Genomic DNA, 71,027 nt, shown 5'->3' with positions numbered 1-71,027 from the left:
GGGGCCTGGTTCTGCTCCAGACACCCACCCACCCGCACACCCAAAGGTGGTCCTGCCACTCACCCGATGCATAGGGGTACACGGTGACAGATTTGGACTTCACCGATCCAGCTTTATACCAGCTGAGGTCAGGATAGCGCACCCAGGCGGTCACAGCGCAGTGATACCTCCCCTCATCCGACGACTGCACTCCATGGATGCGGAGACGGTGGCTCAGCGGCCCAACCTTGTCCACGCTCACAGCGCCGCCGGACGGACGGCTTCTGAGATCAGCCACCCCCTCACGGCTCACCGAGGCCAACATGCCGCCGTCAGACCCCGAATCCTCTTTCAGCGGCTCCACCCACCAGCTGAGGGCCAAGTGGACCATCTGAGTGGATTCTACCGAGATGTTGCAACGCACCTCAGCCGTGTCCCCGCGATAGATGGTGGGGAATGGCAGCCACGCCGTGGCTTCAAGGACCACCGCTGCAGGGGAACGAGAGGAGAGAATCAACGCAGCCCCTGGGAACAGATCTAAGGGCCAAAAGATCTCCTTCACCATGCTGAGAGCAGCCTACAGGTGGTAGGTGCTATCTTAAAAGAATCAGCCCCCTATCTCTTACACACAAAGGGAGGTCTCTTCCAAGGGGGCTCCCACTGGGAAATTATTATTAAAATTAGAATTTGCATCAAATGCAGGGGCAACCTCCAGTTCAAAAGCTACTGTTCGTATCTATTGCTCAACTCAACTGCAGAGGGGGTTAACTACATCCACAAAAATCCACAATTTCATTGGCGAAGATTTCTTTAACCAGGTGAGGAACAGCCCTGGAACAACGGATGCTTCTAGATCTTTATTTAATTGTGGCATTTATAAAACACTTATTATGGGATGGGTGCTTCTCAGGCATACAGATCTTTTGCAGCATTCACACGACATCATTGGCCCTAAAACGTGACTGGTTTATAATGATAATTTTGCAAATGGCCAGCCTTTATTTTCAGATTGGATGTAATCAAATTCTTGTTAGTTTCTATGTAGTGATGTAAGCACTGTGCTCGAATTGAAGCAAGGATAACTGACGTGGTGCTCTCCAGACGTTGCTGGGCTACAACTCCCATCCTCATCCCTAACCATTGGCCATGCCAGCTGCTGCGGGCTGGAGGAATCCACTGACGTCTTGAGGCTGCCCTTGATCTCAAGGTTACCTAGACTCTTAGGGGCACCATGCACAGAAGACACCAGGGAAGTATTTAGGCAACAAGGAAGACACTGAGATGACTCACCAGCTGGACTAAGCACAGAATCTTTGGGCACTGTCTCCAAAAATTAGCTTTGTGCATCCAGAAGTGCAAACCATGTTGCCGTGGGTAAAAGAGAGGCACTTTGACACGTGGTGTTGTTGTTGTTATGTGCCTTCAAGTCGATTACGACTTGTGGCAACCCTACGAATCAGTGACCGCCAAGAGCACCTGTCATGAACCAGATCTTGTAAGCTCAGGTCTGTGGTTTCCTTTATGGAATCAATCCATCTCTTGTTTGGCCTTCCTCTTTTTCTACACCCTTCTGTTTTTCCCAGCATTATTGTCTTTTCTAGTGAATCATGTCTTCTCATTAGGTGTCCAAAGTATGATAATCTCAGTTTCATCATTTTAGCTTCTAGTGACAGTTCTGGTTTAATTTGTTCTAATACCCAATTATTGGTCTTTTTAGGACCCACCCTATCCTTGCCATTGCAATTTGTTTAAAATTGTTGTAAGGATGTATTTTAAGTTGTTGGGACCTTACAGCGAAGGGCGACTAACAAATTAACAGCAGCAGCAGCAGCAAGAGCAACTCGCGGGCCCTTCTGCCTGCCTTGCTCACAGCAGTGGTCCAGATTTTGCTCTGTGATGCAACACGTACCTTCTGGTTTCATGTCCACTGTCAATGCCTCAGACCTGGCATTGGCCACTTCGCGCAACTTGGCGCTGGGAGAACACACAAACGCCCACACCACACACCGGTATGCACCCACATCCCCCGGCTGGGCTGACTCAATCCGCAGCTGATAGGAGCCAGGAGGGGACCTCCCCAGCTTCTGCAGGGACACACGCCGCTTGCCCACGTCGCGGTTGGCGTAGCTGTCACCCAGGACGACTGCCCCGTCTGCGTCCAACCGGGCCACGAGGTGTCCCTCCTCACCGGCTCCGTGGCTCACTTCCCAGCCGACCAAGTAGACGGCGTGAGGTGAAGCAGAAGCCTGCATTCCAGAGACACTGCAGAGAAGTTCCAGGGCTTCTCCAGAGCCAATGCGGACTTTGGGAGGGCCTGCAGACACGGCTAGCTGACTGGCTGAAAGCGAAGCAACAGAAAGACAGTGACAAGGATGGCAAAGGCGTGGGTGCTGTTTGGGAGAGGAGAAGCGGGGGCCCAAAGGCCCATCGTCTCCATTCCATTGCAAGCTCAAGGGGAAGGAGGCTGGAACACCAGATGGATTTAACCCACAAACCAGCACTGCAACCACCGAATGTTTGTTGAGTCCACTCATAACCTAGCAAAACCTGACAAACACCTGCCGCGCAGAGGAAGACTCCAAATGACACCTTTGCTGGTAGCTGGGATGGAGAACTCCATCTCCCAGCAGCCCCAGCTTGGCCAATGGTCAGCGTCTGCAGGGACCCAGATGTTCCTCATCCATAATGATGATGATGATGATGATGATGATGAAATAATAATAATAATAATAATAATTCCACCTTTCCTCCATGGATCTCAAGGTGGCATACATGGCTCTTCTCCCACTTGTAACAACCCTGTGAGGTAGGCAAGGCAGAAAGACTGGGACTGGCCAAGGTCACTCCCAGTGATCATACTGTGGGTGAGGAGGGATTTGAACCCTAGTCTCCCAGGTCCCTGTATGATACTCTAGCCACTACACCACGCTGGCTCGTAGGAACATACGAGGCAGGGAAAAGCAGAGGTTGAGGCAGGAGGAGCAATGATGGGGTTGGGTATGCTTGGTGCAAGACACTGTTAGAGGAGAAAGCCATAGAGAAAGGAGGAAAGTCCAGGGATACAGAGAGATTATGGGACCAGCTACGGTCACGAGGGAAGATGCTGGAATGGGCAGAGGGTGGAATGGGTGGTCTGCCATTTTTGAACAGCAAAACTGTGAGCCAGGTGGACACGAGAGACTCTTTCCTCTCTAAAAGCCAGAGAAGAGGTCTTCTATGGATGCCTCCCCACGAGGAAGACTCACCTAGGGTTTGGACAGCAACCTGAGCCAGTAACACCCGCTTCTCAGCAATCTGCTGCCAGCTCCCGTCAGGATCCTGGATCCATTCTCCAGCAATGCAGTGGTAGATCCCAGAGTCTTCTGGTCTCAACCAACCCAACACCATCTGGTACTGCTGGCCGTCCAGCTTGGTTAGTGACAGCTCACGGGCTCGGCGCCGCTCGGCGAAACGTCCCCCAGCCTCCACAGCGAAGTCTCGCTGCACCCCAATCACCTCCTGCAAAGTCCGGAGACCCCGCGAGTCTTCGGGGGTGGACAGGCCGAAGGCAACAGAGAGGTGGGTGTGCTGTTGGGTCTTGCTTGCCACGGCACACACCAGCCGGAGGTCTTGGCTCTCGGAAAGCGTCACCTGCAGCAGAGAGGCAGAGGTGGCCCCACGGCTGTGGGAAGGGGGCTTCGGAGGAGGAGGAGACGCGGCAGAAACAGAGAGCTTGTCGGGGATCACTGTTGGGATAGGAGGAAAGGAGGTCAGCCCCTGCCCTTGGCACACCTCAGCTTTCGGCACACAGGGTGGGCAGGTGGCTTGCCATGACCTTGCAAAACACCTCTGAACTCTTTGTTAACCTGCGATTAAGTGAATTTATTGGGGGAAATTTTGCTATTGGCTCCATTCGCTGCTGTTGGCATTCAGACCTTCAACTGGCTGGCTGGATTTTTCACTCCACTGCCAACATTGGATTGGTTTTCCAAGGATGATGTTTGTAAGTGTAATTTAAAGGCTTACTGTCTTTACTGATTTACACGATGCTGTCAGCTACTGTGAACTTGACTAAAACAGTGGACGGGAATCCTTCCAAAATGGGGTGGGGACAGAGAGGGACAGACAGAAGATGGTTGTGGAGCATTCAAATGCCTGAATGGTACCCCCCAAATCCACTGGTGGGGGGGAGCAATATTCATGTATGTTAGGAACAAAGGAATTTGCCTCATACCAAGTCCATCTAGCTCAGTAATGTCAGCACTCGCTGGCAGGGTTGAACTTGGGCCCTGTTATATGCAAAGCTGTTGCTTGATCACTGGGCTATAGCCTTTCCTCTAATAATCAAGTAAAATTCTAGTCCTCATTGTTCTGAATAAGGGTGTGATTTAAATAGGAAGCTGCCTTATGCTGAGTCAGACCATTGGTCCACCTGGCACAGTCTTGTCCACACTGACTGGCAGTCGCTCTCCAGGACTTCTGAGAAGGGACATTCCTGGCTCTACATGGAAATGCCGTTGGAGATTGAACCTTGGATCTTTTATACATAAAGCAGGGGCTCAGCCACTGAGCTGCAGCCTTTCCCAATATACAGCCCTTTCCTATATTGTTAACATCACCAGGGCTTCTCCTGTCACATGCCAAATGGGCCCTCCTCCTCCTCCTATGTCCCCAGCAGCCCTCTCCGCAGCAGAGCTTGGCCTTTGGACAACGCCAGATTCAGAAGCCATGTGCTTGCTCCTCCCGTTAAAGGGAAAGGCATCAGCAGCCTCACAAACCACCATCGTGGATGCAATAAATCTCAGCACCGGGTGATTATGTACAGCGGCTGCAATCTGCATACCCACAGCTGCTCCCCTTGTAAGGGGTTTAACCACAAAGCCAGTGTGTGTATGTTTGAACAAGCATTTGTAATGTTTAGTAGTAGTAGTAGAATTATTATTAGGCTTGGAATTTCTTCCCGCCCTTCACCCAGCGGTTAAAAACAATTAAAAGAGTCAAAAGCAACCCGACACAAAGAGCTGCTCTTTGTTTCCTCAGCAATAAAGCACAATGGCCAAGGCAAGGTTAGCGGTTGCAAACCATCACCGCCAGGCTGCGTCAGCCACCCTTTCATCCCCCATGTGCGTGGGTGCTTTACAGAGTACTGTAAGGATCTAAGGAGAGCCCTGCAGCAGTCAGATCAGGCTAAAGGGGGCCCATCTAGTTTAGCCTCCTCTTCTCACAGTGCCCATCCGGATGCCCCAAAGGGAAGGGCCCAGGAGGCTCTGAGTGCAGCAGTAACTCTCCCCTCCTGCAGTTTCCAGCAACTGGCATTCAAAGGCATACTGCTTCCGACAGTACGACCTAGCCATTGTGGCTAACAGCCATCAAGAGCTTTATCCTCCATGAATTTGACTAACCCTATATATACGAAGAGCCTGGCTGCTGGATGAAGCCAAAGGGGGCCCCGACTGGGCCAACCAGATGCCCCAATGGGAAGCCCCCCAGCAGTCCCCGAGTGCAACAGCAATGCTGTCCCCACTTGTGATTCCCAGCAATTGGCAACTGGTTTGCTGCCTCTGACAGTGGAGGCAGAACAGAGCCATCATATCTCATAGCCACTGATGGGAAGCCCATAATTAGGACGTGGGTGCCACACACCCCACCTGTGTGCCCCAGCAAATGGTATCATTCAGGAGCCTCTGATCTGGGAGGCAGCACACAGACACCATGAACAGTAGCTACAGACGGATTTATCCTCCTGTACAAATGCATCTGGCCCCCTTTCAAAGCCATCCAAGTTGGCCGCCATTGGTATGCCTTGCGGTAGCAAATCACAAGTGGACAGATCCCTCCCTCAAAGGGCTGTCAATCTGGGATTTGACACATGGGAGCCAATGGCAATGCAGAGAGGGACAGAGGCTAACCAGCAAAGAGCATGCCCTGACTGTGGTTTCATGTCGGTCCTTTGGCTGTGCCAAGAAGATGCCAGGCGTACCTTGGAGCTCCACCTTGCTGCTGTAAGTGCCGTGGTACTTGGAGTCCGTGGTGGGGGTGTAGCACTCATAGACGCCCGTGTCTTCCACACGTATCCCCTTGATATGAAGTACCACGGAATCGCCCCGCACCCGCTGGAGGGACACATTTCCTGCCTGCACCCGGGGCCCAAAGATAGCGTACGGGAACTTGGGGTCCTTGGTGCTGATCATGCCAATGGAGATATCAGGAGCCGACGGGCGATAAACGAACCATTCAAAGTGCTGCAGGGTGGGTCCCTCGTACTCTGAGACATTGCAGGGGATCGCAACGGATGTGCCTTCCACGCGATACAAGGGCCCCGGGGGGAGATGGACCTCCCTTGCGTCGCTCAGAACTGTGGGGAGAGAGCGGGAGGGGGAGTCAGCAAAACCAGCAACAGACATTTATCTGGGTGCGAAAACAGAATTATGGGATTGGGTTTCAGGCAGAGTTTTCAACTCTAATTGTAATTATTTTAATGATTAAACGCAGAGCTGGAAACGGTCATTAATATAGCAACTCGGCTGCAGAGGTCATAGCTGCTAATTCCATCAGAGTAGAGGAAACCATCGGTGAGTCAACACTGGTGGGAAATGACGTCGGGGGGGGTTTCCTTACAAGGGCCTCGTCCTTACAAAAAGTAACTCACTGAAACAAAGAGTGTGGACAGACCCAGATCCACAACCCAGATTCTACTCGTTCATTCATTCACCCATCCTAGGTTCCACCCTTCCTCCCAAAAGAGTCCAGGGTGGGGAAAATATCAATGATAATATACAGCATTCTAAATACTGTTGAAAACATTCTCTCAGCCAATTATTTCAGGATTGGGTAAACAGGAACGTTTTCAGATTCCTCCTGAAAGTCAATAATGAGGGAGACAGATACACCTCACTAGGGAGGGTTTTCCACAAATGGGGTGCCACCCTCACGCCTCTCCGTTCGGCTCTTGGGACTCTCACTGGGCCACGCCCCTCACTGAGCCTCCTCTGAGCCTCCCTTGAGTACCTTGGCCTGGCTGGAATGTGCCCCTGAACTGTGATTATGAGTCTTCCGCGCCCTGGTGGAGGATGAAGAGAAGGTGCCTGTGGCATAAAACTGGAGAAACCTCTGATTTTTGCACGACTGGAATACTGTTAAGAGTCACACCCATTGATCTGCTCACTTTGCCTCTGGCCCTGCCCACCACTGACACATGGCCCCCAAAAGGTTCCCTAGGAGGGAATGTGGTCCTCAGGCTGGAAAAGACTCCCCACCCCTGACCTTTACCACGCAGCCACAGCAGAGTTCTGGGTGTGTTCTAGAGCTCCATGTTGCTTTCTGTGGGGCCACGTGGAGGCCCAAGTGGCCAGAACCCCACATGAATTGAGCGTGCATCTTAAAATACCCCCTAGAATCCTTCGCCCCATGCAAGGGTTTGGGACCACAATACCTGATGGAACGCCTCTCCCGATACGAACCCACCCGTACACTATGCTCAACATCAAAGGCCCTCTTCCGGGTACCTCCTCCAAGGGAAGCTGGGAGGATGGCAACAAGGGAGAGGGCCTTCTCAGTGGTGGCCCCCAAATTATGGAATGATCTCCCTGACGAGGTGTGCCTGGTGCCCACACTGTTATCTTTTCAGCGCCAGGTCAAGACTTTCCTCTTCTCCCAGGCATTTTAGCATGTGTTTTAAATTGTTTTTAAAAGATGTGTTTTTAAATTTGTATATTTGTTTTTAATGTTTTTAGTTATTGTAAACCGCCCTGAGAGCTTTGGCTATGGGGCAGTATATAAATACAATAAATAAATGTTTGCTGATTGGTTAGGGCTGGACATGGGCAAAGATGCCGTCCTGAAAGTGTGTGGTGTTCAAGTGGTTGCGGTGTCCGTACCAATTTCAAAAAGCTGGAAAACAAATACAGGCCTCTGCAGCAATGCAGCTCAGCTCAGCATCAAATCAAATCCCTCCAGCCGTGGGGGGGGGAGAAATAACACACTCAGGACTTAATTCCATAACAGGCTCATTAAGCAAAATGAGTCCACTTGGGAATGCAAACGCGGGAAACAGCAGCCACAAAGGGTTTGTCCCTCCCCAGCGCCTGCCTCCCTCCCCCTGGCAACTGGGCAGCAGCACCAGGGGATGCTCTTCTCCTCTCAGGCAGAAGGGCAATAAACAAATGGTCTGTTTTTATGGAAATCTGCAGGCCGGCTGTGACTGCAAGGCTGGGCCACTGCTCCTAACAGTTCCTCTCCTGAACACACCAGCACAGGTGGCAGCTGGATGGATATGAAAATGTCGCCTGGTGCACAAACCCAGCAGCCAGGACGGCATCCAAGGGTGGCACACGAGGAAAGCAACACAAAGGTCCCTCCTCCTTCTCCATCATGCAGTTGCAAATGCTGGTACACACACACATCTGGGGTGCAGGCGCAATGGGAGATCTGGGTCAGCACTTCAGACCCCAAGAGGCGACAGAAACCCCAGCATAGCCGACTGAGAAGCAAACAGAATTTTCGACACACAAAACAGAGGCTCATCCTAAACTTGCTTTCTGTCTTCCTTTCTTGCAATTATTAAGAAGGCTGCAACAATCTTCCTTGGGAGTTCAAGGAATTATAAGTGGAAGATAAAGAACGGCTTAATCCTGAGAGGAAGGGTAGGATAAGCATTTAATACCATAAATAAAACAAAATAAAAGAATCCAAAGTACAGACAGTTAAGACCGGCATGCTTCCAAATGTACTTTTGGTACTTGCAGTTTGGGAACTGAATGTTTGAAGACCAGCGTTGTACCTGTTATGTACAAGGAGCTTCGGCTATGGGGCGGTCTATAAGTTTAATGAAATAAATAAATAAATAAATAAATATGTTTCCAGGAACCTTCGTGTTTGGAGGTCGGGGGGGGGGAGGGAGAGAGATGGAAAGAAATCAGGGGTGTTGCTAAGCACTTTTTTAAAACACCTGGGAAGAAGCCAGTAACACAAATTTGCATCAACTTTGCATATGCTACTATAGAGAGAGAGAGATGCAAATTTGGCCAACTTGCAAAGGGGGGGGGCAGAACTCCTGGCTCTATTGTCAGGACTCCCCATGAAGGGTCAATAAGATTTCCTAGGCCCTCTGGGCAAATTAAAAGTGGGGTAGCTGGCAAAGTCGGGACTTACGGCAACCCTAAGAATAGGGATTTCATGGTAAGTGGTATTCAGAGGGGCTTTACCATTGCCTCCCTCTGAGGCTAGTCCTCCCCAGCTGGCTAGGGCCCGCTCAGCTTGCCACAGCTGCACAAGCCAGCCCCTTCCTTGTCCGCAACTGCCAGCTGGGGGGCAACTGGGCTCCTTGGGACTATGCCGCTTGCCCACGGCTGCACAGATGGCAGGGCATGTAACCCCTGAGCCACTCACTGTGGGGGTGATCTTTAGCTGGCCCTTGACGCCCAGGAGACGTGAGCGGGGATTTGAACTCACAGACTCTGGACTCCCAGCCAGGCTCTCCTCCCCACTGTGCTATATCAGCTATAGATATTGATATATAGATATAAATGGCTTTTTCAACGACCCAGCACAAAAGACTCAGAGCCACCCCACAACACCCCTGAAAGGAACTATGAATCTTATCATAGTTGTTATTAAGGTGAAGGATGGGAAATCAATCAAAATTATTACTAATAGTAATAATATTTGTGTTCTAAATCTTTAAAAACACCCTTAAAAACAATTCCAACACAGACCGAGACTGGGATTTGTGTACACAGGTTGTGCCCTGGTGGCATGTAACATGTGAACACCCCAACGGAGAAAATGCACGCAGGAGGAGGAAGAGAAGTCCACTGATGGGCCCCCATAACAGCCCGAGGAAAACCTTCCAGCCTGGGGGGCAGTCTACATCTGACTAACTTGCTGAGAAAGCAACTCCGGGAGGGGGCTGTTCTGCGGATGCCCTGCTGGTGGGTTTCCCAAAGGGTGGGCTACTGGGGAAAGAGAGGAGGTGGGGTCCCAAGGGCCCTTTGGTTGGATCCGGCCACGCTACTCCTGTTTCCAAAGACAGGATGTTAGGGGAACAGGAACAACCAAGAGGTGTCTGGCCAGTGAGAAGTTTCCCCTTGGCTGTCAAAACCTGGGTCTACCCCACCCACCCCATTCCAGCTGTGTCTCCCCCAAGCACCACCACCGCCCCCAGCGCCACCGCCACCACCCCATTTCCATCTGCCCACTCCCCCCATAGCCTCCCGGCTGTCCAGGGTGCCTTATCAGGGGGCCCCAGGCCTGGAAGGCGCTGCCCATCTTTTCCAGGCGGCCCTTCCTGACGCCCGAAAGATTTCTGGGGATCGCCTTCTCCATCAGCCAGATCGTTTGCCTTGCCCGCTGCCCCAAAACCTGAAGCTCCTCGAAGCCCAGAAAATGTTTTTTTCCCTCACCAAAACACAAAACAAAAACACAACCCTGCAGCTGACTCAGGCGTGGCAGAGCCGCCCGCTCCAGCCGGTAACCTTGAAACGTGCCCAGGGTGCATCCGGCATCTGCGCTCCCCACGCCGGGTGATACAGGACGCCTTGTGCTGGGGGAGGGAGGCGAGAGATAAGAGGAGGAGGAGGAGGAGGAGGAGAAGGAACAAGCAAGCTTCTATCCCAATTCCTGGCCTGGTGCTTATCAGAATGAATGAGCAGGACCATGGCGCAAGATGTCCTAAACCCGCCGCGCCAAACCATCATTCCACAAACGACGAAGGAACGTCGCCCTCCCCCACCTCCCTTGCCACATCAAACCCTACGGGATAAAGATGGGGGGGACGTGCAAAGGAAGCGCAGAATTGCAAAGTAGCAAACCCAGTCGATGGGGGGGGTTGCAAAAGGGAAAGCTGGGGTGGTCTTTGCTGGAGTCACTCCCGGCGCTGGCTTCGGGGCGGGGTGCAATCGAGGCACCCAAAGCCAGCCCCGCCTTCCTCCTCTTCCTCCAGCTCCCAAGGCCCAGCAAGCCCCCACCCCACCCCAAACAAACGCACAGGCTTGCCAGGCCGGCCCCAGGCGCGCCCCCTAGCAGCCCCCCCCCACGCACGCACCGGCTAGCAGGAGCAGCGGCAGAAGCTCCGCGAGCGCATCCATCCCCGCTGGCCGAAAGGCGCGCCTCTTCCGTGCCCGCGCAGAGGCGCAGAATGCAGAGGCGCAGCGGCGGCGGCGGCGGCGGCTCCTCTCCTGGCTGCTCCCGGGTCCCCAAGAGGTGCGGGGGCTCCTGCCGCAGCTCCCCGGCTAGCCACGCCTCCTCCTCCTCCTCCCCGTCTCCTGCCCGCCAGATGTGCCTGCGAGGAGGAGGAGGAGGAGGAGGAGGGCTGGGCGGGCTAGTGAGGGATGCCCCGGAAAGGGAGGCCAAAAGGAGACCGCGAAGAAGGAAGGAAACGTTTGCAGGCATGGGCGCTCTCTGTGCATGCTCAGGGACCCGGCCCAGTGGCCGAGAACTGCCCTGCCCAACTGCAGGGTTGGCTTCATTTATTTAAAAACCTGTCTTTCGGGTTTGCAGAGAGTTTTACCGATGTGCAAAGCAACTGAATCAAAACGCACACTACCATTAGAAAGTGTCGCGATTGCAAGGCCGACTAAAAGGGGAGGTCCGATTTAAGCAGAATAGAAGTGGCGGCGGTGTCAAAAGGCAACCGACCACACGCGCCCCAAATGGCAGAAGAGAGAAGGTTTAGTAGCCAGCAAAAACACGTGGATTGTGCCAGTAGCTCCTGCCACTGCAGAGAAGGCCCTGATTCTCACATTGATCTGGGCCTCAGAGCGCAAGGGCCAGGCTGGCAGCCCTACAGAGCCAGAGGGTGGTGTAAGAAACATCGGGGAGAAAGTGGGTGTAATGCCCTTTGACAGTCCAGGGGAGGGGGCATCGAGGTGGCTAACCTGTGGCCCTCCAGATGTTGCTGGACTTAACTCCCACCAGGATCAGCAGCCAGCATGGTTAATAGTCAGAGCGGGGGATTGGACTTTGCTTATTTATTTACAGTCTTTATATACCATTTAATCATTAACATTTCTAACTGGTGCACCTAACAATAAAACCACGCAAAGAAGAAGAGCAATGAAAAGGTGTTGTAAAAACTGAATGCAACCTTAAAAGGCCAGCTGGGATAAGCAAGTTTCCATCCTCGCCAAGGCCAGAAGGCATCTGGACGTGGTGAAGCTGTGTCCGCTTTTCACTGAGACAGCAGCATCGGTGGGGGTGCAGGCAGGGGCTGGAAGTTCCTTGGTAATGGCCAGGCCGTAAGTCTTCAGCTGGCAGCTTGGCTATAAATGACAAGCTGCAATGTTTAACCTTGCTGTTTTCCTCCCAACAGGACTTAATAAAGCACTCATTTTGGGAAAGTTGCCATTAGACATGTGTAGAGTGCCATTGATATTAATGCAATTCTATTTTTGTTTGTTTGCTTAATGAGAGGAAGACCTTTCCGCTTTCCATGGTGTCTCCGGCCCCCAAGATTCCAGCTGTGTCAGTCTGAAAAATGCATGCTGTGGATGCCTTGGGCACGTACGGATTTAGCCCAGGGCTGAGTCTTTGTCCCCCCCCCCCATGCAAAGAGTAACACTGCAGCACAGAGAAGGGCTGGGATGGGATGGTGGGATGCAATCTCAGAAACAGCCACCCTGTGGCACCATAAGCCAAATGAATGAATGTCTTCCCATTGTTCCAGGGTTGTGCTCTCAGCAGAAAGACACATTTAGATGCAACTCGTGGGAAGCCGCCATATTCTGAGTCAGAGCTCATGACTGTCTACACTGACTGGCAGTGGTTTGCCATGGCTTCAGGCCGGGGACATTCCCAGCCCTAACTGGAGGTACTGGAGGGGTTTTGCATGCACTGAGCTATGGCCCTATCCTGAAGCTTTGGGGGAAGCCAGCCCTTCCACAGGGGGACCCTGTGATGTTCCTGCTTATATTGTAAATATGGTAAGTGCTGGTTATATAGAAGACATGTGGCAACTGGAGTGAAAGAGGAGGGGGAGTACATGAGCAGTAGAATGCTGGATGATTGGCTGAGCGTTTGAATGGCTGGGAGTATAAATGGAAGAATGACAGTTGAATCTGGGTGGTGAATTGTGAGGTGGATGTTGGAGAGAGGTGGATGTGGGAGGTTTGGTGGTGTTTGGAGGTCGGTGTTGTTGTTGAGAGTGAGTCGGAGTTCTGAGGCAATTAATGAGAAGTAAAGTACATGTCAGAACATATATGAAACCATAAGCTTGTCAACAAAGTAATTAAGTAATCTTGTTATGTTTAGTGTTCAATAAATATTTCTTGGTTAAATAAAAGCCTGATTCCTTCAGCTGTGATACACATACCAGGGGGAATAGCAAAGTAACCAAGGCTGAACAGTTTGTATCGAATGGTGGCAGCGGCGGATCAGAGGAAAGTGTATCCAGTCCCACAGAGAAACCCAGGGCTGTATGCTTCAGAGTCAAGGGGCTGCAGGGGGGGTTACAAATTACCTATACCCATAAACACAAGGTACTGAGATAGCCAGGCAGAGACTAGGCACAGTGTATTTGCTAAAAGGGTTACAGAGTGTCAGGTGGTGCTGCCTAGCAGTGGGATCTTTTGAGATCGGTGCTAGTGCTGTAAAGGGTAAGAATAAACCTGACGTTCCTGTCTGCTGGTAGCCACAAAGTGAGAGCTTCACAGGTGGAGCCAGGGAAGGGCGTCACAGCCCCCTCCAACACAGCCAGTCAATATATTGAGCCAATCAAGAGACCCCGCAAAAATGAGATACAGGATCCAAAATCTGGGGGCGCCTCCAGGTGAACTGGGTATTAAAGCATTTGCCCCAATTTGCTTGCACACAGCTTGCGCAGAGGTTTCACTGTGCCTGGTCTTTATTGAGCATTCGTTCCGATTTGTTTGCCGAGAGGTTCTGTGATCATGAGCGTTCATCCTGATTTGCTTGTGGGGTGTTTTTACATCTTCCCATTAATAATTTGTTCACCCCACAGTTTCCGTGACTTTCCTTGTCACTAACCGCAAAAGGTCTGTTTCTTTTCTAAGTGGATTTTTTGCCTGGGGTGACAGAGCCCTTTAATCCCTTTTACTTGTGCAGATCTAAATTGCGCTGGAACAGGGATGAGGGAGGAATTTGATCCACTTCACAAAGAGATGAACTTACCTAATTACGCTGTACGAAACAATACGCCAGTTGAAATACAGGCATCCTTTGAAATTTGCCCTTTTTTAAATTTTGCAGTGCAGTGCTCCAGTTAAGTAATGTGTAAAGAAAATAAATGCATATCCTAGGGTAAAGTGTGTGTTAAAATATATATAGAAAGAAAATAATGTAGAAAAATGGATTCTGTTATGGGAAGTTGCTTTGCAAAAATATAGACAATGAGGACATTGAGCTTGTCAAGGATTATCAATACCTTGGCACAGTCATTAACCAAAATGGAAACAATAGTCAAGAAATCAGAAGAAGGCTAGGACTGGGGAGAGCAGCTGTGAGAGAACTAGAAAAGGTCCTCAAATGCAAAGATGTGTCACTGAACGCTAAAGTCAGGATCATTCAGACCATGGTATTTCCAGTCTCTATGTATGGATGTGAAAGTTGGACAGTGAAAAAAGTGGATAAGAGAAAAATCAACTCATTTGAAATGTGGTGTTGGAGGAGAGCTTTGCGGATACCGTGGACTGCGAAAAAGACAAATGATTGGGTGTTAGAACAAATTAAACCAGAACTATCACTAGAAGCTAAAATGATGAAACTGAGGTTATCGTACTTTGGACACATCATGAGAAGACCTGATTCACTAGAAAAGACAATAATGCTGGGAAAACCAGAAAGAGTAGAAAAAGAGGAAGGCCAAACAAGAGATGGATTGATTCCACAAAGGAATCCACAGACCTGAACTTACAAGATCTGAACAGGGTGGTTCATGACAGATGCTCTTGGAGGTCGCTGATTCATAGGGTCACCATAAGTCATAGTCGACTTGGAGGCACATAACAACAGGCAAAATCACATGCAGATATTTTTATATTAGGAGAAATTTCTACTAAAATTCTTATGAATTCTTGATTACTTTTTTTAATGTAAACTAATGTGGAGAGCTGAATTTAAGATTGGAAAAACAAGACATTTACAGGTAGGGTTACTTGGATAAGATTTCATGACCTGTCCTTATTGCTCTCAGATAGAATTGAGCTACAATTTCTGTAATAACCCTATCTGCATCAGAGAGAAGAAGAAACTCCCCTGACACAGCTACAATGAAGCCTGGCTGAGGAGGCTGGAGGCTGGAGAGGCTGGAGGCTGGAGCCTCTCATAGAGGACAGTGGCCTTATAGAGACTTGGCTCGTTCCTGGAGCCCACGCAAGCCAATGCTGGAATTTGGGAGCTGGGCATGGTGTGTAGAGTGCGGGGAACTGCACAGAATCCACAACTTGGATAAAAGTCCTTGGTCTGACCACTCCCCCACCTCCAATGCATCCAAGAAAAAGTGAGGGGGGAGGAAAGAAAGGAGGGATGAAGGATTTTGCAAATGCACCACCCATTTCTTAGCCAGGGCCATTTCAGTGCATGCCACAGCAGAGAAGTTCTGTGCAAGGTGCAAAGTGCTTAAAATGATTCAGGAAAGAGACACCAATTTGCATAACATTTGCAGAGAAGCCAGTTTGGGTTGTAAATGTCACACAAGGCAAGATAAGTTCTCCAACTGATTTGCACCCCAGATCATCCCTAATCAGCTCCTCATCAATCCATTTACCCCCAGATTAATTTCCCAACAGAACCTGCCCCAAATCAATTCAATTTGCCTTCAGTTACCCATTCGTTGACCCCCCCCCTAAAAATCATCTCTGGGTAAGGCCATCTTATATAAGTTTATTCCCCTTAATTAATATCCTTCCCAGCAACCAAGATCGCTTTCAATTCAATGCCGTCCCATCTCAGAAACACTCAGAAAGCTCAGCAAAAGATGCGGGGCCCATGCCCCATGGCCCCGCCACAGGAAATGTCTTTGTGAACGTGCATGCACACTTGTGTGGTCGCACACACACCCCTGTAGTGAAGAAAGAAAACCCTACAGGTGCGGATGCAAACAAGTCCACAGGCAACGGAGGGGCTTTTGAAAGCTTCCTGTAGCTTTAAGAGTTGTGCTGAAGGGAGAATTTCCAAATATGCAGCTTCTCTCCTTCTCCCTTCTAAACATTCTTCTAAAATGTGGCTCTCAGGTTGAAAAACGCTCCACACCCACCCCTGCTCCACACACACACACACACACACACACACAGAGAGAGACACGAGCACGGAGACTTCGCCAAGGAAGTCTCTACTTGCCAGAATAATCCTTCAGTAACTTCCTCTCTCCCCCTAAAAGTCAGTAAACAGAAAAACATCTATAACTGGGCAACAATTTCAATTAGATGTTTCGGTCATTTATTTGCAAATTAGGAGCCTTTGCTTGTGGGGCTTGTTGCCCTTTATCCCAGCCAAGCCAAATTCCTGAGTTCTTCCCAGCATGTGGACTTGTCCTGAAGACCAGAGCAAAGGCAGGGACGCTCTCCTGCTCATAATTATGTTTTCTTTCTAAGTTCCTGACCGGCTGTCATGTGATGATGATGATGGTGACCTTGGTCATGTCTCCTGCTCATTTCCCCTCCTAGGATAATAACATGACACCGTCCTTCTCGTGGCATGGCAAGAGGCCTGCTCAGCCGGCTCCTTGAACACTGCAGACAGAGAAGGGGTTGCTCCGTTTCTTTATTTACTCAGCTCAGGGACATGGGGGGTGGGCAGGCTCTGATAAACATCATTCGTCCTTCTTAGGTGCTTTGGGAACTGGGAAATGTTCCCTGCATGCACACACCAACACACCCCCTTGTGCTGTTTCCCTGGTTGCAGTTGTGCAACCGCTGGGACGTTCCCCTCCCCCCCCCGCAACTTCTTCAGCCAATCCTTGCAGTGTAGGAGCCACTCTGAGCACGTGCAAGATCCTGAAGAGTGAAGGCCCTCTCCGAAACCCATGGAGAATGGGATCAGACGCTTCCTACACTCCACCCCCCCTTTCTGCATTCCATTATTGTTCCCTGCACATACATACCCGACAATCCCTCCAGCACACACAAGTCCACAAGGAGTCAGTGCTCCAAGGAAAAGTGCCTCTGAATGCCCACATTGTTTTGTGACCTGGAACAGTCTGAGACACAACAAGGATCTCTGTCTTATCTAGATATAAATATTGTTATGTGCACCTCAATTTGTGGCAGTGAGAGGCCTCGTGCATTACTCGGGCTCGGTTTCCTTGGGAGAAATAAAAATCAGCTTTGCAAAGTAGCAACACCCTGGATGTTCCCAAAGTGACTTTGGAATCAGCAACTGGCAGCCTCTTGGCAGAATCTGGCCCTCTGAATGGCACAACTTCAGACACACACACACCCCTCAATTGCCAGCCCAAAAGGCAAAAGAGAAATAGCGGTAAAGCAACTGCATTTGGGACTGCGGGGCAGGAGAGTATGCTTTGTATGCACACCTCCAAGTTCTCTGCAAATGCTCCCTGATTGGAGAGTGACCCAGGATAATAAACAGGGCTCAGCCAGGCTGATTGAAATACGCAAGGATTCCCTGCCCATGTACAACGGTTATCAGTTCAAGACAAATGTCCTCTGAGTGAAGACCTTCTGATCATATAAATGAGTCAGAAGACATTTCCAGCTCGGTCTTAGGCTGTGTACAAGCAACATACATTTAAAGTCCATGGCTTCCCCGCAAAGACTCCTGGGAACTGTAGTTTACCCTTCACAGAGCTACAGTTCCCAGCACCCTTAAACTACAGTTCCCAGGAGTCTTTGGGGGAACCAACGTATGTGTATACGCAGCCTTACCCAGAAAAAAAACATTTCATTATTGGACAGGAATAAAATGATGTAAACTTTGAGCTGGTGGTTTTAATATTTGATTGATTGTGAGAGGGGGAGAGAGAGAGGCAGTAAGCCCCTTACTCCAACCGTGTAGCTAAAGTCATTCCACCCTGCTTTGCTGAATTGTTTAGTTTTCCCACTTTGAAAGGGGGGGGTCCTCTCTTTCTTTATTATTTTTATTTTTCTGAGACTTCCACACCTCAAGGACATTGGCAAGATTCATGTAAAGGTTTTGTCGCTGTCACATTCAGAGCCACAGCCAGAAATTAGGTCCATTCCTTCCCCTCTTTCCCTCTCTCTCTCTCTCTCCCACCCCCCCACCTGCATTCAGTTCCAACAAACCTCCTGTGAATGGCAATTGCGGCCAAAAGCTTCTCACCCTGAGAGCTCTCCCTGCCCTCTCTCCAGGTCCCCCCACCCTCCATGGGACATTTTGGGACTTATAATGTGAATCAAGTACAAAGAGGAGGCAGGAAGGGAAGCAGGCTATGCATCCTGGTTTCCTTTATTGGAGATTTCAAAAAGCACTGCAGAAATAAATTTGTTCTTTTGCAAAAGCGAATAATTCTCGTCTTTCTTGGAATGACTAGAAGGCTCTCCTCCCAGGAGGGAACAGTGAGTGGCTAAGGGTGCGTACAGGCTAGGGGTGGGCGACAAATTCAATTCGGTTGACATTTCAAGGCAAATCCCTCAAATTCACACTTTCTAAAACAATCTGAGAACCGAAACACAGCCGTCGTTTGAGATCCGCACTTACTCGAATTTTGCAACACGGTTCACCAACCAATGTTTGCCAAATTAATTATGTCAGGGGGAAGTTGTGCATAAAATTGAATATATGCATGAAAATGGCATATAGAATGCATTATATTTGACAAGAAACAGCTTGCAAAAATGTGTACATTAGTCAAAACTGAAGACAAAAATGTGTCCATTAGGAGAAATTTGCACTAAAATGCTGGCGATTTCCATGAGATTTTTCAAAACAAAATTCACAAATGCAGCAGAAATGTGGAGAACTGAAATTAAGATTACGAAAATAAGACATGGAGAGAGCCAAACGTGACTGATCATTCCATCCCTGGTACAGACCAGACACCGAAAGCACATTTAAAGCACGTGGCTTCCCCCAAGGAATCATAGGTAAGAGTCACATCCATTGCCCCACCCACTTTTGCCTCTGGAAACACCTACCACGGGCATTTGGCCCCCAGGAGGCTTCCCAGGAAGGAGTGTGGCCCTCAGCCTGAACGAGCTTTCCAAACCCTGAACCGTTCTCTCTCTCTTCTCCTCCTCAGTATAAAGCAGGGCTGCTAGCCGCGATGGCTACATTCTACCTCCATGGCCAGAGGAATGGCAGATGGGGAGATTCTTGCGCTCAGGTCCAGCTTGCACGCTTCCCTTTGGGGCATCCGGCTGGCCGCTGTGTGATGCTGGACTAGATGGGCCACTGGCCTGATCCAGCAGGGCTCTTTTTATGTTCTCTCTCTCCCTCTCCCCCTCACACACGACACACACATGCTCCTTGGCTCGCTTATTTGGGTGGTGCGACGGGTTTTTCCACTTTCTTTCTTCTTGGCCTGACTTGCCATGGGGTCAACTGGAGGTTGCCAGACGTCAGGAGGAGGATGCCCCGAGCGCGACATCCTAGGCTGTATGGCTCTAGCCGCACTGTATATCATCCACCTGCTCTGGGGTCACCAGGGGCTTTGATCTCTGGAGGTGCAATCCAATCGCATCAGCAAGTCCCTGCACCGACATTTGCCCTCAGATTCCTGTTGGTGGCTGTAATGGGGCCCACGCTGGGCTCCTGGCAGCCTCGGCCAAGGGGACTGTGTGTGTGTGCGTGTGTGTTCACGCCTTCTTTGCACAACAAGCAGTCTGCCTTTACAACGTGTGTGTTTGTGTGTTTTTCTGCTGACACCGCAGATCTTTTTTGTAAGCCTTATTTCAAAAGGAATGAGGATCAGTATCTCCTGTGAAGGAGGAAAGAAGCTGGAACCCTGAAGAGCTGGACTCCAGCTGATCTCCGGCACAGCTGGGACAGTCAGCGGGTTCTTCCGTGACCATCAAAGACTGGCCAAGTTTTTGCAGAATCCCTGCAGGGAAGGCAGAAGCAGGAGGGGGGGTTGTGGGAGGCGGGAGGGGAGACTCAGAGCTGCTCGCGGACACATCCTTTGCTAAAGACGACCAGCTGTGCCTCTTCTGCAGCTCGAGGAAAACACAGTTTCTGTGCTAGACCTGCAATTCCTGGGCCCACGTAAAGGAGATTCAGGAAGACCCAAGCCTTGACCTTCAACCTCTCCACCAATGTGGAATGTGTCTTCCTTGATGAAGGGCTCTGCAAACCCAAACTAAGCCAAGGAAATTCACATCTTGGACTGGATGATCCAGTTCTCACACCTCCCCCCCCGCAAAAAAACCTACCAACCTCCTGAGAGCCTCCCATTATAACCAATGTTCAAGATATTTTTTTAAATGAAGGGGGGGCACCCTCTCTGGTGGTGACAGAGGAGATACGGTGCAGGGGGCACAAGATTAACATCAGGCAGAGGGGCGATAGCTATGTTAGAGCTATGACTCCTGGTTCCCTCTCCCCCAGTCTTCAGAAGTTGATGGAGACAATGTCAGCCAACCCACCGCACCAGCAGTGGTGCTGACAATGGAGGCCAAACCTCTTCCGCTGCCAATTGAAGATCCATACATTAATGCACAAAGCCCTAAATCCAAATATCTGGAGGAACACCTCCTCATATAAACACCTGACCCACCGCTAAGGCCAGCAGGAACAGCTCTTATTGCTAGGCTGATGGCCAGTGATGTCCAAAGGGTGGTGGCTTGTGGTCTTCTCAGTGGTGGCTCCTACGCTGCGGAACCCCTCCCTCCCCGGAGGTGCGTCTGAGGCCGCCATGATGCACCTCTTTGTCCAGGCCTGTGGGATGGAATGGTCGCTGTGATATATCCCCCCCCCCTCCCTACCTTCTGCAGACTAATGGGAAGCAACGTGTTATCGTGTTAATGTTTATTTTGATTGTCATATTATTGTACTCCGCCCTGGGACCCCGGGGGTGAAGGCCAGGTAAGAAATGGTTTAAAGATATAGAACATTACGAAGGAGGCCTGGGGAAAGGCGGTGAGTTCTCAACGTTGAGTTAAGCACCTGGACAGCAGACTGAGGAAGCACATATTGGACTCGCGTGCTCACCGCCTTCCTCAATATCTTAATGAGATGCATTTCTATTTAAATTACAGGCACATACACCATACACTGAAAGCACATTATTTCCCCCAAAGAATCCTGGGTACTGTAGTTCGTTAAGGGTGCTGGGAATTGTAGCTCTGTGAATAGTAGACTACATTTCCCAGGATTCTTTGGGGGAAATAATGTGCTTTCAGCGTATGGCGTGCACAACCCCTGTGTACTTATTCCTGAACATACATCTGTACCCCTAAATCAGCCTGTGCAGACTGTATCCAGACTTTTGGCGGTGCCTTGAGTGGCCACCCTCTCCTCTGGCCTGCTCAGACCTGGCCTGCAAAACTTAGCGCAACAGCAACATGTAAAGAGAGACTCCCGGTGAGAACATCCCACCGCTAATTTTAGAGGTCCTCACATTCATCCTTGCTCTTTCGTGGCACAACCAGAGATTGAGAGGGAGGGAGGGAGGGACAAGGTGGTGCGTTGTGCCTCTCTGCCCACAAGGACGCTGAGTGACGGCAACATGCCACGGCGTAAGTAGCCCCCAGACGTCCAGTTTGGCCTCTTATGTGTCCGTCCAGAGTGTCATTCCGGAATGCACTGCAGTCATGCCACAGAATTGGCACACAATCTCAGGCTGAGCATGCTGGCCGTTAGCATCCTCCGTGGCCTGCAAGGCGTGATGCCAAGTGACGCCCCTCAGCTCGCACGTGGCCATCATATGGCTGCCCCTCACGACATGTGGGCTGCCAAGCTGATGGAGCTGGAGCTGGCACTCAGGATTATCAATCAGGCGGCAACTGAGCTAGAATCGCCCAGGTATCCTGGCCACTGTTGTTATCAGCATCATCGTCATTTTGCTTTCAGGCCTGAGATGCAGGGAAGGTTCTGCCTTCTGAACCAGCTTCTATTTAGCCCTATCGCAGGTGGGGGGGGCACAGCACCTGCTTTGCAAGGCTAAGGTCCCAGGTCCAAACCCCAGTGGCATCTCCAATTGGAGAGGGTCACAGACAGCAGAGCAGGGAAGGATTCTGGCTGAGGCCTTGGAGGGCTTCCACCAGCCAGAGTACAAATAACATTAAAATACTGAGCTAGATAATCTCACCTGGTCTAAAGCAGCTTCCTGCGTTAACTGTTCTAGGTAAATAAACAGTTTTTGCCTGCACGAAACTTCTAGGCTCTCCCCTCCTACCCAACCCCGAAAAAACCTTTTCATCAAGGGCCATGGCTCAATGTCAGAGCATGCAGAAGGTCCCGGGTTCAATCTCCAGCAGCATCTCCAAGCGACGCTGGGACTGTCCCCAGCCCCAAATCCTGGAGAGTCGCTGCCACTCAGCACAGACAGTACTGAGGCAGATGGACTGCAGGGTTCTGACTTGGCAGACGACAGCTCCCTATGTTCTTATGTAAATCAAGCTTTTATTCAGAACCATGTGGACTGGGAACTTGCTTTTAATTTGAAGGGAAGGGGCATGGCTCAGTGGCAGAGCATCTGCTTTGCATGCAGAAGGTCCAAGGGTCAATCTTCAACATCTCCAGTTAGGCTGGGAACGCTCCCTGATCTGACACACTGAAGAGCCGCTGCCAGTCAGTGTAGACAACACTGAGCTAGATGGGGCAATGGGCTGATTCAGTATATTCTCCTTGTGGCTTCACCCCCAGGCCTGGAGTCGTTGCCCAAATACCCACATTTCTTACTTCAAGAGTCAGCAAATCTAAACAGAGGAGCTCTTTCTGAAAATCCCCCCCTTCCCCATCAGGACAGATTGCAACATCCAAAATGTCAGGGGCCAGCCTCTGTGTGTCACTGACTCCAAAGCAGCTGGAAGCCAAGAGGTGACAGATTTTTGCAAAAGGTTCCCAAGGTGAAACTGAGCAATTGATTCGGTACAGAGAGGGAGAGAGAGGGAGGGAGAGGGAGAGAGAGAGAGAGGAAACACACACGAAAACCGAGAACCGAGGCACGCAGAGTCAACAAGACAAGAGAAAGGATGGAAGGGAGCTAACTGCAAAAACTGTTTGCCTTTTGCCTTGATTCCCTCTCAGAGTCCTTGAGCTGACCTTGATGCAAGCCGCTTCATCACCAGCCTCTAGGGCTTTGTAACTTAGAAAACCAAAACGATGAGCTTTGGGGCAAGCGAGTGGGGGCGGCGGGGGTGTTCTTTCGTACATTCCCAGCCACATCTGCATGCCCGGAACAGCAGTGAAGGCATATAGCACAACGGCAGAGCATCTGCTTTGCATGCAGAATGTCCCACATCCAGTCCTTAGCATCTCCAGGTAGAGCTAGGACAGGCCTCACCTGCCTGAAACTCTGGAGAGATGCTGTCCATCAGAGTGGGTTATACTGAGCTAGATGGACCCCAAAGGTCTGACTCAGTGCGAGGCAGTGTCCCTTTGGGGGAGGACCATCGTGGCGTAGCTCAGTGGTACAGTGTCTGCTTTGCACAGAGAAGGTCCCGGGTTCAATCACTGGCATCACCAGGTACAGCTGGAAAAAGACATCCTGTCTGTCTCAAACCCTGGACAGCTGCTACCAATCAGTGCAGACAATACTAAGCTAGGTGTACCAATAGTCTCGCTTGGTGTAAGGCAGCTTCTCATATCCCCACCCCCATTCTTGGCCACAACACCACCCCAACTTCAGGACCACAGAAGGGAAATTAATGACCTCTGAAACATACCTTCACTGCAAAAAAGGAACTATTGGACGTGACGGTGAAGGCGACGTGGAACAATGTTTGAGAGAGCTGGTCTAAGGGTGGCAGAAACTGATACTGGGGCATGTGTTATTCGCAAGGGAGTGAGGGAGAAAGGGTGGGGGGCCAATGTATACCGAGGCTGAGCGGCAGATGCTGGAGAGGAGCTAGGGGCAGGTCATGTCAGGTAAGAGGAACCAGAGAGAGATGTGTCATATCTGTCCCTTGTTCCAGACCTGCCCAGAACCGACAGATAGCAGGGGGATGCTTGACTCCACACTCTGACCTTCGATTGCTGCTGTGCAATGCCAGGTCTGTTGCCCAAAAGACATGCCTCATCCATGATATGATTTTGGATGAGGGCGCAGACCTGGCATGTATTACGGAAACCTGGCTGGATGAAGCCTCAGCTCCTTGGCTGCCATGTGCCCAGCTGGGTTTTCGTATGCGCAGCAGCCGAGGGTCGGTAGTCGGGGAGGGGGAGTGGCGGTTATTTACCAAAGGTCCTTGGTTTTCACCAGACCCCCACTCTATGAGACCAAGGTAGTGGATTGCATGTACTGGAGGTTGGGCCCGAAGGGCAGTCTAGGGATTCTGCTCGTGTACCGTCCACGTCGCTGCACGACAGACTCCCTGGCCGAGGTGCTGGGGGTGGTCTCGGATGTGTGGGCGCAGTCCCCAAACCTTCTAGTGTTGGGGGACTTCAACGTGCATTCGGAGGCCAGTCTCACTGGGGCACCTCGGGACTTCTTGGAAACCATGGCTTCCTGGGAGCTGCACCTTATTTTAATGGGGCCCACCCATGTAGCCGGTCATGCACTCAACCTTGTGTTTATCTCGGGAGAGGAGGGGAGTGGTCTGAAAATTGGGGAGACATCCACCCCCCCCTTGTCATGGTCAGACCACTACCTGGTGAAGATAGACCTTCTACTGCCACAAACCCTCCGTGGGGTGGAAGGGCCCATTAAGATGGTCCGCCCCAGGCATCTGATGGATCCTGATGGTTTCCTGAATGCACTTGGGGATACTTTGGAGCAAGCACACAGCCACTCGACTGAAGCCCTGGTGGGTGGGTGGAATGCTGCGATCACCGGGGCTTTAAACCGAGTGGCACCAAAACGCCCTCTCCCCCTGGAATAGAACCCAGATGGCACCGTGGTTTACCCCACGGTTGCGAACTCTGAGGTGGGAGGTGAGACGGCTAGAGCGCCAGTGGCGTAAATCTCGCTCGGAGGACAACCGAACATGTGTTAGAGCTGCTGTTACAGCCTATCATGTGGCAATAAGGGCAGCAAAAAAATACTTTTATGCTGCCTCTATTGCGTCGGCAAAGTGTTGTCCCAGGAGGCTCTTCCAAGTGGTCCGGAGCCTGGTCGGTCCAGTTGTTCCGGAACCGATGGAACAAGATAAGGTCTCCTGTGACGAGTTTGCTAAACATTTTGCTGATAAAATCGATCGTATTAAAAGCGAGATTTCGTACACTGTGGACACAGGGAGTGAGCCAGAGGTGATCAGTGTTGCTCTGGTGGCGTGGGATCAGTTCCAGCTTCTGCCTTCTGAGGAAGTGGACAAGGTGCTTGCAACCCTAAAGCCAACCACCTGCCTACTTGATCCTTGCCCTTCGTGGCTCATTATGAGCTGCAAAGATAGACTGGGTGAGAGGATCAGGCTAGTGATAAATACATCGCTAGAAGAGGGAGTAATGCCATCAATGGTCAAGGAGGCAATAATAAAACCAATCTTAAAAAAGCCCTCCTTGGACCCTCGAGATCTGAATAATTTTCGCCCAGTCTCAAATGTGCCATTCTTAGGCAAGGCAATTGAGCGGGTGGTGGCTAGGCAGTTGCAGGCACACTTGGAGGAAACGGATTATCTAGATCCATCTCAGTCGGGATTCAGACCGGGGCATGGGACTGAAACAGCCTTGGTAGCCTTGGTAGATGATATGAGAAGGGCATGGGATAGAGGCGAATGCACCTTCCTTGTCCTCCTCGATCTCTCAGTGGCTTTTGACACCGTTGACCACGCTATCCTCTTCGATCGCCTGCAGAGGTTAGGTGTGGGGGGCACTGTATTGCAGTGGTTCCACTCCTTCCTCTCTGGGAGATGCCAAAGAGTAGCATTGGAGGAGGAGGTTTCGGATCCCTGGCCTCTCACTTGTGGGGTGCCACAGGGTTCTATCCTCTCTCCAATGCTTTTCAACATCTATATAAAGCCGCTGGGAGCAATCATCAGGAGATATGGGCTGCAGTGTCATCAATATGCGGATGACACGCAGCTCTATCTCTCCTTTAAATCTTCACCAGGGTTGGCTGTGGAAACCCTGTCCAAGTGTCTGGAGTCGGTGAGTGGCTGGATGGGAAGGAATAAGCTGAAGCCTGACAAAACCGAGGTGCTGTTGGTGGGTGACAAGGGACGGTTGGGAGACATAGACCTGGTGCTTAATGGAGTACGATTACCCCTGAAAGACCAGGTCCGTAGCCTGGGGGTCATTCTTGACTCCCAGCTGTCTATGGAAGCTCAGGTTTCGGCTGTGAGCCGGGCAGCTCTGTATCAACTCCATCTGATACGGAGGCTGCGCCCCTACCTTCCCAATCATCTGCTCCTACCAGTGGTACATGCCCTGTTCACCACTCGCCTTGACTACTGTAATGCGCTCTACGTGGGGTTACCCTTGAAAACGGTCCGGAAGTACAGAATGTGGCGGTGCGTCTGATTACAGGCAGCCGCCGTCGAGATCATATTACTCCTGTATTGAAGGAGTTGCATTGGTTACCGGTTGTTTACCGAGCCCAATTCAAGGTGTTGGTTTTAACCTTTAAAACCCTAAACAGTTGTGGCCCAGCTTATCTGAAGGAGCGCCTCCAGCGTCAACAAGGATGCCGCTCAACAAGATCAACCTCAGAGGACCTTCTCTGGATCCCACCGGTTAAAACAGCTAAGCTGGTGGGGACCAGAGAGAGGGCCTTTTCAATAATGGCCCCCACCCTGTGGAACTCTCTCCCAAATGACTTACACCATGCCCCATCTATGATCAATTTCTGTCGGACTCTGAAGACCTGGCTTTTTGGGCAGGCTTTTAGGACAGATTAAGTTTTTACTGTTTTTTACTGTTTTTAAAATTTTAACTATCATGTTTCTGTTTTATTGTGTACGTCGCTCAGAGTGGCTGGACAACCAGCCAGATGAGCGACTAACAAGTTTAATAATAAATAAATAAATAAAAATACTGGATTGGCCCTTTGCAGCCAAAAGGTTTTAGAAAACTATCCCTCAAGCTCAGGAAACAGGGAGGCAAAATTAAACAAAAATACAGGGAGCCAGTGAAATGATGCAACCAACTCATTCTCACTATGCACTGTGCAAGCTTCCAAGTTACACAGACCCTTCCCCAGTCTGGATCTTAAAGAGAGATGATGCGGCTGCAAGGTTGTGCTGCTGTTTATGCAAGATAGGTGCAGCCTAACCATAGCCTGAATTGCTTGCCTGTTTCCTAAAACCTAGAGGTTTATTTGTAAATAAATGTTACAAAAATGCCTCTGAATATGGAGGTTTGTTTGTTTATTTATTTATTTATTGCATTTGTACTTTGGTTTCATGTAGCTCTCGTGTCTCACAGCTGTCGATAAACCTCTCCTCTTCCGTGAATGGATTTCATCCCCCTTTAAAGTCACCCAAGCCAGCTGCCTTCATGGCCTCTTGTGGCAATGAATTCCTTCAGCTAATCACGCATTGAAGGGGGGGGGTCACCTATCAGAGGCCTTGCAGGTCTGTTTCTATAGCTGTAGCAAAACTGATAAAAGGGAGGCAGAGGAGAGGAGCAAGGCGCAGGAGAGGGCTGGCTATCAGAGGAGGCAGCCACAGGGAGGACAGGATGGCGGCATCACAGGCAGAGGCAGCTCAAGGAAAAGCAACCCTGAACTTGTCTCTTAGGTGCCACTCAAGACTCTTTTGTTGTTTTTGCACTTTAGTGTGAGCGCATTTTGCACTTTAGTGTGAGCTGGAAGACAAGAGTGCCCCCTTACAAAGCTTGGATATTTGCTTTTTCACCTATTCAGCAAGCAGGCCTGCCTGCATGCCAGTTGCCTGGGACTGCAAGGGGGAACGTCCTGCTGTTGCACCCAGCTTCAGCTTGCGGGGGCTTCCCGTTGGGGGCACCTGGTTGGCCGCTGTGAGAACAGGATTTGCTGGGCACGATGACGGGGGACCCGTTGACCTGGCCCAGCTGCTGAAGGGCTCACGTCTGATGCGACGCTGTGTTTTTGTAAGACTGAGCCAAACAGAGGAGTTGTTTTCCAGTACAAAACTGGCCTGTGTCAAACCCATGAAAGGAGGGAGATATATTGGGCTAACCACCCACCATTTTAACGGAATCCAGAAAAGGCCGTGTTTAAATACATTTCTAAGGGCGAAGGCAGATTTTAATTGGATGGCGCGCCTTAATTTTCAAGACTATATTTAGGGACGATGTGTGTGTGGGGGGGTGGCAGGCAGTGAGAAATGAAGTATTTTTTGGAAGGTGGTCTTAACAATGACCCTCTTCTTATTATTTGTTTCTGGTGCTCATAAGCCCATCCTTCTTCCTGACAGAGCCCAGGACAGCAATCTTAAAACACAAAGTAAAATGAAAAGACAATAATTAAGGTAACTTGCTTCAGGGCAGTTTCCTGGGAACAAAATAAGGAGAGAGAATGGGCGCTGTGGCAACCAGCCTGGTCCTCCCAGCATGCCCAAGCCAGCCCCATTTCCTGGTGCTGGGCCCGTTTGCTCATGCATCCCCCCCCCATCATCTCCTGCTTTCTGGGGGGTCATTGAGAGCGGGGTTGTGGGGCCCTGGATTTCAGACCTGCAGTCTACCCTTAGCTAGCCTACACCACAGTCTGGTGCCAGACCTTTGGGTAGGAAGGAAAATAGGACGGTGCCTTCTTCTGAGACAGACCCATCTAGCTCAGTATTGTCTGCACTGACTGGCAGCAGCGGCTCTCCAGGGCTTCAGACAGGGAGTCCCTCCCAGCCCTACCTGGAGATGCCATTTGGCATTGAACCTGGGACCTTCTGCACGCAGAGCAGATGCTCTACTTACTGAGGTCTGGACTTTCCCCTTCAAATAATTAGGAGATTTCTGGGGAAGGGGTAGAAAAAGAATTCAGGGGTCAGAATCGATCATTACAGTGCAGGCAGGGCAAGGCCTGGGTGAGATGACAAAGGCACAGTATTTATTTATATTTTTTATTATTACGTAATCATATCCCACCTTTTCCTCCAAGGAGTTCCAGGTGGCGAAGTTAGTTCTCCACCTCTCCCTTTTCTCCTCACAACAACCCTGTGAGGGGTAGGTCAAGCTGAGAGGCAGCCACTGGCTCAAGGCGACCCAGTGAGGATCTTGGCCAAGTGGGATTTGAACCTGGTCTCCCAGGTCCCGGTACGACACTCTGATCACTATACCGCACTGAATCTCTTATCTTGTTTGGGTGCTGGGGGTCCCAAAATGGAGATGAGTGTGCAACGCATGAGGGACAATGCCCTCACAACCACAGCCCCCACCCCACACGCACACGCTGAAATGACTGCTAAAGGATGGAAAATCTTGGCCTGGCCCCTGGCCCTGGAGGGACTCATTACTAGAGGTTTTTATTTTCCCTCAAAAAACACACACATTAAAAAGAGATTTGGAAAGAAATAAGCCAGCCTTGCAAACCCTGGAGCTTAATTCCCTCCAGACCAGCAGGGAAGATCGGCTTTTCGTTAAAGCCAGGAAAACTTTGCCAAGGTGTAGGAGTCTGTCTTTTCTTTCCTTCAGGCAAAAAACTGTGTCCGCCTCACAGCAGTTTTACAAGGGGGATCCCCTGGTTACCACACTTGTCTTCAGGCTATGCATTCAAGAGGCTGTTTCCTACTTTTAATGCCCTTTATATATACGGCCTGGGTCCAAGATCACTGAGGGACAACCTTTTTCCCCAAATGAATCTCCCCAGTTATTAACGTCCAGTTGCAAGTGTCTCTTGTGGCCGCCGCCCAGGGCTGGCCCAAGACATTTTGCTGCCTGAGGAAAAGGACAAGATGGCGGCCTCCTGTTCCTCATATAGCAGGGTGTGGGGAACACTCGTGGCCCTTCAGATTGTTGCAGAGCTATGTCTCCCATCATCCCCGGCCTTTGGCCATGCTTGCTGGGCTGATGGGAGTTGTAGTTCAACACTATTCGGAGGGCCAAAGATTCCTCACTCCTGACATATAGAATCCAGTGGGAATCATGCTTCACAGCTGCTAAGGACGGGAGAGAAAGACAACCTGGTTTGCATTTTAATGAGAAACTACCCTGATTCACACTTCTCAAAGCAATATGCAAACCAGAACACAGCCATCCTTCGAAATTTGCGGTTCTACAGATGTTGCGATGCAATTCTCCAGCCCAACAAATGCGTGCCAAAAAAAAGGCAAACGGGAAAGTGTGCATAAAAATGCATATATTAATGAAAATAACATGAAGGGACATTGCTTGCAAAAACTGTGTATGTTAGTCAACACTACATACAAAAAACAGGTTTCTCAGGATAAATTCGCACCAAAATGTAGATGAGTTTTCATGGGTATTCTTTAAATCTAAAAAAATTGCACATAGTTGCAGAAATGTGGAGAACTGAATTTTTGTATGGAGAAAGGCCATAGCTTGGTAGGTAGGACACCTGCTTTGCATGCAGAAAGGCCCAGGTTGAATTCCCAGTGGCACCTCCAGGTAGGGCTGGACAGGTCCGTAGAGCGCTGCTGCCCGTCAGTGTAGACAATACTGGGCTAGATGGACCCCAATGGTGAAAGGCAGCTTCCTAAGACAGGAAAGAAAAGAAACTCGGAGAACCCAAACTGGGGGACCTGATTGTCTCTGCTTCCAAGTGAACATTAGGATTGGGCTTTCCTGCAAGCCTTTCTCTTATTTATTTATATTCTGTCCCCTTCTGCAAGGCTGGCTGTATCAGCCTGCTCTGTCTCTGGTGAAGTGGTTCTGACGGGCTGTCGCCCTCCTCCCGCTGCCATTGATAAGGGCTTCCTCCAGGGAGCATGAGGAAGGGTCCGCCTTGCAGGGCGAGACAACCGCTCCCCTTAGCGCCACCTCGGAGTCTTTGCGCTACCACTCTCCGTTGTTATCAGTCAGCTTGCTGCCATTGCCGCGTGACTCACACAACGCCAGTCAAGTGTCACAGTTCATGGTTTTGAAACTCATTGAATCCCACTTTGGGTCCTGGGGGTCAAATCCATCTGAATTCTATCCCTTTGGTTTATAACTGCATGGAGGGTTAGGCTATATATTCATGAAGCTCTGGATGACCCTTATCTTTTGCCATGACCTTGTGAGAAGGGGCATTGCAAATCCTTTCTTAAAATGGCAGATTGGCATGGAGAGCGGCAGCAGTGGTGCCGTTCCCAAGGCTACGGGTGCTCAAAGGCGCTTGTTGGGCAACTTCTCCACTTCAGCAAAAGCCACCCTAGGCACACCTCGGGAGCAAAAGGCCCTGCAGATTTTATCCTTACACTGGCTGTGTTTCCATATAAAAATTAAACCACAGAGGGTTTTTTTTAACCATGTTAAAATGGTGCTTTGAACACACCATGAATGGTTTTACAGATGAGGAAACAAACCATAGTTTCTCTCTCCAAAGCTTGGTTTGTTTTCCAGTTCCTCTCAACTCCATGCTTCTGGCAAGCATTGGGGGGGGGGAGTGGCCCAGCACACTAAGTTAAGTAAAGCTGTTGGATTCAGACAGAACACCAATGCCATAGTTCAAACAAGCCATAGTTTGTAAACCAACAAATCGTGTAAATCATGAGTTCACATTGTGGCTTGTTCTCAGAAAAAATAACACCCCCAATGTCAAAGGCAATATCCTTTGAATACCAGTTGCTGGCAAACACAAGTGGGGAGAACACTGCTTTTGCACTTGGGTCCTGCTTGTGGGCTTCCCAGAAGAGGCATTTGGTTCGCCCCTGTGAGAACAGGATGCTAGACTAGATGGGCCCCTTTTGGCTTGATCCGGCTGCAGGGCTCTACTTACATTCTTAAGATATGGTTAGTTCCCTAGGTTAGGTCTAGACATTCAAACAAACCACACTTTGGCCTAAAAAAACTATAGCTTACTGTTCTAAACAAACCAGGCCGCTGATTGTGTGAATGTAATTTGTCTCTTTTCTGAATGTCTGTATTATGGGCTCTGTATTATCAAATTTAGACAGACAGACAGACAGACAGACAGACAGACAGACAGACAGACAGACAGACAGACAGATAGATAGATAGATAGATAGATAGATAGATAGATAGATAGATAGATAGATAGATAGATAGATAGATAGATAGATAGATAGATAGATAGATAGATAGATAGATCAAAGAGGAAACCTGCAGTCAGAATTCTATCAACTGCTCTGCAAAAAAAAAAAGTCAGTCTTCTCCCAGGTTCTGGTTATCCTGGCTAACTTCCAGCTATAGGCTTCTTTGAAGCTGTTTGTATAGCCTTCACAGGGACATGCAGTTGAGATTTCAAAGTAAGGTAGAATCAGACTGAGGAGGGGGAACCCAACAGGGAGAAGTTTGTATCCATGTGCCAGGAAAGAAGAAAAGGAGAGCATATCTACTGAGCAGAATCTACTGACAGAGGTCCGTGAAAGACTAATATGAGCAGCCTGTCCTCAACCTGGTGCCTTCCAGATGTTGGTGGGCTACAAATCCTGGCAGCAGCCAGCATGGTTAATGATCTGGAATGATGATGGGTGTCATAGTCCAACAACATCTGGAGGGCACCAGGTTGGGGAAAGGCTAAACTGGAGAGGAGAAATGTGTGCCCAACAATGGAGTGGAAGAGAAGAATGTGGTGCGTCATTAGATGACCATGATGTGATGTGATCAGCTGGACGTTGCAACAGCTTAGATATCAAAACAAATGTTTTGGAGCCTCTGATCTAATCTAAGCGTCTCTCTCAAAGTCAAGATAAAGATGAATTGAGGGAGGAGCAAAGAGGTAGCAACTTGGGCCCAGAATATCCTTCGAGGTCTGTACATTTTCAATCTTTATTACCACCTCCTGGGTTTCAGTTCCTGCACTGCAATCAAAGACGGGCACATGTTTTAGAATTAGATCATCGCACAGCAGTGCAGCGAGCTAGAGATGGAAGAGATGTTCATTTCAGTTTGTGTTTTAATGTGAAACTCCCTCATTTGCACTTCTCCATACAATAAAAAAGGTAAAGGTGTCCCCGCACTTATAGTGCAAGTCGTTTCCGACTCTTAGGGTGATGTCTTGCGATGTTTACAAGGCAGATCGTATATATGGGGTGGGATTGCCACTTCCTTCCCCGGCCTTTCTTTACCCCCCAGCATATGCCGGGTACTCATTTTACCGACCACGGATGGATGGAAGGCTGAGTGGACCTCGACCCCTTTTACCGGAGATCTGACTTCCTCCTTCCGTTGGAATCGAACTCCGGCCGTGAGCAGAGCTTCGGCTGCGTTACCGCCGCTTACCACTCTGTGCCACGGCGCCATACAATACATGAGCCAAATGCAGCTATCTGAATTATTGGTGATAATTACTGTGTTATATTAGTGAAATTTGTGTGAAAAAATGTGTTTGTCAGAAGAAATTCGCGCTAAAATGCCAATGAATTTTCATGAGAACTTCAAGAGAAAAAAAATGGCAAACTGATGCAGAATTGTGGAGAACGGAACCTGGAAAAATGAGGCAGCGAGAAAAGCTGGAATTCAGATTCCTTCATCCCTATGCAACACTCATTAACTATGTGCTAAAAACCCACTTAGCAGGCCTTAGTAAGGGCAGGAGTCTTCCTGTGACTGTTGGGGGGGGTATCATTTATGTATGCGTGTGTATGTCTATGAATTGTAGGTATTTGTACGAGAAGGTCAATGTCATATGAATTTTTAATGGTATATTGAATTTTATGGTTGTGGTTTTTTAAAAAATGTAGAGAGCCAGCATGGTGTATTGGTTAAGGTGCTGGACTACGACCTGAGAGACCAGGGTTCAAATCCCCACACAGCCATGAAGCTCACTGGGTGACCTTGGGCCAGTCACTGCCTCTCAGCCTCAGAGGAAGGCAATGGTAAACCCCCTCTGAATACCACTTACCACGAAAACCCAGTCAGGAGCGACTTGAAGGCAGTCCATTTCCATTTTTTTTAAATGTATGTTGCTTGGACACCTTGGAAACAAGCAACTAATAGATCTAATCAATGATGATTAAGATAATTTCTGAGCCTTCTAGGCAGCAGAGGCTATACTGGGCTGAATAATATGAGTAAGCCAATATAATAAAGTGCGCGCTCCCCACTATAGTTTATCTAGCCTCCTAATGGGCTTCAATTGCTATCAATGGCTACTAGCCACGATGGCCATGCTCTGCCTCCACAGTCAGAGGCAGTATGTTTCCGAACACCAGTTGCTGTAAACTGCAGGAGGGGAGAGTTGCTCTTGTGCTCCGGTCCTGCTTGTGGGCTTCCCATATGGGCATCTGGTTGGCTACTGTGAGAACAGGATGCTGGACTAGATGGGCCACTAGCCTGACCCAGCAGGCTCTTCTTACGTTCTTAATACTTCTTTGTTCTTCAGAATTAGTTGGCAATATTTCCTGTTGATTTTAAGTCACTTCAAAATTGGGCCTGATCCAGCAGCTGGCTCTTCTGACGCTCTTATGTTTGCTGGGCGGCCATGAAGGTAGCTGGAGACAGGACGAGAGTGCATCTTGGAAAGAGCCAGCATGCCAAGGCAGACAGGCAGGGCAGCAGGCTCAAAATGTATGGCTCAAAAGTTGCAAAGAAAGTTTGGAGGGTGAAAGGGGCTTCCTTCTCCTCTGGAAACTCAGCTGCCTGCCCTTCAGGGGCCATCTGCCTCTCACAGTTTCCCAGTGCAAAAAGAGAGGGGGGGGGCTTTTACACAGCTGATCAGTTTCCTGGCCAAAGGACTTGGGGGTGGTGATGGTGAGAGTGGCAACCCTTCCCTGGCACAGAACCTGCAGTGGGCAGAGGCAGAGCCACCCTGCCTGTTGAGGGAGGCTGCACTGCAAAGGGTTGGGGAAGGGGAGAGAGGAGTGGGAAAGGCTGAGGAAAAGGGGGAGGGTGCAGGGAGGAGGAGGAGAAGGAGGAGTCTCCCTCAACTCAAGATCCAGTTTCAACAAGTGCATCTGTCCAGAGAAGGAGCGGAGTGAGCGAGCAATCTATTTAAAGAAAGAAAAAGGCTCACCCGTTCAAATGTATATTTTGTACTTCTTATAAGCTAACCCCCCTTTGATTGTTGTCGTTATTGTGTCTCCCCTCTTCCCCCCCACCTTTTCCTCCTCTCAATCCTGTCCCTCCATCTCCAGCGAAGATGGGAAAAGGGGTAAGTAGCACTCCTGCATCTCTCTCTGCAATGCCATCTCTAAAAGAGGGGGTGGTTTCCTTGAGGATGGTGTGAAAAAGTACTGCAAAAACTTAATGGGAGCCTCTGGGTGTTTGCAGGAGGGGCTTCTAACGGGGGGGAGCATGCATGGCTAGTGGGGGTGCGCATCAGGCAAGGGCAAAAGGAGGAAGAGCCCCCCACAGAGAAAAAAGGCAAGGATTGAAGCCAGGAGGCCAGGGCTGAGCTTGTTTGTGCAGCTGGGTGCCCTGGCAGGTTCGCCCCCGTGGGGGCTCCTTTGGAAGATCAGAGAGGGCATTTGTTTCCAAATAATTATTCCCATATCTCCCACCCATTCTTTAAAAAAGGACAGGGGGGAAGACAAGACAAGACAGCTCAACAGAGATTATTAGCACCACAGGCTTGGGCTAGTTAGATATTGGCCTCTTAGGGTGCGGTCACAGTATGGAAATATCTGGAGGATTACAAAGGGACTGGGGGGGGGTATCTCTGTGTTGGATTTGGCCCATGAATTTATTCAGTAATCATTTGGTGGCCTGCACTCGCCTGGTACAAATTGATTTCAGGGCTCTTTTTGCTGTGGATACAGGAGTTGGATTTTGTCTTTTATGATGCTGAAAAACTCACCAGAGTCTAGCCAGCTGGTTCCTGAGCCCCTCTGTCATACTTTCAGCAGGCAAGAGAGGGGTGTTTGGGGTGTTTAAGTCCAGAGATGTTTTTCTCCTGGCACCCGCTCTGCCAAGGTCTGCGCCATCATTTTTGCACCCGCAAACTGTGGCTTTACCCTTCGCTTTGAACATCCAGTGATAATGTTATGGGCGGTGGCAGCTGGCAAAATCTGCTGCCCCAGCTGTCAGAACAGTATTTCGCTGACCGGTTTTATGGGGCAGCTCTCTTTGTGTAAGAGAGAAAAGTTTATTAACCATCCATTTAACAGGATTCTTGGCTTCGCAGTGTTGGTTTTTCACATTAGGTGGAAAGGCAGGACACAGATGTAACAGATAAGTGAGAGCAAGCTTCTGGCTTGCACAGAACCTTTTGTCAGGCATTTCTTCTTTCCGATGCAAAGTTTTGTGTAACTTTGTGGGAAAACTGCAACCTCCTGAACACCCACAAAAACAGGTAAAGGAAAAGGCACCCAGCACCCTCATCTGGTGGATATACATCAAAAGTAATGTTTGTCCCCACCAAAGGAATGAGAAAAGGGTACAAGCGTTTGCCTGCAAAACCAACTCATTTGGCACACCACTGAAGACACACTAGATCTCCTGGGGTGTGTATTCAGAGTGGATTACCATGATCCCAGGTTATTTGTTTTTTTAAAAAAAACCAGTAATTGTGAAAAATGGCTGTTTAGGTACAGCTAAAGTAAAGCAAATCTCCACCACCCCCCACAAGAATCCTGGGAACTGTAGTTTGTTAAGGGTTCTGGGAATTGTAGCTCTGTGGTGGGTAAACTACAGTTCCCAGGATTCTTCGGGGGGGGTACTGTAAACATATGATATGTACGCAGTCTTGTCACTATCCTTCCATTTTCAGAAGCATTTTGTTTGTTTTTGTTCACTTGTAATCTCCTCCTAATTAAACTAGATTTTGCCCACATGGGGAATCTGAACCCATGTACAAATCAGGGAATGGCTTAAGTTGGTCTGGATCCAGCTGGGCCTTTCAAAATCACAACTGGAGAAAGATAACAGGAGATTTTTGTTTGGATTCTGGTCATGCTGAAATGTTTTTAAGCATAACCCTGTGGTCTGGAAGCTTAACATTAAACGTCTCCTCATAGCACTTAGTGAGAAGCCGCCAGTGTTGAGAGGGGCCACAGAAGAGAAGCCCCCACCTGTCGCTGAAACATAATGGCATGAGGTCACTAAACCACTAAGCACCAGCCCTTTCTACGGTAGGGTCAGGAACTCGGGGCTTTTCCATCCATTGCGGCTACCAGGTTTTAGTGTGTGTGTGGTCGGGGTACAACGATGCAGAGGGAAGAGGCAGAGGGCTCAATCCGGCCCCCTAAGCTTAATGCAACAGAATGTAGGCTGGCCTTAAGTGCCTCCCTCAAAACAGAGGCAACTTACAAAGAAGCAGGAAAGTTTGGGGCCTCGACTTCTCTCAAGGGCTACAAGGTCTAGATCTTGGGAAGATTTTCTTCATCTTGGGAGTTGCACAGAAGGCAGGGAATTCCATCTATTGATGGGAAGAGGCCAGGCTTGGAGGAATTTTCCTTCTCTGGGGCGCTCCTCATATCTCCCTTCTTGGGCTTTGGCTCTGGGGAGGTTTGCAGCTGCCCTGTCCAAATGCCCCAATGGTACACAGGGGCTCTGGGTGCTTGCAGGTGGGTGGGCAAGTTGGCATCAAAATACCAGCCTGTATCCACAACTCTTCCCCCTCCGCTTTAATCTAGATTTCCCTTTTCCCAGGGACAATCCAATAAGTGAAAAGAACTTGTTGCCAGTGTCCCATTAGCGATGTCTAAATGACTCATTTGTGACATCTGGAAGGCCCCAGAGACTCTAACCCACTTTGTCACTGCTAGTGTTGTGCCCACTGATGCAATCTGGTGTGGCGATCCAGAACCACATGCTGTCCTTCGCCCCCATTTCCGCCCACCCCTTTGCCACAACAGGCAAGGTGCGGAGAGGGCCAGTATGTGCAAATTGGACCTCTGTTGCTAAACGCTCTCGGGGAGTCGCTTTCAGACAACCTGTTTACTGAGGATTCACATCCTGATTTGTTGTAGCAAAGCTTGGGGAAGGGGTTAGATGACTTCGGCTGCTTATTGAACATTCATCCTCATTTGTTTGCAGGGAGTCACTTGTTTGTTTTTATTGATGGACTGAATTTCTACAATTTACATACTGCTTAAATTATAAGAGCCTCAGTGCAATTAAACTAAAACTGAGTTAAACTATAAGATCAGAATTCAGTCTAAATGCCTGCTGGAATATTAAAAAAAAGTCTTCAGTACACCCTGGAAGTTCAACAGGGAGGAGGGCTGTCTGACCTCAACTGGAAAGGAGTTCCATAAAATTGGTGTCCAAAATACTGAGCACACATGGCTGGTGGTGGATATGAGCAACGCATCCGAGCCCTGGGAGACCGCTAACAGTAATTGGGCAGGGATGTAAGTAGCTGCTGGAAGCCATTGCTATCCCACACTTACTAGTGAATTTCCCCTTCCCTTATCTCAAAAAAGTCCGATGAAAAGGAGGGGAGAACAGGTTTGTTGCGCAAATGTGCCAAATCACCTTTAATTGCACAACCCAAATTTGCCAGTATGTGACTGAATCCCATCCAATAATAGCGACAGTCTGGAAGGCCGGGGTCTTGGTACTGAATCCACAGGGCCCTGAGCCAGAACTGAAGATGCCTCCCTGCCACTCTCCTTCAGGGGCATCCAAGGCCAGAGGATCCATGTATGCCCTGGTGCTGGGGTGGGGAATGCAGTGTTCCACCCTGCTCCCGTCGGTCTAGTCCCCTCCACAAGGCATGATCTCTGTCTCAAGGGAGAGGTTGCCCAGTTATAAGATGGGGCACCTTTGTAAGTCAGATTTCCTCCTTTGGACTCCCCGTACAGGGAAGGTGGCATTCTCTGAATGTTTCCACGGAGTCTTTTTTGGCAGGGCCCCCTGGATGAGCTGCAGGAGGGGAAGTGATAGCTCAGTGGTAGAAGGTTCCTGGTTCAGTCCCCCAGCATCTCCAGGTAGGACCAGGGAAAGACTCCTCTCCGAAACCCTGGTGAGCTACTGCCAGTCAGTGTGGACTATACTTAGCAAGATGAACCAAGGGTCTGACTGAGTATAAATCAGCTTCCTCTATTCCTGTTTAAACCAGCCCTTTATCCACAACCAGAATCTTGCTTTACTTTTATGAAAAGGGCCTTAGCTGAGGGGTAGAGCACCTGTTTCCCATGCAAAATTTCCAGGTACAATCCCCAGTGGCATCTCCAGGTAAAACTGGTTCAGATCCCTGAGTCTGAAACTGTGGCAACCTACTGCTAGTCAGTGCAGACAGTTCTGAACTAGATGGCCCAAGAGTCTGACTCGGCATTAGGCAACTTCTGATGCTCCTGTGTTTGTTTATGTTCCAGTAACAAACCTCTTTGCATCCCCGAGGTCTGCACGTTCCGTCCTTCCACCACCAAACAGTTTCGTCATGCAGAGTCGGTTGCACAGCTCTGCAGGCAGGGGGAGGGGAGGGGGCTCCTGCATCCCCCAGACTGGATTCAGACCCTCCTTGGGACAATTTGGGATTGCAAAAGCTGGGCCAGGGAGATGCAGATGTTTGCTCAGTAGCAGAAAATAAAAAGAGGAGCTCATGGCCGGCACTCATGGAAAAGTCCCCCCATTGCCAAGAACAACTGCGGTTTGCAAGGGGTCACATTACGGAGAGACCCGGGAATGGGGCCGGGGGGGGGTGCTGTGTGGCGAGGCTGGGAGGGGAAGTAGGAGCAGGACTACCAGAACCCTCTCCAGGCAGGCTCCCCTCGGGGTACCCAGCTCCAGTGCCCTCTGCATGGATTGCCACCTCGTTGCCATGGCTAACCTCGCTTGACCCCTCCTGCATTTTCCTTCCTTTATAAATAGACAAGAAAAACACAGGACATTCGACATCGGCATTACAAGCCCAAGCCCTGGCATCACCAGTGGAATTGCTACATGCCTCAGCTGCCCGGCTGCTTCCTGTGTCAGGCTCGGGGTGGCGGGTGGGGGAATCATGAGATACTGAAAAATGTAGGGACCTATCCCATAGGAAATCCTCATGTGAGAAGAGCCCTCCTGCAGCTGGCTCGGGCTAAAGGCGACCCATCATCCCGTCTAGTCTCCTGTCCTCATAGGAGCCAGCCAGAGGCCCCAATGGGAAAAGACCCCCAAGCAGGACCCAGGTGCAACGGCAAGTCTCCCGGCTGATGATGTCCAGCAATTGGCATCTGGAGGCACTTACTGACGGTGAAGGGAGAACACAGGGGCTATCGGTTACTGCTGTGCGCCTCGTCTTCCATGAATTTGCCTAACCCTTTTTTAAAGCTGACCAGGTTGGTGGCCACCCCTAACTCTTTCGGCAGCAAATTCCACAGTTTATGCGTTGCTTGAAAAAAGTCCTTCCTTTTGTCTGTCCTCCTGAATCTTCTGACGTTCGGCTTCGTTGGATGACCCTGAGTTCTGGTCTAATGAGAGGGAGAAAAACTTCTCTCTGTCCATTTTCCCCACACCATCAGTCCAACAGTCCACATGCCTTGCCTTGTCTGCTCTGATGAAGGCAGAAAAATTTAAGAGTGGGGCAAGGCAGCATGGTAGCGCTGTCCTTACCCCCCTCCACCCGTGATACCAATTTCCTTCTCCCCCCACTTATGCCTGCTGTCAGATGCGACATTTCTTCTCAGTTCGGCTTGGCTTCAGTACCGGGGTTGCCCTTGAGGGCTTTCGAGGCTTCCACAATCAGCTGGAAGCAAAATTAAAACCGAGGATCCACCCAACGCTTAAGATAGCACTATGTTTTCCAGCAATATGCATCTTCAGTGGCTGAGATCCTCCTGTAATGTTTACTTGTTCAGCAAAGGTCCCTTCCAACATTAAGTTCTGTTGATTATTTCTCTTAAATATATTTTTATTCCTCTCTTTCTAAAGGAGCTCAAGCCGGTGTGCATTGTTCTTCTCTCACACACACACACACACACACACACACACACACACACACACACACACACACACACACACACACACACACACACACACACACACACACACACACACACACACACACACACACACACACACACACACACACACACACACACACACACACACACACACACACACACACACACACGTCCATTTTATCCTCACAACAATCCCACAAGGTAGGTTAGACAGAGAAAGAGGTTGGCCAAAGGTTCACACAGTGAACTTGTGTGTGGCTGAGTGTGGATTTGAACCTGACAGTGCCCTATTCTAAGACTTTTAACTGCTAATTACTGTAATTAATTGCCCCATCAATAGCCTCTCTTTGTTGCCCCTGTACTGCCAATTCCTGTTGCCAGGTGGTGGGAGGGGAGGATTCTGTTTGGTTCACATTTAAAAGGAAAACCTTCCTAATCTACACTTTCCAAAACAGAACACAGCTGTCCTTCAAAATTCGCACTGCTCTGAATTTTGCAGTGCAGTGCTCCGGCCAAGGAATGCATACAAAAATGCCATGTACTGGTAGTGTAAAGGGCACATATAAATTCATATAGTGTGGGAAATAACATACAAAAATTCATTATATTAGGGGAAATTGCTTTGCAAAAATGTGTGCGTTAGGCAAACAACATACAAAAATGTGTAGGTTAGGAGAAATCCGCAGTAAAATGATAACAAATTTTCAAGAAGGCTTGTTTTTAAACGTTCACAAATTGATGAGGAAGTATAGAGAACTTAAGACTGGAAACATGTAGAAACTGAGAGAAACCAAAATGGACAGGTTTGTCCATCCTAGTCAGAGTCCAGCAACACCCAGAGGGCCACAGTTCCCCATCCCTCATCTAGACAGACTCTGTGAAGGGAGGAGCCTTGTTCACTTGCAAGTGATGTGGATTTTAAATGGCTAGGGACTAGCAGCATAACTGTGTTCAATAAGGCTCACCACGGGGCTGGTGCCTGGCTCCCTGCTGCGTTTCCCTTACAGTGCAGGCAAATCCTCAGCAGATTGTCACTCCAGCCATGGGGTGAGTCCAGAGCTTGGAAAAGTTACTTTTTTGAACTACAACTCCCATCAGCCCAATCCAGTGGCCATGCTGGCTGAGGCTGATGGGAGTTGTAGTTCAAAAAAGTAACTTTTCCAAGCTGTGGCCGGGTGACATTTGCTAGGGAGCAATCCACACACCAACACACATACACACACGTTCTCTATTCCCCCCTTCTCAGGCCAGGCGGAGCAGCTTTCTCACTGTCACCAGAGGCCAGGAGGAGAGCCTCCCCAAGCCAAGATCGCAGCAGAGGGAGGAAGGAGGAGGAAGAAGCAAAGACGTCTCCCCGAGCACTGAATGGAGAAGCAGCAAGAACAGAGGTCTCTTTCTGCCGCGCTGAAAAGGCAGAGGCCTGAATAGGCGAGAGCTGGAACAGAGTTTGCTTTTGCGCTCTGCCAGCTTTTTGCTGTCATTCTTTGGGGTCCTTCGCTGCCCTCAGCGTGCAAGACATGCCTGGAGTGCTAACAACGGCAGCGCTCGAAAATGCGGCCGCTGTTTCATCCAAGTCAGGCCTCAGCACAGGTGATGGTGGAGCAGAACAGGGGCCTCTGCACGATGTCAAAAAACCCACCAAGTGAGCTCTGCTCTCCTTGCCTCTTCTGGCCGGCTAAATCACAGAGGCCTTGGCACTGCTGAGAGTGTCTCTCACACACACACACACACACACACACAAGTTGCAAAAGGACTCAGGTTTGCTTGTAAAAGTGCTACCTCCCCCCCATGTCTTTAATTGTTGCATGCCAGGTGGAAATGCAACAGGTGGAGCTCCCTCCACCTCTCACCCCAGTCACTGCATCTCAGGCCACTTCTTGTCTGTCCCTTTTTGGGGGGTAGAATGGAATCAGCTATTGGGAAATTCGGGTTGCACAATTAAGGGAGATTTGCCACTCTTGCACAACAAACCCCTTTCCCTCCAAAAACTGGACTTTTTGCAATTTGTATGCAAAGCAATTGTTCTTACGTAGTTTGTGAGTATTTTAGGACGCTTTCATTGTTTTTATATCTGTTTTTAATGTTGTAACTAAGTCGCTTTGAATTTCTTTTGGGAGGAAAGCGACTAAAATTTAAATAATAGTAATAATAATGGGGAAAGTCCTCCGATGATGCACTGGAAAGTATGGGATGACACTTGACACAATGTCATCTAACCTCCCCACAAACCAATCAGAATATATGTCCAATTAATAACCGGCATCATCTAACCTTCCTGCAAACTTTGCGCAAACAAATTACAATGAATGCTCAGTATACAGCTCAACTACAAGTGACCTCCATGCCGGGAGGATCTGTGACAGGTTTTTACTAGGGATGAGAGAGAAATTCAATTCAGTTCACATTTAAAGGCAAACCTACCTAATCTGCACTTTCCGAAACAAGACGCCAACCAAAAGGCAGCCGTCCTTGGAAATCTGCACTTCTCTGAAGTTTGAAAAGCAGTTTGCCAGCCAAGTCATGTGTGCAAAAATGCATCTACCAGGGCACAGTCTGCATAGAAATGCATACATTCGTGAGAACATCATGGAAGAATTGCTTTGCAAAAATCATATACAGTATTAGGCAAAATTGCATACAAAAGCATGTATATGCATTAAAAAGCTGATTAATTTTCATGAGGACATTAAAAACCAAACAAATACTGATGTGGAAATGGGGAAATCTGAAAACAGCAAAATGAGAAACCAAAACTGACAGATTTGCCTCTCCCTGCTTTTCACTGGTCACAGAGCTGATGCTGAAAGTTCAGAACCTCAGGGGTGTGGAAAGGAGCGAGGACTGGCTTCCTTTCTTCTGGGAAAAGCAACCGCTTCCACCCACAAGAACTTATTATATGCAAACATACAGCAGCTGCATTGGCTTCTTTCTCATGTGTCGAAAGCTCAAGAGTTTTGCCGAGGTGGGGAGATAATTTTTTGGCCTCCTCCCGCACTTCCTGTGTCCACTCGGTCCAGCAATGCTGTGACAATAATAGTCTCTCCCAGCACTCAAGTTCCCAGCCAGCACCTGCCAAATAGGATCAGCAATTCTCAGATGATGAGGATCCTGCTCAGGATATTTCAGGGTTTGCAAAGGCTGCTTTCCCGTGAGCCAACTACTAAATCCTAAACAAATGCTGAAATAATAAATAACAATCAACATTAAAAGGGCCTTGTCCCAAACTCTAAACAGTTATCAAGCTGTCAATGCTCAAGGAAGACAGTGGTCCACACAACTTCGTTGGAAATGAGTGTTTTACACAACCTGTATATCTCAGCAGGTGCTGGAATGTGCCAGATTTGTCCACAACACTTTTGAGGTTGCCCAACAACTTTACCCAATTTGGTTCGCCAAAAACCAAAAACCACCCTCTTATCCCCAAATCTCACAACTTTGCTAGAGACTTTGACAGGATCTGCTGAAATGGCCAGTACTGAAGTTTGCAGTTCTAACGACACTTTTCGTTTCCGGGATGCTGCACAAACAACAATATCATGTGGGATTTCAAGCCGTTTAAATTTGAGAATGAGCAACCGGGACTGTAAGGCGATATGCAGTTACAGTTGCAACAAGTGGAGTAGGTGAGAGGAAACAACAGACCTCCGGGAAAGAGGCCTTGAGTTTGTGCTGGTCGAGCTGACAGATGAAGGAAAAAATGGACTTTGCCTTATAATGAGGAGCTGCTTAATTCAAACCCATATGCAACCGAAACATAGCTATCCTTTGAAATTCACATTCCTCCAAATTTTGCGATGCAATTCTCCAACCAAACAATATGTGCAGAAATACACAGATATTGCGAAATGTGCATAAAAACGCATATAATAGTGGAAAATAACAAACATAAAAATGCATTGTTGTTATATGCCTTCAAGTCATTATATATGGGGAAATAGCTTGCAAATTAGTGAAAAATGTGTTCATTAGGAGAAATTTGCACTGTAAAGCACTGGCGAATTTTCATGAAGATGATACATATTTTTAAACTGCTGTGGAAATGTGGAGAGCTGAATTTAAGATTGGGGAAATGAGGAACGTGGAGTTCAGAAATTGGCCGGTTCTTCCATCCCTAGTTGAGAGTACCCAGGGTCTGCTGAACCGCATCCCTCCCTTTTGGATGCTTGGACAACTAATACCATTTCCCCCTTCTCAGACAGGACGAGAGTCCACACTCCCGGGGGCCACTCCTGAGAATGGAGGAGGGAAGAAGAAGCAGAAGGAAAAAGAATTGGATGAGCTGAAAAAGGAAGTGAACCTGGTAAGGCTGAGGGCCACGTAGGAACACGCTGGGTAGGCCTAGCACCCAGGAGCAGGGCTGGTGTCAAGTGTTGGCATGGTCAGGCATCTGTCAAGGACCCACCCTAAGGGCAGGGGAGAAATTAGATTTTGTTCACATTTTAACGAGGAACTCCCTAATTTGCGCTTCTTGAACCAACAGGTGAACTGGAGCACAGCCATCCTTTGAAATTTGCACTTAATCCAAAGTTTGCAACGCAGTTCTCCAACCAACCAATGTGTACCCCAAAAAAGAGCATATATTAGGGGAAAGGGTGCCTGATATGAATATATTTGTGAAAAGAGCATTAGGGGAAACTGCTTGCAAAAATATGGATATTAGCCAAAATGTGCGTATTAGGGCAAAATTCACACTAAAAAGCTAACTAATTTTCATGAGGATTTTTCAAAAAAGCCAGCAGATTGCTGCAGAGCTGAATTTAAGACTGGAAAGATAAGTAACTCAGAAAACCTGAATGGACAGATCCATTCATCCCTAGCCCAAACTCAGCAGGAAGAGCCCCCTCCCCCTGGTCCAGCTGCAGTGAGGAGGTTAACTCTCTGAGGGCGGGGGCACCACAGAATCATAGCCGCGGTAGATGCCTTTCCCAAAGGCCCTCCAAAGCCTGCCCAGGAGGCCAGGAAAGGCATCCTCCCACCCTCTTGCCTCTGGCAATTTGGGTACAACTGCTCACCTCCCCCTTTCTCTCTCTCTGTGAGATGCAACTGTTATGGGGGGCGGGGGCCTGACAGCTAGGAGGAATGTGCCTCCTCAGTTTCCCAGACCCAATTCCTTTCCAAGGACATTCAGCTCTTATGCCACCATGACAAATGGCCTTCTACTTCTTCACTCCCTCACCCTCCTCCTCTCTCCCCTTGCCAGGATGACCACAAGCTGTCCCTGGATGAAATCAGCCGGAAGTACCAAGTGGACCTCTCCAGGGTGAGTCCACCAGGACGCGCTGTCCATATGGGTTTGCTCATTCCCTCCACCATGGGACTCTTTGCCCTGCCCTGTGGCCCTTTGGGTTTCTGGCACAGGAAGGGGGTGAGCAGGTAGGTAAGAGAGCACCTTTCTGCCCCCACAGTTTGTTAACAATCTTCAAGGCACTGGCTTTTAATTGTCCACGTGGATACATGTTCTGTTTCTGCCTTCCTGCCTCAGGGCAGATGTCAAAATCTAGATGTGGTTGCGTACACGCTTGACATTTAAAGCACGTGGCTTCCCCTCCGAATCCTGGGAAGTGTTGTTTACCCATCCCAGAACTACAATTCCCAGTACGCTTAGCAAACTACAGTTCCCAGGATTCTTTGGAGGGAGTGACATGCTTTAAATGTATGGTTATGTGCAGCCTCAGTGCAAAAACCCCGTCATTGGCCTTCGTGCCCTCACCTGTCCCATCTCGGCAGTTTTGTGTTTTCCTTCTCTCAGATGTTCTCCGTGCATTCCTAATTGCCCTCAGACCTCACCCCTCAATTGCCTTTTCTTCAGGTGCTTTCATCTGGCTGGAATGTGCCCTTGAACTGCGAAGAATAGAAATGTTTCGTGTGTTTGCAGAAACCTGTGCAAAGAGTCACATCCATCGCCCCAACCATTTGTTGCCTCTGGCCCTTGGAAGTTTGCCCACAAGGAAATGTGGCCCTCAGGTTCCCTGCCCTTGGCTTTATCACATAGGTCCAGGGTATTCCATCCTTCTCCCAACTCATTTTCCTTTCTCCCTTTCCTCTCATGTCAGGGCCTGACCAACACTCGGGCAGCGGAGATCCTAGCTCAGGATGGCCCCAACGCATTGACCCCTCCTCCAACCATACCGGAATGGGTTAAGTTCTGCCGGCAGCTTTTTGGAGGCTTTTCCATCCTGCTGTGGATCGGGGCCATCCTCTGCTTCCTGGCCTACAGCATCCAGGCGGCAATGGAAGATGAGCCATCCAACGACAACGTAAGTCTCCTGGCCCAAGAGGAGGGAGCTGTGTGGGTTTCGCCAAGAGGGGTTGAGCGTGGAAAGGATCCTGACCCAGACTGGGGCTTGGAATCACTGTCTCAGCCTGAGTGGCAGCAGCGGCTCTCCAGGGTTTAAGACAAAGGTCATTCCCAGCCATACCTGGAGATACCCTCAGGATTTGAACCTGGGGCCTTCTGCAAGCAAAACAAATGCTATACTAGTGAGCTACAGTAGAAATTTAAAAAAACAGGATTCTAGTCCTTGTGGTTCTGAATAATGGGTTGTAATAGGAAACTCCCTTATACAGAGATGGACAGCTGGTCCCTTTAGCTTGCTTAGGATTGGCTGCACTGACTGGCAGCAGCTATCCAGGGTTTCAGGCTAGGATACATTCCAGCCCTACCTGGAGATGCTGAGAACCAGCGGCATAACTAGCGGGAGTGCGGGGGGGTGCGGACCTCCGGTGCGTGCCCTCCCAGGGGCATGGACAGGGGTGGCTGGTCATACACACGCACCACACACTCCAGGATGACGGTGGAAGGCCCGTCCAGGCTTCACCGCCAGCGAGCGGGCGCCTGCTTTCGGCACACACAAGACTGGGTGCCGGGGGGCAGCAGCGTCACTAGCAGGAGCGCGGGGGGTGCGGCTCTGGGTGTCACACCCCTCATGGTGTCACCCGGGTGCGATCCGCACCCCGATAGTGACACCCCTGCTGAGAACTGAACCTGGGGACTTTTGAATGCAAAGCAGAAGCTCTGCCGGTGAGCTGGGACCATTCCCAAATAGGAGCGCAGGGAGCTGCCTTAGGCCGGGTCAGACCCTTAGTCCATCTAGCTCAGTATTGTCTGCACTGACTGGCAGCTGCTCTCCAGGATTTCGGACAGGAGTTATTCCCAGCCCTAGGGGCGATGTCGGGGACTGAAGCTGACCAGCTTCCCCTGAAAATAAAGTAAGATTCCAGTCCTCATGGTTCTGAATAAAGGCCAGATTTAGGTAGGAACATAGTATGCTGCCTTATACCGAATCAGAGCCCTTGGTCCATCTAGCTTAGTACAGTCTGCACTGACCGGCAGGGGCTCTCCAGGGTTTCACTCAGGAAGTCTCTTCCCAGCTTTACCTGGAGATGCCACCTGGGACCTTCTGCATGCCAGGCAGGCGCTCTGCCACTGAGCTATGGCCCTTCTTTGTTATGCTGTGTGTACACATCAGGCCTCAGAAAGGGACAAATCCGAGTTCAAAAACCCTTGTGCTCTACTTTAGAATGTCCTGCCAGTCTTCACACCCAAATGAGACGGCAAGTGACAGAGATTTTTGTGCAGACAGGGCCATCAAGCTAAGCAGCCCTGGTCTCCATCCAACCTCTTGGGAGGGATAATTCCAGGACTGACTGGCCATTAACTGGGTCAGGCCAGAAGGCCCACCTGGCATGGAGCAGAGTTCACCCTGTTCCCAGGATGGAATTTGCAATCCTACACACTTAACGCCATGTATAGGATTACACTGCAAGACTTCCTAAACAGAAATGGTTTTATGCCCTTGCTCTACTGCCACTCCACTCTACCAGCTTGGAATGTGCCAGAGTTTTGTCTGGACGTTCTAAAATGTTTAATTAAAAACAAACAAACAAACACCAAATCACTTCTTCATTTTCCTTGGCAATTCGTCAAAATGTTTCACCCAACCAGAAACACACCATGACATTTCACATTTGGCAAAACAACTGTCCTGCCACTCCTCTCCACGTTTCCCTCAGTCTTTTCCATTAAAATTCCCCTCAGCCTTTTCCATTAAAAAAAACAATTGCCTCTCTTCGACGGGGTGTGAGGGAGATTGATTAGGGAAGTGTGGAAGCTCGCCTTCCCTCAGGAATACCTTTTTGGAGCTGCTCTGTAGGCATACAGACAGGGCGCTCTATTGCCCTCAGAAACTCCCTGCTTTTGACTTTGAGAAAATTCCCATTTAAATAATAATAATAATAGTAATAATAATGGCTTCATTCTTCTCTTCCTTCTCACAACATTTCCCCTCAACTGCTTCTAATCTGTTTATCTGCGAGAAAGGGAGACTCCCCTCAGAATCCATGTTGGAGCCCCTCAGTTTTTGGGGGTTGGTTTTATTTAAGTCACCAATGTTCATTTTTTTCTCCTCAGCTTTACCTGGGTGTGGTGCTGGCAGCAGTTGTCATAGTCACCGGCTGCTTTTCGTACTACCAGGAAGCAAAGAGCTCCAAAATTATGGACTCTTTCAAAAACATGGTGCCTCAGGTAAGATCCTGCCCCATCCTGTTTGTTTATTTGATTAGAAACCTATAGAGATACATATATATTCTCATTTGTCATGACGTGGGACAAGAACTGCAGACAATGTGCTCCTCTTCCGTCATGAGGTCAAACCACTTGGTAGCAAATTGGGCACATCCTGCCTGGCCCCCAGGCTGCCTAATTTCTTTTTATGCTACTTTTTTATTGGTTCAGAAGGTTGTATTTTATTAAGTTCACTGAAAACCACCCAGAAGGGTTGTATGAAAATAAAATAAATAAACAGTAACACTGGCAACATTAAAAATATCTCCTGAGCCTCCTCGCCCATCCTACCCCTTTTGTTCGGGACATCCTTCTCTGTAGTTAAATTGTGGGGTTCACTTCTATTACGTAGTCTTGTCCCCCTACATACCATTGGTCTTGGTCTTCCCGAGGCCCTTTTTAACTGGAGATGCCACTGGGGATGGAGACTGGGACCTTCTGCAGGCAAAATGTGTGCCCCTTTAAAACAGCATCCCAGCAGGCAGTAATTTACCAGGTGAAGCTTTTCCTTCAGTTTTTCCCAGCATGGAGTTGAGGTGACAGGGAAAGCTTCACCTGTTTAATTTCTGCCTGGCAAGCTACTGATAAAAGCAGATGGACAAGGCTAGAGTTGCCAAAATATTGCTCTTCTCGTCTCTGAAACATTGGGGAGGGTCTCCACTAGAAATAAGCCCACCATTTCTGCAGCCACAACCAGTCAAAAAAGCGAGGGGGGAAGTAGTAGCAACTGGAGGACGGGTAATGGGTGGGTGGGTCTTTTCCTGCACTGATCTACTGTACGGCAGCCTGTCTTCACTCGCCCTCTTGTGGCTGAGACAGGATGCGGCAGCCATTGGCTCCATCCAACACAGCTGCACAATCAAGAGTGCCAATGCCATACTCGGAAGGAAGCCCACTGGTGACCAGCGAGCCTTACGGCAAGCTCAGGGTGCAACTCTGAAGCTCAGTTGCAAAATGAATGCCGGACCCTGAGTCACACCATGAAGCCATCTAGCTCAAGGGTGGGGAACCCTTTTACAACCTGAGGGCCACATTGTCTCGTGGACAACCTTCTGGGGGCTGCATAACAGTGGTGGGTAGGGCCAGAAGCAAACAAAGGGGGAGCGACAGTGGGCTGCACATCCCCGCCATGCAAAAGTCAGGGTTCATTGTTATGACAGCCCAAGGACCCTCCCAACCAGGCAAAAGCACTCAAGGAGAGAATGGAGCAGAACCGATGGGAGGGTTGGCGTTGGAAGAGTGGGGAGGGGCGCAGATGGAGAGGTCTGGGGGCCACATTTGGCCCCAAGGCCTGAGCCCTCCCATCCCGGTTCTAGCTGAGAAATATGCCAGTTTGCCAACCCAGTTTGACCAAAGACAAGTTAAACGGTGTGTACAGCCATTGGCAAGGCTGCATCCATCACGCTGCCTTCAGCGGTCTTAGGAATTACGCCCTGTCGTCAGCCCCATTGCAACCCAGGAGGGCAGAGGAAGGTTTCACAGGTTTAAGCTTTTGCTTTCCGAGGGGGCAGAGTTGGAGGTCAGGCAGGGGAGGGGCAGAGCACCCACACAGCCTTCGCCCGCAGCCTTAACGTCTTTCGCCCACAGCAAGCCCTGGTGATCCGGGAAGGCGAGAAGATCCAGATCAATGCTGAGAACGTGGTGGTTGGAGACCTTGTGGAAGTGAAGGGAGGGGACCGGGTTCCCGCAGACCTGCGGATAATTTCCTCCCATGGCTGTAAGGTGAGCTTGCCTGAGACAGGAGCCAGAAGAGGAAAGGCTCAGAGGTGCAAAATATATATGTTTGTAGGTGGGATGGGAGGGGGGGGGAAGAGAGCTTTTTGTCACCATTTGGTTGATTGATAACATGAGTTTCAAAGAGGGATGGAGGTAAATTCGATTCAGTTCTCATTTAAATATGAACCTACCCAATCCACACTTTCTGAAATAATACACAAAAGGAAAGCCAGGCGTCTTTCAAAATTTGAAATTCTCCTGAATCTTGCAATGCAATAATATCCAACTAATATGTACAAAAATATACTAGGTAAAGTGCACATTAATATACAAATATTACTGAAAATAACATACACAAATATATTAGGGGGAAATTGTTCTGCAAATATGTGTATATTAGGCCAGAAAAATAAAAATAAAATGTAGTTTTAAGTGCCACAACTGGGAAGAAATTGGTTCTTTCATTTGTTTGTATGTCTGCCAAAAGTACCTTTGCAGTCTTGAAAACCTTTGCGTTTTGGGGTGAATTGTGTCAGAATCAGAGAATCCTGCTTCTGCCAGCAAATCTCTTCTTAAGGCCAGAAGCAAACCTCTTCTGTGAAAGGCCCCTCCCCTTGCACACACACTTCATGCAACGTCTTCCGTTGTCTTGTACAGGTGGATAACTCCTCCCTAACGGGCGAGTCGGAACCACAGACCCGTTCTCCGGAATTCACACATGAAAACCCACTAGAGACGCGCAACATCTGCTTCTTTTCCACCAACTGTGTGGAAGGTGAAAGGGCAAGGGGCAGGCATCGGCGGGGGGAACAGTGCTGTTGCAAAAAAAAAGCCAGAGAAAATACAGAGAAATGAGTCACTTTACCCCCCCCCTTGAAGGCTAGACCTGGGCATCATCCTCGCTGGGCTGCAAGAATGGTTGTGTTCCCCTGCCCCCCCCCCATAAGTTCCCCATGACACGGTGTTAGATCCACCCCCCTGCCAAACTTATTATTTATCTATATGCCACTTAATGCCAAAATATGATTCTAAGCCATTGGCCAACTGATGGATCAGGAACTCACTTCCAGGATTGACCTGACCCAGTAGCTGGGTGGCAGCAAGACACTTTTTATATATATATATATATATATATAAGCTCTAACAAAATAAGAAGAAAAAGAAAAATTAAAGGGGGAAATAAAAGGACCCCCCGCCATCAGCTCACATTAAAAAATACCACGACCATTGTTATTGTAAACTTGTAGAGTTGACACCTGCCTTGTAGGTGGATTTTGAGCCTAAGTCTTCTCATTTTCATTTGTTTCCTTCGTGAATCGCTTCCCATGAAGTATCCCAAAGCTGTTGACATTACAACAAAAACTTGTATAAAATAGTTACGTATATAAAAACATTTAGAAGAATTGCATATATAAACAATTTATATATATATATATATATATATATATATATAGTTTAAAACAGCACATACATGAGATTAATTCAAATCCAATACAGATACCAAATGGGATAAAGAATTCAGAAAAGGTGTGAGGAACCTTTGGCCCTCCCGATGTGGCTGGACTGCAGCAGCCCCAGCAAACGTGGCCAGTGGGCAGAGATGATTATGGGAGTTGTAGTCTAGCAACCTCTGGAGGGCCAAATGTTTCCCACACCTGACTTAGAAGGCTTGTTTTTAACCCCAGCTGCAAACTGTGGAAAAATATCCCCTGCCTTCCCTCCCTCATAGCTCATGGGTTTTAGCACACAACCCATTAGAGAAAGATGCATCCTGCCCCCACAAAATCCAGCTGCCTCGTGCCATTTTCTGTGGGAGGAATTTAAGATCAGCCCATGGTTCTCTGTGGCAGATTGCAGAAACACCACACATGGTGTCAGGGCCTTGGGTTCACCTGGAACACCCCAGGAATTAGCGCCCTCTCCCCAATTTGGCGATAAGGTTTAAAAAAGAAGAACCCAACTCCTCCCGTTCCACCTGCACAGGTACCGCCCGGGGCATTGTCATCTCGACGGGAGACCGCACAGTGATGGGCCGCATCGCCTCCCTGGCTTCTGGCTTGGAGGTGGGCCGCACCCCCATTGCCATGGAGATCGAGCACTTCATCCGCATCATCACCGGGGTGGCCGTCTTCCTGGGCCTGTCCTTCTTCATCCTCTCCCTCATCCTCGGCTACACCTGGTTAGAGGCCGTCATCTTCCTCATTGGCATCATTGTGGCCAACGTCCCAGAAGGGCTCCTGGCAACTGTCACGGTAAGGGGCTTCCCGCATGGTCGGTCGGCTGGGTGGGGCATCTGTGTCCTTCCAGGGGTTTGGGGAAGGACCATGGATCAGTGGCAGGGCACTTGCATCGCTTGCAAAAGCACTCTGGTTCAGTCCCTGATGGCATCTCCAGGTAGGGTTGGGAATGTTTGCTGCCTGAAGTCATGGTGAACCGCTGCCAGACAGTGTAAGCAATACTGAGCAAGGTGGACTAACAGCCTGTTTCCGTATAAGGTAGCCTCCTATGTTTTATTTGCGAAAAGGCCATACCTCAGTGGTAGCTCACCTGCTTTGCATGCAGAAGGCCCTGGGTTCCATTCTCAGCAACTCCAGGTACAGCTGGGAGAGATTACTTGTCTGAAACCCTGGAAAACTGCTGCCAGTCAGTGTGGGAAATACTGAGCTAGATAGACCAAGGGTCTGGCTCAGGATACAGGCAGCTCCCGCGTTTGTTGGGCTCCAACTCTTGCCATCATTCCTGGCCGTTGGCCACACTGGCTGCAGGGGTTGCTAGGAGTTGGGAGTCCAGCAACGTCTGGGATGCATCACGTTGGCTACTCCTGTTCTAGAGTCTAGGTCAGTGGCAGGTCTCCAGGGATTGCTGGGCTGCAACTTCCAAACTGTCACGGCTTTGGGGGTGGGTTTCAGTCACAAACCGGCAGATTCAGCTTTCGCAATTAAAGTCGATTTGGTGCTCTTGCACAACAAACCCGCTTCCTTCCTCCCCCAGCCCCGACTCCCAAATGAACTTTTTGCAATAAGGAAAATGACAGGAAAATGCCCTGGAAAGCGTGGGGTAACAACTGCATCCTGCGGCATCATTTGAACTCCCCGCAAACAAGTCAGGAGGAGTGCTCAGTGGCCAGGGAGAAGAGGAGTTGCAGGCCAACAAGACCCAGAGGGCTACCTATGTTCCCCCCTCCCTGCCCTAGAGGAATGTTCCCAGAAAGGCCCCCAAGTTCACCCCCTTCGCTTGCTCTCACTTTTTGTTCCTTCTCTCTTCCCCCCCTCCCCCGCCGAACGTCAGGTGTGCTTGACCCTCACCGCCAAGCGGATGGCTCGCAAGAACTGCCTGGTGAAGAACCTGGAGGCTGTGGAGACTCTGGGCTCCACCTCAACCATCTGCTCAGACAAGACGGGCACCCTGACCCAGAACCGCATGACCGTCGCCCACATGTGGTTCGACAACCAAATCCACGAGGCAGACACCACAGAGGACCAATCCGGTGAGGGCCGTCCACCAACCACATCTCTCCCCCTTTCCACGCATGCAAAAATTGCTGTCCATGGGGATGTAGGAACAGAGTCAAGCCTTCATCGGATGCTGTTTAAGTAGTTTGCCTGAATGTTTCTCTCCTCCATCTGCCCCCGGTTCTCTCCCCAGGAGCAACCTTTGACAAGCGCTCGCCCACGTGGACAGCCCTAGCCCGAATTGCAGCCCTGTGCAACAGGGCCGTCTTCAGAGGCGGACAGGATAAGGTCCCCATCTCTAAGGTACGGTGGACTTGCCAGCAGGCAGCTTAGACCCAACATTGGGGGTGAGCATAAGAAGAACTGCCTGGCCTGCTCTGTGCAGGGCTTCCCAAAAAACATCACTGCCAAGGCCTTTCTTCCAAGGCCACCGTCACCCATGGAGATTCACCCAGTGTAACGCACTCCACAAGCCATCATTGTCAATAACTGAGGGACATCTCTCCCAGTGGAGGTTGGCCCATCTGGATGAATGAGACACTGCCTTCCGTCTGTCCCCACCTGCCCACCTTCCTATTTACAATCAATCCTGCCTGTCAGCTTCCTTCTCCTCCTCAGTCTCAGTTAGGGATGGAATCCTCTCCTTTTTTACATTTCATTTTTAAGTGTGGCCCACTAGAGGTTGTTAATGATCAGATTCCTTTTTCCTCTGCTATCTTTTCATCATTATTTTTATCTCCTCCAATTTTTTTCTTTTACTTTGCTTTTCAGAGAATTATTAATATTATAATCGCTATTTATTTACAAGGCTCCACTGATACTGATCATTATTCTGGACTCTGTAATGATTGCCTGTTTACATTCCTTTTCAAGTGCCTGGCAGAGCAGATTAAGGCAGATAATCAAGTCAATGTCTTCCCCGCTTCTGTCTGTCAGTTACAATCAGCACATCATTGACATCAGTGAAAGGGAATAAACATTTGAAGAGTTCTCATAGACAGTAGATTGATAAAAGTATAACTCACACTATCAATGATTTCAAAGCTAATTTAAAAAAAAACGAATCTGAAGAAAGAAGAAGAATGAATCAGAAACCAGGGGCAGATAGTTGCTACTTCAAAATTATCTCCGCAAAGAGAGAGAATACCAGAAATAATAATTAATCGGACGGCAAATCCGACTATTGCAACTAGCCCATCGCTAGTCTCAGTGCTGCCCCTGCAGAAATCAGGAAGGAGGATGGGGACAAAACCAGCATGAGTGGGCTCCGCCTGTTATTGGCTCTGGCTCCGCCTATTGTTGGGCTCCCTGCCTTCCGCCCCACCAGTCCCTAAGACCAAAGCTCAGCCTGAAAGAAGAGAGCACGTGGCTTCCCCCAAAGAACCCTGGGAACTGTAGTTTGTTAAAGGAACTGGCAATTGTAGCTCTATGAAGATTGAACTGCAGTTCCCAGGACTCTTGGGGGGACCCTGTGCTTTAAAGGTATATTGTGGGTGCACAGCCATAGTGAGTATTACTTCACCCATCCTTCGCCCCGCTTGGTTTAAATTGTGCTGCTACATGGAGGCTCAAAAGAGTAAATTTCCAACCAGGACACAGGGTGGAACTTTTCCCGCCGGCTTCTTGTCTTCCTTCTCTCCCCTCTTTCTTCCCCAGAGAGACACGGCCGGCGACGCATCAGAGTCTGCACTTCTGAAATGCATCGAGCTGTCCTGCGGGTCTGTCAAGAAAATGCGAGACAGGAACCCCAAAGTGTCAGAGATTCCCTTCAACTCCACCAACAAATACCAGGTCTGGGAGGAAGGGGGGAGGTGCAAGAACCAAAAGAGCCAGGGGTGTTCAGAGGTAGACTCCCTCTCAGCCTGGAGGCTCCATTTTAGCATTCCTGGCTTCAGCTGATGATTCATCCTCTGTAAATACTTTCAAGAGCCCAAGAGCTGTCTGGCTGGGCCTCTGAGAAACGCCTCTGAGAAAAGGCAACACCCTCGACTTTCACGGTTTTCAAATTATGTGTGCCCCTCTTCTTATACTGCTAGATGTTAGCGTTTTGTAAATTGTTTATAAGCCACCATGGGGACATTTTGGACTGAACAATAGTTTAAAAAACAACATAGTTTGTAAGTGAACAAAGCAATGCTTTGTTTTGGCTGAAGCTCAGAGACATCCAGTCTTCAAAGGCAGTCTTCTCAGAGCGCCATAGAGCGCTCCGGTTTTTTGCATCGTGAATTCTGCCATCAACTCTTTCTTGCCTGAATCAGCTTATTAAACCGAGTTATGAAAATGAAATGAACTGCCTTCAAGTCGATTCCGACTTATGGCGACCCTACAAATAGAGTTTTCATGGTAAGCAGTATTCAGAGGGGGTTTCCCATTGCCTCCCTCTGAGGCTGAGAGGCAGTGACTGGCCCAAGGTCACCCAGTGAGCTTCATGGCTGTGTGGGGATTCAAACCCTGGTCTCCCAGGTCGTAGTCCAACACCTTAGCCACTACACCACACTGGCTCTTAACTGCATAATGCGTAATGGCAGGGAGGATCCACTAGAGGGGGCCAGAGCTCAGCTTAATGGTGAGGAGGTCATTAGTTTTTAAAAGGACTACAGGGCAGTGGGGGGCAGTAGCATAACTAGCTTTTCATGTGCCCTGTGCAAGGTTTTATTTTTGGGGCCCTTAGGTTTTTTTTTGGGGGGGGGAATAATAATAAAACAAATATGATATAACAATTGTTTATACATAATTTTCATTTCAGCAAATCCATTTCAGGGGCCCCTTCGTCCTGGGCCCTGTGCCTGTGCACCTGCCTAGTTACGGCACTGGTGGGGGGGGAGTTTGGAAGACCCTTTAATGCCAGTTGCTGGAAACCACCGGAAGGGAGAGATGCTGTTGTGCTCATGTCCCGCTTTGGGGCTTCCCTTTGGGGCATCCCATGAGGACAGGATATGCTGGATTAGATGGGCCACAGGCCTGTTTCAGCAGCCAGGATCTTCAGGTGCTCTTTATGAGCTGCGGTGATGTTCATTGCACATCTGTGATTTCCCCTGGAGCCAGGAGGGAGACAGGCTGTCCTCACGGGGCTTTGGGATCCACTGTGAGCTCAGTCTGTTGTCACTTTGAAGCTCTGTACCCGGGTACCGAGGAGCAGGGACAGGCAGGGAGGGACAAAGTGCTGCCACCTATTTCACATCAGGGACAGGGATCACCTGGATCTCACTGAGATCATCCAGAGGAGGGCTGCTAGTTGTTCCTCTGTGTTACAGAGGCCCAAATTGCTACTGTTTCATTTATATACCGCTTACATGCCAAAATGGCTTCTAAGCGGTTTAAAAGTATAAAATCAATTATAACATGTATACATGATTAAATATGCAATAAAAGAATTCTATCAAAGCGTGAAAAACATCCGAATGACCTCAACCCTAAGTCAGGCACTGAGTGTCGCCAGACCCGTGCAGTGGAACACTCTTCCAGCAGAGATGCGGCAGGCACCCTCTCACTTTTGACTTTCAGGCCGCTCTTGAATACCTTTTTATGCTGGTTGGTCTATGCAGCTGTTTGAAGCGGAGGTTCTTTGTTTCTTGTGGTTGTTTTGTACTGTTTCTAACAATATCTTATTGCTGCACACTGCCGTGATGTCCCAGTATATAAATGGCCGTATATAAATACATTTATAAAGGAAATTGAATAAATGTTGTCATCTCCTGGGTCATTATTTTGCCAGTCCTCTACATGCCAAATAAATAAGCTTTTCTCAGAGAGACAAACCCACCAAATATGAAGCTAAGGAGAGGAAGAGGGGGAGGGACATTGCCATGCAGAAGGTTGAAACTGCCACTTCTGTTTTGAAAATTTCCAAAGCCCCCTTTTAATTATGACCAACCAAAATGTCACAAAATAGCAAGCAAGCTTTTGAGTCCAACAGTACTCTTCATCAGGCTGGATATTATGCAAAGTGGGGGGACGGGCGTGTTTGGGGGGGGGAGTGGTTTGTACTGAAGCCATAATGTCTGTGTTGGTCAAAAAGTTCATTTCTATTGTATAAGCTTAGAAAGGATACGGCTGTGGGGGCTGTCAGGAAGAGCCTCTTGCGCTCCAGGATTTACCATTGCTCAAGTGTCTTCTGACTTCTACCCCACCCCACCCCAGCTCTCCATCCACGAACTCGAAGACAAACCGAACGGCTACGTCCTGGTGATGAAGGGGGCGCCCGAGAGGATCCTGGACCGCTGCGCCACCATCCTCTTGCAAGGCCAGGAGGTGCCCCTTGACGAAGAGCTGCGAGATGCCTTTCAGAATGCCTACCTTGAGCTGGGGGGGCTGGGCGAGAGAGTGCTGGGTGAGGAGGCTGGGGGGAGGGAAAGGGGTTTGGAGGGGAGATTAGTGTGCTGGAACGATTCAGGAATCTGTGGAGGCAAGTGGGACTGCAACAAAATTGACAAGTGCAAGGTGCTGGTTTGGGTGTACACAGCCCTATACAGCTTGGGACCAGGATACCCAAAAGACCGTCTTATCCCATATATACCCAGTCGATCACTGCGCTCTGCAGGTGAGGGCCTCTTGCAGATACCATCCCATCAGGAGGTCCGTTCCACACAACATAGGAAACGGACCTTTAGTGTTGTGGCACCAACCCTTTGGAATTCCCTCCCCTTAAATATTAGACAGGCACCATCTCTGTTATCTTTTCATCCCCTACTGAAGACCTTCTTCTTCCAACAGGTCAAAAGACCTTACCCCAGCCTGTGTGTCTGCTGGAATTGCTTTTAAAGATGTTTTTAAAGCTTTAATATGCTTTAAAATCTTCCTTTTTAAAGATGTTTTTAAAGTGCTTTCAGTGTTTTTGTTTGCCACCCTGGGCTCCTTCTGGGAGGAAGCGCAGGATGTAAATTTAATAAAATAAAATAAATAAATAATCCTGCAGCATGCTCCTCTTCGGGGTTCCAGCCAGCCAGGCCCTTTGGTAGGACAAAAAGGGTTGGCGCACCAGGCCTACTTCCTCTGGGGTTGGTCCACTGGGGCATGTGGGGCCCTGCCCCACCACCCTCGGTCAGCCCTCCACCACCTGCCTGCCTTCCTTACAATCAGTCCAGGGGGAGGCCCTGGCTGTCAGTTGCCTCCTCCTTAGTCTCAGAGCTGCCCTTGCAGAACTCAGCAAGGAAGAGGAGGATGGGGGCAAAACTAGAATGACTTGGCTCCGCCTCTCCTTGGCTCAGACTCCGCCTACTGTTGTGGCTCCCTGCCTTCCGCCCCACCAGTCCCAAGGGGAGGGGCACTCCCCAAGTGTTAACAGGACACAGGACAGAACAAGACAGATAAAAGTCAGCGACATCAAAAGGCGGGATTGAGGGAGAGGGGAAGTGGGGGTACAAGCTGCAGTGAGCCACCGGCAATGGAGCTTTCTGGGAAGAGGAGGGGCCTGGCAAAGCTCTTGGCCAGGTCTCGCCCTCCCTTGACCTGTCTCCTTGACCTGTCTCCTTGACCTGACCGCTAGGCTTCTGCCAGTACAACCTCCCCGAAGACCAATTCCCCCGAGGTTTCAAGTTCGACGCGGATGAGGTCAACTTCCCCATCACCAACCTCTGCTTCGTGGGCCTCATGTCCATGATCGACCCGCCTCGAGCAGCCGTGCCAGACGCCGTGGGGAAATGCCGGAGCGCTGGGATTAAGGTAAGACAGCTGATGACCCAATGATGGGCATGGGAGGATCAGCTCAGCCTCCTGTCCCCCCTCTTCCCCCCCCAAGAAAGAGAATGTCCAGGTTCTAGTGGGTTCCTAGACAGGGATTGTCCTCTCTGCTATGCCCCCTTTCTCTGTCTGTAGGGAGGGGCAAATCTGCCATTGCACTTTCTCCAAGTTTCTCATTTTTCCATTCTTAAATTCAGTTCACCTCATTTCCATACGAGATTCAGGTTTTTTTTTTAAAGTCACAAAAATTCATCAGCATTTCCCTTAATGTACACATTTTTCAAGCAATTTCCCCTGATATGACGCATTTTTGTCTTATTCTCAATGCATTTTATCTTTCATGCAAAAAATACATGCTTTTGTTTGGTGCACATTATTTGACCGGAAAACTGCATCACAACATTTGAAGAAGTGTGAATTACAAACGGATGGCTGCTTTTACGTTTGCACATCACTTTGGGAAGCCTGAATTAGGCAGGGTTTGCATTAAAATGCGAGCTAAGGTACTACCCCTGTGTCTACCTGTCCGCAGAATAGATGGGTGCAGCCAGCGCTGCCACTGCGTCACCTGAGCCCGGGCTGTGGAAGGCCCATAGCTCAGTGGTTAGAGCCTCTGCTTTGCATCCAGAAGGCCCCAGGTTCAATCCCCAGCATCTCCAAGAAGGGCTGGGGAAAGACTCCTGTCTGATACGCTGGAGAGCCGCTGCCAGTCAGTGTGGACAGTACTAAGCTAGATGGACCCCCAAGGGTCTGACTCGGGCAAGGCACCTTCCTGTGTTCCTAGCTGTAGAAGAGTCTGTGTGTGTACAGAGCAGGGAATGACCTCCCACAACATCTAGCTCTTGACTTGAAAAATGCGTCTTGGATATGTCGGGATCCATCATGCCCCAAGTACGCTTGCAAGAGCTGTCAGACCAGACACAGTCTAAGGAAGGAGGACTCTGAATGACCAAGGATCACCCCAGGCGCAAGCGTGGGCTTTGCCCTGAATGCTGTCTGCACCCCTTTTCCCTGCAGGTGATTATGGTGACCGGCGACCACCCTATCACTGCCAAGGCCATTGCCAAAGGGGTGGGCATCATCTCCGAGGGGAACGAGACTGTGGAGGACATCGCCGCACGGCTCAACATCCCCGTCAACCAGGTCAATCCCAGGTAGGCCAGCTCTTCAGCCCACTGAGCAGTTCCACACCTGTCTCCACCACCCAGTGTCTTGCCAACGTGCTTTCTTCCATCCCAGGGAAGCTAAGGCTTGTGTGGTCCATGGCTCTGACCTCAAGGACATGACCTCCGAACACCTGGACGAGATCCTCAAGAACCACACCGAGATTGTCTTCGCCCGCACATCCCCACAGCAGAAGCTCATCATTGTGGAAGGTTGCCAGAGGCAGGTATGGAGCTGCTCTTGCCCTTGGGGGGGGGCAGACAAGGAGGAGAAGAAATGGTCCTAACCCAGCATCCCATAATTTGCATCCTTGGTCAGTTGACTGTAAATAAACCATGTTGCAATCAAAAACATCCCAGAGGACAAAGGCAACTTTACCAAGGAAGGATAGAGAATCTGTAATTTCATCTGCTTCAGAGGTGAGGAACCTCAGGCCAAAAGTGGCCCTCCAGACCACTCTGTCTGGCCCTTGAGACTCTCCCCAGCTCATATCCCCCCTCACTGGCTCGCCTCTGTGCTCCTCCTGGGAGCTTTTGCCAGGCTGGAATGTGCCCCGGAACTCTGATAATGCCTCTTGCTTTGTCACAAACATTGGCCACTTTTTGCCTCTGGCCCTGTCCAGCACTGCCATGTGGCCCCCAGGAAGTTGCCCATAGAGTTATGCGGCTCTCAGGCTGGAAGGTTTTCCCTGCCTCTGCACTACATGCTGATGACCCTTTTCCCCCCACTTAGGGGGCCATTGTAGCAGTGACGGGAGATGGGGTTAATGACTCTCCTGCCCTAAAGAAAGCTGACATTGGCATTGCCATGGGCATCGCTGGCTCCGACGTCTCTAAGCAGGCCGCGGACATGATCTTGCTCGATGACAACTTCGCCTCCATCGTGACGGGTGTGGAGGAAGGTAGGTAAAAAGGTGGCATCGAGTGGGCCAGTAGTCCCTGCCACCCCTTTTCCCCTCCTCCACATCTCCTCCTGAGCACCTCTGGTCTCCGCCTGGCAGGTCGCCTGATCTTTGACAACCTAAAGAAGTCCATCGCCTACACCCTGACCAGCAACATCCCAGAGATCACCCCTTTCCTCTTGTTCATCATCGCCAACATCCCTCTGCCCCTGGGCACCGTCACCATCTTGTGCATTGACCTGGGCACCGACATGGTGAGTGTTGCCAGAGCAGAGGGAAGGAGGGAGGGAAGGCGCCAAGGTAAATCTCCTTTCATTTGTTCAATCAGTTCATTATTGCCAACTTAACACAGGAACGTTGGAAGTGACCTTACACCATTGGGGACCACACAAAACAAGTGCTTTCCTGTGGAACTATACCTCTTCCCCTAAATGTAAAGGTCCCAGGCTATGGTCTTAGGGAACATGAGGCCAGCAACTGAAACTAAGCAGGGTCAAATCTGCACACAGAAAGGGTGAAGGGAGCCCAACAGATCTCCCCAGAGAAGATGGTGTGAAATGTCGACACGGCCACTAAAAAGGCTTGCTTCATGTACCCATCACAGGATAGAGAAGAGAGAACTCTGGAGCTGGACCTAGAGCTTAGGGAAGCTCATAGAGGAGATCCTGCTCAAATATCTTCCCTGGAAAACCCCACGTGAATACGTGGATTGCCACAAACATGCCTCTCTGGAAATAACTGTGAAAATATCTCCAGGGGGAAATGGAGCTAGCCTTAGAGTGACCCACACGCACCCAGCCTAATTGTTTGGGTTCTCATTCCCTAGGGCAGTGAGACTTGGCAAGCAATCTCACAGTCCTCAGCACCCATCCTGCTTTTTTAGGTCCCTGCCATCTCCCTGGCCTACGAGGCTGCAGAGAGCGACATTATGAAGAGGCAGCCACGGAACCCCAAGACAGACAAATTGGTGAATCAGCGCCTCATCAGCATGGCCTACGGGCAGATTGGTGAGTAAGCCTCGCCTCTGGCTGCCATCTTGAGCTCCCTCATGAAGGCTGTCAGGGCTGGAGGGTGGGGCAAGGCAGGTGGGAACAGCGACCCCCTGAGAGCAAACAGATGTTATCTCTCTCTCTCTCTCTCTCTCTCTCTCTCTCTCTCTCTCTCTCACACACACACACACACACACACACACACACACACTTCCAATTGTTGCAGATTCTGCCCTGTCACAGAAAAGGTGGACAAACCATGGAGGTGTGATGGAGTTCTCTTTCTGCGGAGAGAGAGATGCTCAGGTAATGCCTGAAAGACCTGACCACTCTACCCATCTGTCCCCCAGGTATGATCCAGGCTCTCGGCGGCTTTTTCACCTATTTTGTGATCCTGGCAGAAAACGGCTTCCTTCCCAACACTTTGTTGGGGATCCGCTTGGACTGGGATGACCGCTCCAAAAATGACCTGGAGGACAGCTACGGCCAGGAGTGGGTAAGTGGGGTGTCTCCCCCGCCCAAGGGCTAGTAGTAGCCATGGTAATCAAAGGGAATCTCTGTGTGGAGATACATTATATGCTTCTGAATGTCCAGAGACTACGGAGAAACAAGGGTGTTCCTGCACTCAGGTCCTTCCTGTGGGCTTTCCTGTTGGGGCATCTGGTTGGCCACTGCGAGAACAGGATGCTGGTCTAGATGGGCCCAACCGTAACCCTAATCCCTATTCCCTTAAATATTAGACAGGCACCATCTCTGTTATCTTTTCGGTGCCTGCTGAAGACCTTCCTCTTTCAACGAGCGTTTTGAGAAGAGACCTTATCCCAGTCTGTGTCTGTGTTGGAACTGCTTTTTGTTTTTTTGGTTTTTTTTACAATAATTTTTATTCAAATTTTCATAAAACATACAAAACAAAATCATAAAACATTCAAAGACAAAAAACAAAACAAAACAAAAATGATTAAACAAAAAAATAAAATGTTGACTTCCCATTTGTCGCAGATCAAATCAGTTATAGGTCTACAATATATAACAATCCTGTCTCTTAAATTATATTATAAAATCACTTTCCTCCAGTAGTTATCTTAATTAATCATCAAATCTCATAAACATTACTTTATTCTTTCCACAAAAAGTCAAAGAGAGGTTTCAATTCTTTAAGAAATATATCTATCAATTTTTCTCCTAATAAACATGTCGATTAATCCATCTCGTTAATAATAATAATAATCTTATTGTCATAACCATAGTCCAAATAAACATATCGATTAATCCATCTCATCAAAATCTGTTAGGTCCAATAATTTCAATAGCCATTATTCCATTATCCCTATTAATTCCATCTTCCATCTTCAATAGTCCTGTTAAGTCCAGTAATTTCAGTGTCCAATCTTCCATTATCAGTATTCCATAATAATCTTGCTGTCATAACCATAGTCATATAATAATATATGATATAAGATATAATATCTCTGAAATTTAATGTTATCTCTGGTTTAACGTTATCTCTGAAGAAATTAATGAAGATATTAGAGATAAAGTTATCAATGGCTTGGATAATCTTCTGGACTGGAATGACGTGATGGAGCTTGATATAGAGAAAATCTATGGAATTAACTGCAGCCATGTGACAATGGAAAAACTCTCAAGAGATGAGCCAGTGCATTTTGTAAAAAAGAAGAACAGAGATATGACTTTACAACAATATTTCAGCAACTTATTCAGAATTGATGGCAAGAAAATATTTGGGATAGAGGAAATTCCCATCAGACTCTTGTTGCAACTGCTTTTAAAGATTTGTTAAGATTTTTTTTTTTTTAAGTTTTAAAGATGTTTTCTTTTTGAGATTCTTTAAAGATGATTTTAAAGATCTTTTTTAGTGTATTTTATTGCTTGTTGTTTGCTGCCCTGGGCTCCAAATTTAATGATAGATTGGCTGGCTGGCTGGCTGGCTGGCTGGCTGGCTGGCTGGCTGGCTGGCTGGCTGGATGGATGGATGGATGGATGGATGGATGGAAGAAAGGAAGGAAGGAAAGAAGGAAGGAAGGAAGGAAGGAAGGAAGGAAGGAAGGAAGGAAGGAAGGAAGGAAGGAACTGGTGAGCCATGCTGGAAGCAGAACATTGGACAAGGTGGACCACTGGCCCTATCCAGCTGGGCTCCCCTTATTACAGCTTTGCTCTTTCCCACAAAGAACATGGAAGGCACAAATGTTCCTGCCCGGTGAGTGTCTCTTGTGCTTTCCTCTGTCTGCAGACCTACGAGCAGCGGAAGGTGGTGGAGTTCACCTGCCACACAGCCTTCTTTGCCAGCATTGTGGTGGTGCAATGGGCTGACCTCATCATCTGCAAGACCAGGAGGAACTCCGTCTTCCAGCAGGGCATGAAGTAAGTAAGTCCCGGCCCCTTCCCTGGGCTCCTACTGGGAGGAAGGGTGGGATATAAATCTAATAATAAAATAAATTAAATAATAATAAATGCATCTTCTGCCAAAAGACGTTATTCGTCTTGCTGACCACTGTGGCAAAACGGCATTAACTTGCATAATTAATTACATTAATTACATTGTCACTATGTTATTCCACAGGGCAAACAAAACACAAGCAAAAGGAGGGGGGATAGAGCCATCAATTATGTACTGTTTGCAGACTGAAAGCAACAACAGTGAATAACGATCACATTTGCTGGGTTGATTTCCATTCTGGACTTGGGATGATGAAGCAAACATTGGCAATTTCTGTTCCTGTTTACATCTTCGTCTGAACTCACCGACATTCCTACTTGCGACTCTCGCTCTCTTTTTTCCCCACCTCCAGGAACAAGATCCTGATCTTTGGCCTTCTTGAAGAAACGGCCTTGGCTGCCTTCCTGTCGTACTGCCCTGGAATGGGTGTGGCTTTGCGCATGTACCCGCTCAAGTGAGTGATTTGCCCAGGGCTGGTTGGTGGGTTGGTGGATAGCAACCCCATGGAGGGCCATTCTAGGCTTCGCCTCTTCCCCCTGTCTCTATGTCATGGGGAGATAAACCACAGACTTGTGGGATCTACTAGAGCCCCAATATTCACCCACTAAAGTCACTTCGAATTAATAAAGAACTCTGAGCTCAGGAATTTGTTTTGGTACCAGAACTAAACAGAGCTCAACAGTCCCTCCACTAGCGATGGAATCGGTTGGCCAGTGCCAGTTCAAAAGGATTACATTGACCTAACAAGCCTATATCGACTTGAGTTAGTTCTTTGTCTGCTAGCCCCTGTTTTTAACCAATCCATTTTTTCCCCTTGCAAAAAATATTGATATTAGTATCAATATTTTTAAAGGAAATATTGATAAATGAAAGTAAATGTTGATAAATGACAGGAAATGTTGATAAAATTCTTGTTCTTAATATAAATATTTTACATGCATTTTCAAAAATAGTTGCAGAAAATTGCTACATAAAACTCCGATCCACAACAATAGAGAATAAGCAAATGAATGGGAAATTTGGCACCATACCCAAGATGGGCAGAATTGTAGCCCTTCCACACATAAAAATCCATTCCTGCTTACCCCAAACTTTGTTTTGACAAGTTCGAGAGTCAGTCTATTGCAAACCACCAGAGATCTGCCAGTGTGCACAGATCTGTCTTGTGCTCACCCCTGCGTAGAGCCAATTTTCTGGTGACATACATGTTAATACTTAAGAGTCCTTTGGAGATGCCCAGCTCTTGAATGATCGTTGGTTGGCCCTGCCTAGGGATGGAGGGGGAGGAATTTGATTCAGTACACATTTTAATGCAAACCTATCTAATGTACACCAGACAAATGCAGCCATCCCTCGAAATTCACACTTCTCTGAATTTTGCAGTGCAGTTCTTCAGCCAAGTAATGTGTACAAAAATGCAAATGTGAGGATAAAATGTGCATTAAAATGTATATATTGGTTAAAATGAGATACGAAAATGTGTTATCTCGAGGTGAACGGTATATAAAAAGTGTTTATTATGAGAAATTTACACTGAGATGCAGATGAATTGTCTTTTTTTAAAAAAAATGCAAACGGATGTGGGAACGTGAAGAACAAAAAATAGGAAAGACGAGAAACTGAATCCTGAAATGGACCGATTTGCCCCTCCCTAGACATCCTGCCTAGCACATGTTCTGCAGCTAAATCCTCTGCAGTGCCCACTTCAGTCTGCGAATCCCCTGAAGATTCAAGTTCTTCATACACCCCAACCTGCCAAGCTCTGCCAGTGCCCACAATCGCTTGTGACTCCATTCCCAGACACTCCTGTCCCAACTGGTGCTGTTTTTTTTTTTTTGCGGGTATCTTCTGCAACATGTCATTGATGCAACAATAGTGCATTAGTGGTGGACCATTCGCACATCATTCCTCTTTATTCATTGTTCTGGGGTCCTTCCCTAATGTTCCCACGTTATTACTGTCTGGAGAGGACCTCTTGCGCTATAGGACCATAAAAGCAGGACAAAAAAACAAACCCCGGGAGATTTGTGGTACAAAAACGACAGAATTTCAGCAGGAAGTTACGGGACATGCACTGATTGGAAACGAACCTGTATGTGCCCACCCCAAACCTTTTGCAGGTGCAAGCAGTGTTGAAAGTGGGAAATCGCGTTGAATTGCCCTGACACCATCATGAGCACAAATCATCATGAATGCACAACAAGAAGGATGTCTGGAGGGGCCCATAGTTTGCCATCCTACATCCAACTTCCCGTCCCATGGGCAGTTACGGCACACTCTTTAGGCTGGCATTTGCCAACCTGCCACCCGGCAGCCGTTTTGGACTACAACTCCCATCAGCCCCAGCCAGGATGCTGCGGCTGATGGGAACCACAGCCCAAACATCTGGAGGGCACCAGGTTGGCGATGAGGGCTGCTGTAGGCCAGCCTCCCTGCTGCCGATTCCCTGTTCCTTGGCCTCTTCAAAGCACTTCCGTCCTTCCTGTTCCTTTGCAGGGTCACCTGGTGGTTCTGCGCTTTCCCGTACAGCCTGCTCATCTTCGTCTACGATGAAGTTAGGAAGCTCCTTATACGCCGCTACCCCGGTGGTGAGTATCTCGCCCTCTGGTGTCCCCACAACACACACACTGCCCTCGACCCAAGTGTGTATGGGGGGGGCAGGCAGGGAGACCTTTGCCCTTTGGACAGCAGTTGGCTTATAGGCTACGCATGCAAGCCTGGAAAAGGCAAACTAAACTTTGGGGGAGAACAGCCATAGCTCAGTGGCCGACCAACTGCTTTTCATGCAGAGGGCCAATGTTCCATCCCCAGCAGCATCTCTAGGTAGGGCTGGTGGGATTCCCTGCCTGCAACCCTGCAGAGCTGCTGCCAGTCAGTGTAGCCAGTACCAGTGGTCTGACTTGGTATAAGGAAGCTTCCTATTTCATTAAAAAAAAAATTGTTTAGACTCCTGAGGCCTAGAATACTGCTTTATTTTTAAGGGAAGGGCTGCAGCTCAGAGCACCTGCTTTGCATGCAGAACGTCCCAGGTCCAGTCTTCAGCATCTCCAGGGAGAGCTGGGAGAGACTCCTGTTCTGAAACTCTGGAGAGCTGCTAGACAACAGAGAGAGAGAGTAGACAACACTGAGCTAAATGGAGCAAAGGTCCAACTTGGTATACGGCAGCTTCCAGTGTGTGCCGGTGATATCAGAAGAACCCTTCATCAGCGGGACCAGGCCAAAGGGGGCCCATCTAGTCCAGCATCCTGTTCTCAAAGTGGCCAGCTAGATGCCTCTTCTGGGAAGGCCCCCAGGAGGACCCAAAGGGCACTAGCGCTCCCTTTCACTCTTTCCCCCTTTTACTCAGAGAGCCAGTGTGGTGTAGTGGTTAAGGTGTTGGACTACGACCTGGGAGACCAGGGTTCGAATCCCCACACAGCCATGAAGCTCACTGGGTGACCTTGGGCCAGTCACTGCCTCTCAGCCTCAGAGGAAGGCAATGGGAAACCCCCTCTGAATACCGCTTACCATGAAAACCTTATTCATAGGATCACCATAAGTCGGGATCGACTTGAAGGCAGTCCATTTCCATTTTCAACCGGTACTCAGGGAGACACAGTCCTCCAGAGCTGGCCAAATGATTCACATCCCATTCTGGAGCAGAATTGACTGAGGCTGGCCAAGGTTCAAAGTAAACACGGCCCTCTTTTACAAAAGCATGTTGCCCTGAGCAGGCCCCCTTCAGCACAAGCACCTCTGAAATCACTGGGACCTCTTTCCAAGTAAATCAGGGTGGCAAATAGTGGGATTTGTTTTTAACTTTTAAAAACCAGTCAGTTCCTGACAGTCTGTGCTGTTATTGCACATATGTTTGGGGTCTCTTACTCTAAAAATGACACTCTACTCCATTCAGTCAGGAAAATGCTTCTCTGTATGCAGAACCCAGCCATTGGTAACTGATTGCGCATACTGTGAAGACGGCATTCTGTCACATTCAGCAGCAAACCCAAATGTGCACATCCATCTTTCCAGGGGTTAGAGTTCAAAACTGGCAGTTCCTGCAAGTTTTTTTTAATTGCTGTTTTTAAGTACAGTACTAGCAGCCTCATACTCAGCATTGCTTGGGAACGCTAAGAAACCAAAAAAAAAAAAGCAGAGCGGCTTTAAAACCAGTGGTTAAAATGAGTACAGTTTTGAAATGTCCAGTCCGCCATCTTGATTCATAATGATGTCCAATTGTATCCAGACAGAGAGATCAAAAATCTGCTGCTTAATCACAGGAACCATCATGCAAAAATTTGGTTACGATATCAGAAGAGGTGTCCAAAGGCAAACAAACACACAAACAACTTTCTAAAATACTGATAATCATTGTTTGATCCTGACGCCAGTTGCTCCATGGGCTATGTAGCCCTGGAGGGCAGAAACCATGTCTCTCCTTTCCGCACCGCCTTCAACGCACACACACTAACCTCTCTCTTCTCTCTTCCTTTACCAGGCTGGGTGGAGAAAGAGACCTATTACTAAGCCAGCAAACCAAGCTGAACCTCCATCTTGGAAGCCACCCCTTACAACTCGTAGTCAAAGAAAGATGATGTAGTCGGAAAGATGCAATAAAATTAATTTAACCTGTTCTCCACGCTGCCTTGCTGTCGGTTCACAAGAACAGCCACAGCTGGACCTGGAAAGCAGAGAGCCTGCTCCCAACCCTCTTGTGAGCTGGAAGAAGGCGCAATAAGTCCCTGGGTTACACCAAATAAAATTAATATGGCAGATGTGGAGCAAACATATGGGAGAGGGTCCTGCGGAACAGCGATGGGCCTTGCAAAAATAAAGTTTACTTTTTGTGTCCTTTTACATACAGGGTGTTAAAATCCTCTTAGGATGGGCATGTCCACAGCATAAATCTGAGGCATGGGGAAAGGGGAATTGTAAGCCTCTGGTTGTGACTCTTGTATGGCACTGTGGGGGAAAGGGATGTGCCCAATAGGTTGCGGAAAGATACAAAGTTTACTGGGGCTGCGTACGCACCATACCCTTTAAAGCACATGGCTTCCCCCAGAGAATCCTAGGAACTGTTAACTTGTTAAGGGTGCTCTGCAAGGGGTAAAGTAGTAGTTGTTGTTATGTGCCTTCAAGTCGATTACGACTTATGGTGACCCTATGAATCTGTGACCTCCAATAGCATCTGTCATGAACCACCCTGTTCCAATCTTATAAATTCAGGTCTGTGGCTTCCTTTGTGGAATCAATCCATCTCTTGTTTGGCTTTCTTCTTTTTCTACTCCCTTCTGTTTTTGTCAGCATTGTCTTTTCTAGTGAATCGTGTCTTCTCATGATGT

General features: G+C 49.0%; 2 protein-coding genes across 2 annotated transcripts in view; one reads left to right on the top strand and one right to left on the bottom strand.

Annotated features, from left to right (window-relative positions):
- The window catches only part of IGSF8 (immunoglobulin superfamily member 8), a 15,215-nt gene extending 3,903 nt beyond the window's left edge, over positions 1–11,312 (bottom strand). Inside the window, exons 1-5 of the mRNA XM_061605765.1 lie at positions 11,000–11,312; positions 5,939–6,313; positions 3,225–3,704; positions 1,889–2,317; positions 64–468 (exon numbers count right to left, since the gene is read on the bottom strand). Of these exons, the coding sequence (XP_061461749.1) occupies positions 64–468; positions 1,889–2,317; positions 3,225–3,704; positions 5,939–6,313; positions 11,000–11,042 (1,732 nt within the window). The 5' untranslated portion in view covers positions 11,043–11,312. The remainder of the gene's footprint in view (positions 1–63; positions 469–1,888; positions 2,318–3,224; positions 3,705–5,938; positions 6,314–10,999) is intronic.
- Positions 11,313–34,896: 23,584 nt separating this feature from the next.
- LOC133374963 (sodium/potassium-transporting ATPase subunit alpha-2) lies at positions 34,897–70,319 on the top strand. The gene is made up of 23 exons (XM_061606341.1): positions 34,897–35,107; positions 44,980–45,084; positions 45,985–46,044; positions 46,838–47,041; positions 49,195–49,308; positions 50,935–51,069; positions 51,721–51,838; positions 53,047–53,315; positions 54,352–54,550; positions 54,709–54,818; positions 56,172–56,306; positions 58,656–58,845; positions 60,001–60,176; positions 61,212–61,348; positions 61,434–61,584; positions 62,091–62,259; positions 62,359–62,513; positions 63,143–63,266; positions 63,599–63,744; positions 65,500–65,630; positions 66,059–66,160; positions 68,203–68,294; positions 70,184–70,319. Exons 1-23 carry the CDS (start codon positions 35,096–35,098, stop codon positions 70,210–70,212), a joined length of 3,063 nt encoding a protein of 1,020 aa, XP_061462325.1. The 5' UTR covers positions 34,897–35,095; the 3' UTR covers positions 70,213–70,319.
- The last annotated feature ends 708 nt before the right edge of the window (positions 70,320–71,027 follow it).

The sequence above is a fragment of the Rhineura floridana genome, chromosome 22 (genome assembly GCF_030035675.1).
Source record: "Rhineura floridana isolate rRhiFlo1 chromosome 22, rRhiFlo1.hap2, whole genome shotgun sequence".
Taxonomy (NCBI): Eukaryota; Metazoa; Chordata; class Lepidosauria; order Squamata; family Rhineuridae; genus Rhineura; species Rhineura floridana.
Note: the sequence above shows the minus strand (reverse complement) of the source record. Positions and strands in the feature narration are given on the sequence as shown.

Excerpts from the sequence above, each read along its gene's own strand:
- LOC133374963 (XM_061606341.1), top strand. Across the intron at positions 51,839-53,046 it reads TTCCACCAACTGTGTGGAAG|GTACCGCCCGGGGCATTGTC; the intron begins GTGAAAGGGCAA and ends CCACCTGCACAG. Across the intron at positions 54,819-56,171 it reads ATAAGGTCCCCATCTCTAAG|AGAGACACGGCCGGCGACGC; the intron begins GTACGGTGGACT and ends TTTCTTCCCCAG.